General features: G+C 35.5%; 1 protein-coding gene across 3 annotated transcripts; it reads right to left on the reverse strand.

The window, feature by feature from the left end:
- Window positions 1–4346: 4346 nt before the first annotated feature.
- On the reverse strand, window positions 4347–46825 carry LOC110660402 (probable LRR receptor-like serine/threonine-protein kinase At5g63710). Of its 3 annotated transcripts, XM_021818715.2 has the most exons (11): window positions 46454–46824; window positions 44246–44416; window positions 42948–43080; window positions 42687–42758; window positions 34772–34915; window positions 24406–24471; window positions 8173–8243; window positions 7949–8086; window positions 5542–5883; window positions 4979–5373; window positions 4347–4857 (listed from the first exon to the last, which is right to left on the reverse strand). In XM_021818715.2, the coding sequence occupies exons 1-11, from the start codon at window positions 46476–46478 to the stop codon at window positions 4552–4554; spliced, it is 1863 nt and encodes a 620-aa protein (XP_021674407.2). In that variant the 5' UTR covers window positions 46479–46824; the 3' UTR covers window positions 4347–4551. The 3 variants fall into 3 exon arrangements, with proteins under 3 accessions (XP_021674407.2, XP_021674408.2, XP_021674410.2); XM_021818716.2 differs by lacking the exon at window positions 7949–8086 and having other exon boundaries at window positions 46454–46825; XM_021818718.2 differs by lacking the exon at window positions 34772–34915.
- Between the last annotated feature and the right edge of the window lie 25264 nt (window positions 46826–72089).

Consider the following 72089-nt stretch of genomic DNA (forward strand, 5'->3'; position numbering starts at 1 on the left):
TTCAAAGTGCTTAGTGGTTGACTAATGTAAGAATAAGATTAATTTAATTCAATTTTTAATTATTCAACATTATACCCCTTTTCTTTCACTATTTAAATTATGGACCACCATTTTAATTTTCATGGTATTTTCAAAGTTTAATATCATTTATTTTTAATGGACATTTGGGTCAAAAGACAAATCGGGATGTCAAATAACCACAAAGCCCCTATTCGGGTTGCATTCCCAATTTTTCAGTAATACCGAATTTTGTCGTTTTCTTAATTTCTCGTTTTTCTTTTTACTAATTAATTAATTTTTTTTGATATTTCTAATGACATTTATACTTCAATAAATCTTTAATTATGTCTCGAAACTAAATTCCAAGAGTTCCCTGCAGTCCTGGGGTCGGCTATTGCTTGTGCCATAACTTCCCTATGCGGTCACCCATCGCTGCAGTGCTGGCTCGTTTAACTTAATTTCATTTCATTGCTATTATTTTTTCTTTGTTTTTCTTGTATTTTCCTTTCTTGTATTTCATTATTTTATGTCTCTTCACTAACATTTAAATGTAGTTCTAGGCATCCTAGCTGTCCGGACAGACATTGTCACCGGAACAGTAGAACGCACTACCGAACATAGGAGTGTTACAATTCTTTCCCCTTAAAATAAATTTCGTTCTCGAAATTTTGCCCAATAACCGTTTTATAATATTTACACGTTTTTTTCCTCCTTTCTATATGATCGTATAATCTTCTTTCCTCTGAATTTGTGTAAGACTTTTAACAATCTAATATAACATTTACTTTGTTTATACAGCACTAATCTTTTCTTACTATCCGTTTTGTCTAATATTTCGATTCATGTTCCCTTCTCGAATGACCATTATGGTCATATTAGAATTACTTATCTAATCATGGATCCTTTGACCATTCTAGTCAACAATCTTACTCACATTCGTAACATTTCTTTATTATATCTGAACCAACTGTTCAAATTTTTACTTCCACAACTCTTTTTATCTATTAATATTCTATAACTTACTTCCTTTTGTACTAAACTATAACCTTTCGATATTCTAACTTTTGAGTTTTAAATCCCTAAGTAGGATTTTCAAACTCATTTCTAACAATAAAATTTTGTCCTAACATAACTATACTAATACAAATGGCGTTAGCAACTATTCTCATCTTGGTGCACTATCAATAGTACGTAGCTCTACACAGTAATCTCAAGTCAGTACTGTAATCTGCAGCTTACAGTATAAACATCAAGAACATTGCATAGTTACTACGATACATTCCAATAGATCAAATTTTCCTATATTTTATCCTTTTTGAATTTACTGATATTCGAATCTTATTCTGTTTACAATATCCATTAACAATTACTAATAGTAATATCTTTGCCCTCATCTAGAGCAATTCTATTATTGTAACTTACTTTTACGTCCTCTTGTCTTACATTAAGTAGGCTTGCCATTTAGTTTTATAATTTATGGTGTGTTAGAAAATACTTTTCACCGATAAACTCTTCCAAAACTAATTTCACTTATTATCACAATCCTTATCTTAAAGGACTAATCACTAATGAATCAAAATTTATTCCCCTGTAAAGGAATAACAACAGAATATATAGTTCTAACACTAACATACAACTAAGTAGTGCTGGGATCAAACAAAAATAATTAATTATTTCTTTTAAAAATTAAGAACTTACCAGCAGCTACATCCAAAGTTTCTGTTCTTTCCCCTTGGCGCATAGTGGACACTCTAACTGATGCGCTACTATGTTCGGGTTGATTCACTGTGTTATGGTTGTGAGGAGTACCAACTCTATTTCTATCTCGACCTTTACTGATTGTATGTGAACTTTGGAGAGTAGATCGAGGTGCTCTAGTACAATTTCTAACAAAGTGTCCAAGTTTTCCATAATTTTAGTAGGCTCCAGAGGCCTTACGACAAATACCCCCTGTAACTTGCCACAAACATGGCAGAAATGGGCAGAATAGGAACTTTTGGTTATTCAACGACTAGATCTTGTTGTTCTCTACCCTGATGATCCACCTCTATCATATCCCTCAGCTCTAGATTCCTCAAATTTTTTTTTCTCTTCCCCAAATTACTGTTCGAGCTCTGACCCATAGGTTTCTCCCTCATCTCTATTTCACACTGCCCTTGTGGGTGTTGGGTTTGTGCTTGAGCTTGAGCTGACATAGTATCAGCCATTTGTTGAAAGAAAGTGGCTATTTGCTGGGCCATTTGTGCAATAATTTATACCGGTAAAACTGGTACAGTCGGGCCTTCGACACTCTGAGGAGCTAGGGCCTCAACTTGTACTTCTGCCATCACAGACTGTTCTATTGTCTCATTCTTCTCTTCCATATCTTTTTACAGGATTTTCTATTCCTGTACAATCAACACAAGGAGATTCCTCTCCATTAGTTCATATTTATGATGTAAATGTACTATATGTATCAAACATTTGAGCAGTTGTAGTTACCGACAAAAAGATTTCAAATTCACAGTTTGAAATTTACTTTGAAACCATTGCTCTGATACCACAAAACATGTCACACCCTACTCCTCCGTAAGATGTAACATGATCCCGTAGTATACCTAATGAATTATCGTACTTCGCCTACCGATAACACATTAGATATACTACAAGGGATTTTAAAACAATTTTCATGAAATGTAAATCATCGCGTAAAATCTGATGTTATAAAAATTTTTAAAAATTTTGGCAAAGTGCCGGCTGTGTTTTGAGAAAATAGTTCTTCAAACCTGAAAAGGAAAACACTCCCAATGTGTTTTCTCAAATACAACTCTAATAACTTTATTTCATTTCACAATTCAAATTTCAATAATCAAATCAATTCATTTTTAAGCCAATCTCATCATAAAGAACATTTCATTAATTACAAAACTCAAAAATTAATATTACAAAACTATACAGGTAAATGAAATCTCAAATTTATATTACAATGATTTGCATTTAATTACATACCAAAATATTTTACAAGAGTTTTTATACAACTACTCAAATAATTTACATACATATTATTACATGCATACATCAAAACCTGTGTACATGGGCATACCTGGAGCTAATCTGAATGTCTCTTCAAAGAAGCTTACTCAGTTGCTCTATGCTCTTTTCACCTGCAACAGCATACTAAGCCATCGCTGAGTGGTGAACTCAGTGGCGCACAACTATAACTTAAAACATAGTTCAATATACCTTAGCAAAATTACAGCAAATAATTTAGAAATCAGGATACTCATCAAATTCTAAAAATTAAATTATTCATTACCAATAACATAAATCATTTGTATGAAATGACTTTGATCACAAAGTTTAATTTATCAAATCACAACTAAACATTTAAGATGATTCCAACAAAATCAATTATACATAAATCATAATTGAAACAATAATTCTTTATTATTTAAAAACCATTCTTTATCTCAAAAGTCATTATTTATCTCAAAAACCATTCTTTATCTCAAAAGCCATTCTTTATCTCACTAACTATGCAAAACTAATCCGAAAGAGCCATCTTCGGGGTGATTGTAACTCCCTATGGTCGGGGAGGTTGAATCGGATTCTAACTCCGTATGGTCAGGGAGGTCGAATCATCGTGCACAGTACACACCACAATAATAAATCTTCCGAAAGGGCCATAACATAAAAACTTATATCTAACCTCTAATAATAAGAGAATCTAAGCCTGTGCACATACCATGATAATCAAAACACAACTAACTCCATTGTCTTCTCAACAAATGAGAGAGACGGATAATAACCTAGTCAAGCATCTATAGTGAGATATAAAACAATATCACAATTCTTTTAGTGAGCATAAATCACAATACAATTCGATTCAAAGTCAATTTCAATATCCAATAATTTGTATACTCATCACAATTCAAATAATAAATTTACATTTTTCTATGCAAATTACCTATCACAATTCAAAACATTTCTTTAGCTCCCTCCATTAAATCCTTGGTCTCCTACTGCAGCATATAAAATCCTCTCACTGAGGTACAATAATTGAAGTTTAAGAGGTCCTAAATTCTAAGAATATATGTGTTTGTTAAGGTCTGAGATGAGTTTGAGGGTCATGACAACTGCAGTGACTGTTTTTGGTTTTTCATTTTTTTTTTATTTGCTTCTCAATTATCATTTGGAAAAGCTAAAAAATCCAGCTTCTTCCCAACCATAGCATGGGAGTAGCTTAAAAAAAATTAAAGAAAAAAAAATTAAAAAAAAAAAAACAAAAGCTGGTCCGACCCTGCAACGTCAAACTCGCTCTATGGATGCAAAAATAAAAATAAAATAAAATAATCTAAAATAAGGAATGATAACAAGCAATTCTCACCATTATCAAACCATACGGATTTTACAGGTAAACATCTAGCTCTGAGATACAGCATACCATGGTTTTCATTTCATGTAAAACAATCTATCTACATGATAGGTTGATCATGTTTGAATCAATAGCTTACAGTAATCCACTTAATAGGTTGATAATGCTCTCAAAATTGATTCCGTACCACAAAAGCTCTATCTAGCCTTGGACAACTGTATGGCTTCTTGATTAACAATTGAATCTTCAGCCCATGCATATCGGCGAGAAATGAGTGAGAATTCTTGATTCCTCGCTTGCTCCTCCCATTTTGTCCATCTCCCAGCCAGACCAACTCCTTGTAGCAGTTTAACCACTTCTGTCATTGTGGGACGGTCTTCAGGCAAGCTTTGGGTGCTCAACAATGCAACCTGAACAATTGTCTTAACTTCTTCACGGTCATAAGTCTTCAAGTTTCCATCTACAATGTCGTCAAATCTATCTTCTCTCAGTAACTTTTTGATCTGTGCACGTCATTTTGTGTCATTTACACAATATGTAAAAGTTACTTCCAAAAAAGAAGGGAAAAGATAAAGAACCATCTTCTTAGAATTAAAGTGTTTATAGTGAGCAGTAGATTCTTACGTGATCAATCAGAAGAACATCCTCTTCCTCTTCAAGCCGAGAAAGGTCTATTGCACGCTGACCAGTTACCAATTCAAGAAGCGTTATGCCATATCCAAACACATCTGTCTTTTCTGAAGACTTTCCAGTGGACAAATATTCGGGGGCAATGTGACCCATGGTACCACGTATCTGGGTCGTAACATGAGTGAATTTTGTATCAACCAGCTTTGCTAACCCAAAATCTCCAAGAACAGCTTCAAAATTGTCATCTAATAGGATGTTAGCAGCCTTTAAGTCACGATGTATAATCTTAGGATTACAATGCACATGTAGATACTCCAGTCCATGAGCTACACCAAAGGCCACTTGCTTCCTCGTTGGCCAGTCCAAACCCTTTTCTCCAGGTTTCAAATCTATAAAACAGGAAAATATTATTAGTGAGATATAAACATCTCTTGCAGTCTGGTATGGGCAATTGCTGGAAATAGAGGCAGAATTCAGAAGCACAATGTATTATATTATTAAAATATTATAGAAAACAGCAAAATGGAATAAAACATGGCGTGAATTCAACACAATACCTCTCAGGTGGTATGCGACACTCAGATTTTTCATAAATGGATAAACAAGGATTCTCTCAGAGGAGGTCATACAAAAACCAATCAGTCGTAGAAGATTCCTATGAACTGCAACACTAATAAGCTGAACTTCTCTTTGGAAAGCAGCTTCTCCTCCAGGGCTGTGATAATCTGAAAGGCGTTTTATAGCAACCTTTGTGTTGTCTGAAAGTACTCCTTTGTAAACTTTTCCAAAGCCTCCCTGTCCAATTATGTTGTGTTCGCTAAAATTGTCTGTTGCAATCTGGATCTCAGGCCATGAAAATCTTTTAAGCTGCCCAAAGGAAATTTTGCAATCATCTTCACCTGAAAGTGTATATATATATATAAGAAGGATGTTAGCTCACAAAAGCAGTTTATAAAAAAATGTAAATCAATCAGTCATGATAAGCCATCTATGCTCCTGCGCCTGAAATAAATACCACTAAAAACTGAAATTTATTTCATACTTTCAGTTAACACATATATGAGATGCTTTATCAAGACAACAAACACAGTTGTCAAATCAAGATTTGGATTGTGAATTACAATGTAAATTCTCTGAATTGAGAACTTAGAATCAAAAAATTGCAATAAAATCAGAAAATCAATAAAAAATGACAATATATTTTGAGAAGTTGAATATTTATAGCAAACTTTGAATAATCGCATAATCATGAAGGCTATGGTTTCAAAGCAAGTAATGCAGGCCATGGCCCAATATGAGCCGTACTATTATTATGTATATAAATAAAACAAAAATGGAAATTTAATTTGATAGCCAAAATATTTAAAATTCATGGAAAAACATATACAATATTCCTTTCTTTTCAAGCATGAACACCATATTTGTATGCACTATGTACTATTGAATATTCAAAATCACAAAGTTTCTAAACCCATGTAATCTCCAAAATACCAAGGAAACAAATAAACTTGTACTATACTATTCTTCAACATGAATTAGTATCAGGCTTCAGTAATCCGTGTTTTGTTTGGAGATGAAAAGAAGACTACATAAGGAAGAGAATGAAAGATGAAAGCAAAATCAAGCAAGGGCAGAGAATAAAATACAAAATGAACTAAGGATTGCGGAGGAAGAGAGAAGGAAAAAAATTAGAAAAAAAAAAAGAGAAATAATTGGGGACCAAGAAGAAGGAGATGGTTTAGAATAAAAATAATACCTGAAATATTAGCAAAACATGTTAAAAAAATAAGAATCATATACTAATCATTACCACAACAATTTTAAGCATTTACATATGCTAAATGGTTGCTAAGCAATAATGAAAGATTGAACCAACTATTTGTGAATGTGCTAACAATGATCTAAGTGGATGTGCTAACAATGATCAACGTGGAAAATTATACCTGATAATGATCAACAATGATAATTATACCTAACAATGATCAAAATTTATGACTACGATGGATTACTATTTTGGTTACAGAAGTATGACTATCGTGCATAGTTGCCAAAGGCGCACCTAAGGCGCAAGGTACATCAGGGTCAAAGGGGATCACCTCAAGCATCAAAAGGCAGGTGACCTCACCAAGGCATAGTGAGGCGCTTGGGTGAGGTCGGGGAACAAAAAGGCCAAAAAAAAAAGAAAAAAAAAAGTGAGAGAAGAAGAAGAAGAAGAAGAAGAAGCCTATCAATAAAAGACAACCAATGAAAAAAAAAGAAAGAAAGAAAGGAGAAGAAGAGGAAGAAGAGAAGACTTAAAGTAGATGTACCTAGTTGGCTTTGGCTGTGTTTGCTCTCACTAATAAAATACGGCAATGTTTGTGTATTGGCCGTGTATCACCAATGTGGCTAATGGATGGTGCTTATAACGAGTCAATGGTTAATGGGTTTAAATCTAATTTAGAGTTTTTTTTAGTGCTCTTTTGCCTTAGCATTTTTTTTTTTATTTTTTTTTAAATCCCATTTTAAATAAGTTAAAAATAAATGTAACATAGTTATCTTAATGAGTTTATAAAATTCAATTTAAATTATTTTAAGTTATGATTAATGAGGTATTATTAAATTAAATTTTTTAAATGCATTGCATTTTAAGACTTTCATTTTGAGACAACAAAATGAAAGTGAAGTGTGTATATATATATATATATATATATATATATATATATATAGTAGTGTTCTAACTATGACTATGAGTAGTTTATTTTTATTTTATTTGGATTGTAAACTTATTATTACTTGAATGCTAGTTATTATTATGTTTAACTTTATGTTATTTTAAGTTCTTTCATATATTTGACTTTTTTATTTTTTTTTTTTTCTAATTTTTGCACATCGCCACACTCAGGTCCTTAGTGGTTTGGTGTGCCTTGGGCCTTTAATAACTATGCTATCATGGATCCAAATATAGAAGGTAAGAAAAATTACTAGCAACATCCACAAAGACATCATTTTGTAGTCTGTGCAGTTGATGGTAACGGTATGCAATGCCAAGTAGCATAAGTATGAAAGCACCACAGCTTGCAGCAATTACAATCATCCTAAGTCTTGACTTGCTGGTAGAAACTGCAAAATATCAATAGTTTAGGCTCCATCTACGGTATTATGTCATGGAAATAGTATCCAACATAGGAAAATTTTATCAAATAAACCTGGAAAGGGAGAGCTTGAAACACAAGGTTGCTCTGGGCTAGAACCACAACTAAGACCTGTCATGGTGAAACTGAAAGAAAAAGAAAGGGAAAAAAATTATCATACAAACCAGCATCTTTTAGATATACGGTACTCATGCACTAGTTCCAACTTATCTAAGGTAAATATAATGTTAAAATAACCTATTTCATACACATAAATATAAGTATGTGTTTGTGTATAATTCAGACAATTTGCATCAAGCAATATACTCAACCCAAACAAACTAATGGAAATAGCTTCCTTTGCATGCTTTAAACATTTATTTTTCACACACTATACCTGATATTAGCCTATGTAGTGAGTCTAGCGAGTCATTATATGCATGATCCTCATGAACCCATTTAAAAGTTGTTTTTTGCATTTTGAGATACCTGAAATCTGCTACTGAAAAAGGACCCTGAAATCTGCTATTGAAAAAGGACTTTACAGATGCAAATTGGGCTGGATTTCTTGATGATAGGAGGTCAACATCATGTTATTGTTCCTTTGGTGGTAACCTAGTCACTTGGAGAAGCAAAAAACAAAACGTGACAGCTAGATCTAGTGCAGAATGTGAATACAGAGCCACAGCTCAAGGTGTTTGTGAATTGTTGTATTACGAAAATTGATGGAAGAAATGAAACTCTAAAAACAAATAGTTTATATTTGTTTCGTGATAACAAAGCTAGGAGAAATTTGTGGATAGATCATTGAGTGTCTCTCATGTGGCTTCAAAAGATCAATTGGCTAACGTGTTCACTATGGATTTAAGCAGCAAAATATTTCATACTCTAATTTACATGTGGGGCATGTGTAATATTCATGAACCAACTTCAGGAGGAATGTTGGAATCACGTTAATTAATGATAGTATTTTTTAAGAAGTTATTTTTTTAGGAGTCAATTAGGAATCAATTATATTTATTAGCTTCATATTTTAGAATTCTTCCTTATATATAAATTGTTATATGTATTCGATCAAATTCATTGAGTGAAATACATAAAATATTCTCCAAAAACATTGTTCAACAATTAGGAATCTCTAAAGCCTGCCAATTCCCCTGTCACTGCGATCATTGAGTCATGTAACTCTACTACATCTTGTCTATTCCTCTTCAAAATGGGTCATTGATTCTAATGCTACTAACCATATGGTAGGTAATTCTAGTCTTTGGTCTAAATTTCAATCTCATACACCATCATCTTATGTCACTTTAGCTGATGGGTCTATGTCTTATGTCATGGGTTATGAAATTGCAAATATAACACCATCAATTCGTGTCATCTATTTTGTGCTTACCAAAGTTCTCTTTCAATTTACTATCTATTAGTAAACTAACCTATGCCCTAAATTGCTGTGCCTCATTTTTTCCTGATCATTATTTATTATAGGATCTTACGATGAAACAGATTATTGATAGAGAACATGAGTCTGGAAGCCTCTATACCTAGACAAACAAGGGCTATGGTCTCTTGCTTGTTCCAGCAACTTAACTCCTAAAGTTCATTGTCAATTGAGACTTTCTTCATTATCTCTCTTGAACAAGTTATGCCCACAATTTTAGTCTTTGTCATTTTTAGATTGTGAGTCGTGTCAATTTTCCAAACATCATTGTTTACCTACTATTTCGAGTCAATAAACGGGCCTCATTCTTTTTGAGTTTGTTCATTATGATGTTTGGGGTCTATATCCTATAATTTCCAAATCTAGATTCAAGTATTTTATTACCTTTGTTGACAATGACTCTTGTGTTACTTGATTATTTTTAATGAAAAATCATTCAGAATTATTTTCTATATTGTGTGATTTAATGTTTCTGTAGAAAGATATGATTCTCCTTAATCTCAATTAATCTGTACATGGGTATATATATACAATTGATTCTATAATTATGTTCTACTAATTAGGAAGAAATCCTAAATAAGAAATCCTAAATAGGAATACAGAATATACAGAGAAATAATATAGTGATTGACTTTCCATAACACTCCCCCTCAAGTGGAGCATAGATGTTAATCATGCCCAACTTGTTACAAATGTAGTCAATCCTAGCTCCATTCAGAGCTTTTGTGAAAATATCTCCTAACTGCTCTCCAGTTTTGATGTGTCCTGTTAAGATAATCTGTTGTTGAATCTTTTCACAAACAAAAAAGTGACAATCAATTTCAATATGTTTGGTCCGCTCATGAAACACAGGATTAGATGTTATATTATTTCTCTGTATATTTTGTATTCTGTATTCCTATTTAGGAATTCTTATTTAGTATTTCTTCCTAATTAGTAGAACACAATTATAGGAATCAATTGTATATATATACCCATGTACAGATTAATTGATATTAAGGAGAATCATCTCTTTCTACATGGTATCAGAGCAGGTCATCTATCTAGAGTGACTATTTGTTCTCACCACCCAGCTCAGGAGAGACCTTGGCCGCCGACCGGCCTTTTCGACTCCGATCAACATCGCCAGCGTCGCCTCAATCCCCTTATTCCACCACTGTGTGATGTTGCCTGATCCAGTACACCATTAAAGGACTTCTGAGGTTTGGCTCTCAGATCCTATTTCGGTATTTGCTTGATTTGTGATTTTGGATTATTTTGTTACTGTAAGCACTTTGGATTATCGTTTCGGTTAGTTTTCTTTGTCTCAACAAATGGAAGACAATAAGAATGTTATTTCTGATGTGATTCCGGTGATGACTAAGATCACGGAACACAAACTTAATGGTTCGAATTACAGGTGGAGTAAGATCATAGGGTCTATTTGCGTAGCATTGATAAGGATGATCACCTTACTAAAGATCCACCTACTGGTGATACACAACAAACTTGGCTAAGGGAGGATGCTCGGTTGTTTTTGCAGCTTCGGAACTCGATTCACAGTGAGGTAATTAGTTTAATTAATCACTGTGAATTTGTTAAGGAATTGATGGATTACTTAGATTTTTTGTATTCTGGTAAAGGGAATATCTCCCGTATTTATGATGTTTGTAAGGCATTCTACCGTACTGAGAAAGAGAATAAGTCTCTCACGGCTTATTTTATGGATTTTAAACGGGTATATGAGGAACTTAATATATTGTTGCCTTTTAGTTCTGATGTGAAAGTTAAGCAGCCCAGCGAGCAATGCTGTTATGAGTTTTCTTGCGACCTTCCTTCGAGTATGAGACGCTAAATCACAGATTCTCTCGATTCGAGATTTCCTCTTTGCATGAAAGCGTTCACACGGGTCCTTCGCAGAGAGTACCCAATCGTCACACCGCAAGAGTGCTCTTATTAGCGTAATCCAAAAGGACAACAGCGTAATAGAAGAGGAAGTAGAGGAGGAATTACAGCAATGTAGTAATCGGCGTAATGGAGAGGCTAGTTCTAATCAGGACTCAAGAGGAGTCATTTATTATTATTGCCATGAGCCTGGCCATACAAAATATAATTGTCCGCAACTTCAGAGGAAAAATCAGCGATCACAAATGGCAAATATGGCAGTAGAGGATTCTACAGTATCTTCCTTTGAGAAAACTGTTTTGGTATCTGCAGAGGATTTTGCACAGTTTTCCCAGTATCAGGCATCTCTAAAGCCTACCAGTTCCCCTGTCACTGCGATCGCTGAGTCAGGTAAATCCACTACATGCCTTGTGTCTTCCTCATCCAAATGGGTTATTGATTCTGGTGCGACAGATCACATGACAGGTAATTCTAGTCTTCTATCTGCTTTTCAATCTAATCTCACTTCCTCTACTGTTACTTTAGCTGATGGTTCTACTTTTTGTGTCATGGGTTCTGGAACTGCGAATCCGACTTCGTCAATTTCTTTGTCATCTATTTTATGTCTACCAAATTTCTCTTTTAATCTACTTTCTGTTAGTAAACTTACTCGTACCTTAAATTGTTCCGTTTCCTTTTTTCCTGACCAGTGTTTATTTCAGGATCTTACGACGAAGCAGATTATTGGTAGAGGACGTGAGTCAGGTGGTCTCTACATTCTGGAAAATCATGTACCGCGGTCGCTTGTTTGCTCCAGTACCTTAACACCTCTTGAAGCTCATTGTAGATTGGTCCATCCTTCTTTGTCTACTATAAAGAAGTTGTGTCCTCAGTTTCAGTCTTTATCAGTACTAGAATGTGAGTCGTGTCAGTTTGCAAAACATCATCGTTTGCCTTCTGTGTCTAGAGTCAATAAACGGGCTTCATCCCCTTTTGAATTAGTTCATTCTGATGTTTGGGGTCCTTGTTCTGTTACTTCTAAAACTGGATTTCGTTATTTTGTTACTTTTGTTGATGATTACTCTCGTGTTACCTGGTTATATTTAATGAAGAATCGTTCTGAGTTGTTTTCTATCTTTTGTGCCTTTTGTAATGAAATCAAAACTCAATTTAATACTTCTGTGCGCATATTAAGAAGTGACAATGCCAAAGAATACTTTTCAGCACAATTTCAATCTTATATGACACAAAATGGCATTCTTCATCAGTCTTCCTGTGTAGATACCCCATCCCAAAATGGCGTGGCCGAAAGAAAAAATCGGCATCTTCTTGAGGTAACTCGTGCTCTTCTTTTTCAGATGAAAGTTCCTAAACACTTTTGGGCGGATGCAGTTTCTACGGCATGTTTTTTGATCAATCGTATGCCGTCTTCTGTCCTTAATGGGGGTATTTCTTATACTGCTTTGTTCCCTACAAAATCTTTGTTCCCTGTTGAACCTCGTATTTTTTGTTGTACCTGTTTTGTGCGTGATGTTCGTCCGCAGGTTACTAAATTGGATCCAAAGTCTCTCAAATGTGTCTTCCTTGGGTACTCCTGGATCCAAAAAGGGTACCGTTGTTTCTCTCATACTCTTAATCGTTATCTTGTTTGTGCAGATGTCACATTTTTTGAGTCCACTCCATTTTTTCCTCAATCATCTGTGTATGAGAGTCAGGGGGAGGAGGATGATCTCTTAATATATACTGTCCAACCAATGTCTAGTCCTCTCTCACAGCCTGTTTCTTCTATCTCTAGACCAACTCGACCTCCCGTTGTTCATGTTTATTACAGGAGATTGGAGATTCCTGACTCAAATCCTCCACCAGCTACTTCGTTGGGAGATCCCTCATCGATCATGATTGATCTAGACTTACCCATTGCTCTTCGTAAAGGTAAACGTTCATGTACTTACCCTATCTCTTCTTTTGTTTCTTATAATCAATTGTCTTCTTGTTCTCGGTGTTTTGTTACTTCTTTAGACTCTGTTCCTATTCCTATCGTTGGTGAGCCTTTGTCTCATCTGGTGGTGTCTTTGTATGAAAGAGGAAATGGAGGCTTTAGATGCTAATGGTACATGGGAACTGCCGTAAGAAAGCTATTGGTTGCAAATGGGTATATACTGATGAGGTAAATCCTAATGGTTGGCTAGGTTAAAAGCACGCCTTGTAGCAAAGGATATACTCGGACATATGGGGTTGATTACTCGATACATTTTCTTCGTAGCTAAACTTACTTCTATTCGCTTGTTTATCTCTTTAGCACTACATATGATTGGCCCTGCATCAATTGGATATCAAGAATGCTTTCCTTCATGGTGATCTTCGGAGGAGGTGTATATGGAGCAACCACAGGTTTGTTGCTCGGGAGTTGGGTAAGGTTTGTAGCCTTGAAGTCTCTTTATGGCTTGAAACAAAGTCCTAGGGCATGGTTTGGGAGATTCAGAATTTGGTATGCAAAAGAGTAAGTGTGATCACTCATTTTATATGCAAATTCTCTTAGTAGTCTATGTGGATGACATTGTCATCACTGGGAGTGACTCTGCAAGTATTTCATCTCTTAAAACCTTCCTCCAAACTCAGTTTCAGACCAAATACTTGGGATTGTTAAAGTATTTCTTGGGTATCGAAGTTATGAGAAGTAAGAAGGGTATTTTCTTATCTCAAAGAAAATATGTCCTCGATCTATTGACAGAGACAGGAAAATTAGGTGCTAAGCCTTGTAGCGCACCAATGACTCCAACTTTACAATTGTTAGCAGGGGATAGTGAGTTGTTTAAAGATCCAGAGAGATACAGGAGATTGGTAGGAAAATTGAACTACCTTATAGTCACTCGTCCTGACATTGCTTATGCCGTTAGTGTGGTAAGTCAATTTATGTCTTCCCCAACTGTTACTCATTGGGAAGTCTTGGAACAAATTTTGTGTTATCTGAAGGGCGCTCCAGGAAGAGGTTTGTATATGGTAATCATGGGCATTTGAATGTTGAATGTTTTTCAGATGCCGACTGGGCTGGATCTAAGGTTGACAGGAGGTCAACTACTGGATATTGTGTTTTTATTGGAGGAAATTTGGTGTCTTGGAGAAGCAAGAAGCAGAGTGTAGTTTCTCGATCTAGTGCTGAATCCGAATACCTCTCCATGGCACAATCAGTATGTGAGGTAATGTGGATACTTCAATTACTAGATGAGACAGGTTTTAAGACCCCCCTGCCTGCAAAATTATGGTGTGATAATCAAGCTGCTCTCCATATTGCTTCTAATCCGGTATTTCATGAGCGGACCAAACATATTGAGATTGATTGTCACTTTATTCGTGAAAAGATTCAACAACAGATCATCTCAACAAGATATATCAAAACTGGAGAGCAATTAGGAGATATTTTCACAAAAGCTCTGAATGGAGCTAGGATTGACTACATTTGTAACAAGTTAGGCATAATTAACATCTATGCTCCAACTTGAGGGGGAGTGTTATGGAAAGTCAATCATTATATTATTTCTCTGTATATTTTGTATTCTATATTCCTATTTAGGAATTCTTATTTAGGATTTCTTCCTAATTAGTAGAACACAATTATAGGAATCAATTGTATATATATACCTATGTACAGATTAATTGATATTAAGGAGAATCATCTCTTTCTACAAGAAGCAATATGGAGAGCAGCTTGATTATCACACCACAATTTCGCAGGCAGGGAGGTCTTAAAACCTGTCTCATCTAGTAATTGAAGTATCCACATTACCTCATATTCTGATTGTGCAATGGCTCTGTATTCGGATTCAGCACCAGATAGAGCAACTACACTCTGCTTCTTGCTTTTCCAAGACACCAAATTTTCTCCAACAAAAATGCAATATCCAATAGTTGACCTCCTGTCAACCTTAGATCCAGCCCAGTCGGCATCTGAAAAATATTCAACATTCAAATGCCCATTGTAGAAAGAGATGATTCTCATTGATTTCAATTAATCTGTACATGGGTATATATATACAATTGATTCCTATAATTGTGTTCTACTAATTAGTAAGAAATCCTAAATAAGAAATCCTAAATAGAAATACAGAATACAAAATATACAGAGAAATAATATAGTGATTGACTTTCCATAACACTCCCCCTCAAGTTGGAGCATAGATGTTAATCATGCCCAACTTGTTACAAATGTAGTCAATTCTAGCTCCATTCAGAGCTTTTGTGAAAATATCTCCTAACCGCTTCTCGCTTTGATGTGTCCTGTTGAGATGATCTGTTGAATCTTTTCATGAATAAAGTGACAATCAATCTCAATATGTTTGGAACTCTCATGAAACACCGGATAAGAACCAATATTAAGATCAGCTAGATTATCACACCACAATAACGCAGGCAGGGAGGTCTTAAAACCTGTCTCATCTAGTAATTGAAGAATCCACATTACCTCACATACCGATTGTGCCATGGCTCAGATTCGGATTCAGCACTAGATCGAGAAACTACACTCGCTTCTTGCTTCTCCAAGACACCAAATTTCCTCCAATAAAAACACAATATCCAAAGGTTGACCTCCTGTCAACCTTAGATCCAGAAAACATTCAACATTCAAATGCTCATGATTACCATATAGCAAACCTCTTCCTGGAGAGCCCTTCAGATAACACAAGATTTGTTCCAAGGCTTCCCAATGAGTAACAGTTGGAGAAGACATAAATTGACTTACCACACTAACGGCATAAGTAATGTCAGGACGAGTGACTATAAGGTAGTTCAATTTTCCTACCAATCTCCTGTATCTCTCTGGATCTTCAAACAACTCACTATCCCCTGCTAACAATTGTAAAGTTGGAGTCATTGGTGCGCTACAAGACTTAGCACCTAATTTTCCTGTCTCTGTCAATAGATCGAGGACATTTTCTTTGAGATAAGAAAATACCCTTCTTACTTCTCATAACTTCGATACCCAAGAAATACTTTAACAATCCCAAGTCTTTGGTCTGAAACTGAGTTTGGAGGAAGGTTTTAAGAGATGAAATACTTGCAGAGTCACTCCCAGTGATGATAATGTCATCCACATAGACTGCTAAGAGAATTAGACCAGCCTCAGATTGCCTATAAAATATTGAGTGATCACACTTACTCTTTTGCATACCAAATTCCTGTACTGCTTCACTGAATCTCCCAAACCATGCCCTAGGACTTTGTTTCAAGCCATAAAGAGACTTCCGAAGCCTACAAACTTTACCCAACTCCCCCTGAGCAACAAACCCAGGTGGTTGCTCCATATACACCTCCTCCTGAAGATCACCATGAAGGAAAGCATTCTTGATATCCAATTGATGCAGGGGCCAATCATATGTAGCTGCTAAAGAGATAAACAAGCGAATAGAAGTAAGTTTAGTTACAGAAGAAAATGTATCAGAGTAATCAACCCCATATGTCTGAGCATATCCTTTTGCTACAAGACGTGCTTTTAACCTAGCCACGCACTCCATCAGATTTACCTTTCATCAGATATACCCATTTGCAACCAATAGCTTTCTTACGGTGGGCAAAGGCAATAGTTCCCATGTACCATTAGCATCTAAAGCCTCCATTTCCTCTTTCATAGCATCACACTAGCCGTGATGAGACAAAGGCCTCATCAACAGATTAGGGATAGGAACAGAGTCTAAAGAAGTAACAAAATACCGAGAACAAGAAGACAATTGATTATAAGAAACAAAAGAAGAGATAGGGTAAGTACATGAACGCTACCTTTACGAAGAGCAATGGGTAAGTCTAGATCGTAATCATGATTAGTATGAGGCAGGATCTCCCAACGAAGTAGCCGGTGGAGGATCTCGAGTGAATCTCCAATCTCTGGAATAAACATGAACAACGGAGGTCGAGTGGGTATAGAGACGAGGAACAGCAGTGTGGGAGAGGACTAGACATTGGTTGGACAGTATATATTAAGAGATCATCCTCCTCCCCCTGACTCTCATACACAGATGATGGAGGAAAAAATGAAGTGGACTCAAAAAATGTGACATCTGCAGAAACAAGATAACGATTAAGAGTAGGAGAGAAACAACGGTACCCTTTTTGGAGTCGGAGTACCCAAGGAAGACACATTTGAGAGATTTTGGATCTAATTTAGTAACCTATGGACGAACATCACGCACAAAACAGGTACAACCAAAAATACGGGGTTCAATAGGGAACAAAGATTTTGTAGGAAACAAAGTAGTATAAGGAATATCCCCATTAAGGACAGAAGATGGCATACGATTGATAAAAACATGCCAGAGAAACCGTGATCCGCCCAAAAGTGTTTAGGTACTTTCATCTGAAAAAGAAGAGCACGAGTTACCTCAAGAAGATGACGATTTTTTCTTTCGGTCACGCCATTTTGGGATGGGGTATCCACACAGGAAGACTGATGAAGAATGTCATTTTGTGTCATATAAGGCTGAAATTGTGCTGAAAAGTATTCTTTGGCATTGTCACTTCTTAATATGCGCACAGAAATATTAAATTGAGTTTTGATCTCATTACAAAAAGCACAAAAGATAGAAAACAACTCAGAACGATTCTTCATTAAATAACACCAGGTAACACGAGAGTAATCATCAACAAAAGTAACAAAATAACGAAATCCAGTTTTAGATGTAACAGAACAAGGACCCCAAACATCAGAATGAACTAACTCAAAAGGAGATGAAGCCCGTTTATTGTCTCTAGACACAGAAGGCAAACGATGATGTTTTGCAAACTGACACGACTCACATTCTAGTACTGATAAAGACTGAAATTGAGGACACAGCTTCTTCATGGTAGACAAAGAAGGATGACCCAATCTACAATGAGCTTCAAGAGGTGTTAAGGTACTGGAGCAAACAAGCGACCGCAGTACATGATTTTCCAGAATGTAGAGACCACCTGACTCGCGTCCTCTACCAATAATCTGCTTCGTCGTAAGATCCTGAAACAAAAACTGGTCAGGAAAAAAGGAAACAGAACAATTTAAGGTACGAGTAAGTTTACTAACAGAAAGTAGATTAAAAGAGAATTTTGGTAGACACAAAACAGAAGACAAAGAAATTGACGAAGTCGGGTTCGCAGTTCCAGAACCCATGACATAAGAAGTAGAACCATCAGCTAAAATAACAGTAGAGGAAGTGAGATTAGACTGAAAAGCAAATAGAATATTAGAATTACCTGTCATGTGATCTGTCGCACCAGAATCAATAACCCATTTGGATGAAGAAGACACAAGGCATGTAGTGGATTTACCTGACTCAGCGATCGCAGTGACAGGGGAACTGGTAGGCTTTAGAGATGCCTGATACTGGAAAAATTGTGCAAATTCCTCTGCAGATACCAAAATAATTTTCTCAGAGGAAGATAATGTAGAATTCTCTGCTACCATATTTGCCATCTGTGATCGCTGATTTTTCTCTGAAGTTGCAGACAATTATATTTTGTATGGCCAGGCTCATGCAATAATAACAAATGACTCCTCTTGAGTCCTGATTAGAACTAGCCTCTCCATTACGCTGATTACTTTTGTTGCCTGTAATTCCTCCTCTACTTCCTCTTCTTTTACCCTGTTGTCCATTTGGATTACGGCTAATAAGAGCACTACTGGCAGGCTGTGAAGATTGAGTACTCTCTGTACGAAGGACCCGTGTGAACGTTTCATGCAAAGAGGAAATCTCAGAACTGGAGAGGATCTGAGATTTAGCAGTCTCATACTCTGAAGGAAGGCCTGCAAGAAAACTCATAACAGCCAGTTGCTCCCGTTGGGCCTGCTGAACTTTCACATCATGACTAAAAGGCAACAATACATTAAGTTCCTCATATACCCGTTTAAAATCCATAAAATAAGCCGTGAGAGACTTATCCTCTTTCTCAGCACGGTAGAATGCCTTATAAACATCATAAATACGGGAGATATTCCTTTACTGTAATACGTAAAATCTAAGTAATCCATCAATTCCTTAACAAATTCACAGTGATTAATTAAACTAATTACCTCACTATGAATCGAGTTCCGAAGCTGCAAAAACAACCGAGCATCCTCCCTTAGCCAAGTTTGTCGTGTATCATCAGTGGGTGGATCTTTAGTAACGTGATCATACTTATCAATGCTACGCAAATAGACCCTAACAGTCTTACTCCACTCCAGGTAATTCGAACTATTAAGTTTGTGTTCCGTGATCTTAGTCATCACCGGAATCACATCAAAAATAACATTCTTATTGTCTGCCATTTGTTGAGACAAAGAAAACTAACCGAAACGCTAATCCAAAGTGCTTATAGTAGCAAAATAACCCAAAATCACAAATCAAGCAAATACCAAAATAGGATCTGAGAGCCAAACCTCAGAAGTCCTTTAATGGTTATACTGAATTAGGCAACAGCACACAGTGGTGGAATGAGGGTGTTGAGACGACGCCGGCGATGTTGATCGGGGTTCAAACGGCCGGTCAGCGGCCAAGGTCTCTCCTGAGCTGGGTAGTGAGAACAATAGTCACCCTAGATTGATGACCTGCTCTGATACCATGTAGAAAGAGATGATTCTCATTGATTTCAATTAATCTGTACATTGGTATATATATACAATTGATTCCTATAATTGTGTTCTACTAATTAGGAAGAAATCCTAAATAAGAAATCCTAAATAGGAATACAGAATACAGAATATACAGAGAAATAATATAGTGATTGACTTTCCATAACAGTTTCAATAGTATTTTGCGAAGTGATAATGCCAAAGAATACTTTTTTGGCAACTTTCAAACTTATATGTCACAAAATGGTGTTGTTTACCAATCATCTTATGCTGATACTCTATCCCAAAATGGGGTTGCCATAAGGAAAAATAGGCATCTTCTTGAGATAGTTAGAGCACTTCTATTCCAAATGAAACTATCTAAATGTTTTTGGGTTGATGCAATTTCTACAGCCTGTTTTTTAATTAATCGCATGCCTTTGCCTTTGTTTATTCTTGATGGTGATATTCATTATACTAATTTTTTCCAACTAAATCATTATTCTTATTGAACCATTGTATTTGATAGTACTTATTTTGTGCAAGATGTTCGTCCACAAGTGACTAAGTTGATCTTAAGTCCCTTAAGTTGTGCTTTCCTTGGGCATTCTTGTCTTCAAAAAGGATACAATGTTTCTCTCCTACTCTAAATCACTACATTGTGTCTTCAGATGCTACTTTTTTTTAGTCTGCTCCATTCTTTCCTCCCTCATTTATTTATGAGAGTCCGGAGGAGGAAGATGTTCTCTTATTTTACACTATTAAACAAGTGTCTAGTCCACAGATTCCTCCTACTTCATCAATAACTGTTCAACCTCCTATTGTACATGTTTATTTTGGAAGAATAGAGATTCGTGACTCAGGCCCCCACCAGCTTCTTCATCGGAATATCCAAGTCACCACTACTGATTCTGCTTCAAACTTAGATCTTCCCATTGCTTTTCAAAAGCAAACGTAAGTGCACTTACCCTATCTCATCCTTTGTGGTTTATGACCATTTGTCTTCCTCTTCTCATTGTTTTATTACTTCTCTTGAGTTTGTTTTCTACACCTAAAGCTATTGTGGAAGCCTTGTCTCATCCTAGTTGGTATGCTGCAATGAACGAGGAAATTGTGCCTTTAGATACTAATGGGACTTGGGAATTGGTGCACCTACACACAGACAAGAAATCTATTGATTTTAAATGGGTATTTGCAATGAAAGTAAATCCAAATAGTTTTGTAGCTCAACTAAAGGCTCGTCTTGTTACAAAAGACTATGCTTAGACTTATGGTATTGACTACTCTAACACCTCCTCCCCTGTGCACAAACTTGCATTAGTAAGCCTATTGATTTCTTTGGCAGCATCACATGGCTGGCCTTTAAACCAGCTAGACATTAAGAATGTTTTTCTTGATTGGGATCGATAGGAAGAAGTTTAAATGGAGCAACCAAAAAGTTTTGTTGCTCAAGGGGAGTTGGGTAAAGTTAGCAAACATTGAAAATCTTTGTATGGCTTGATGTTGAAGCAGAGTCCTCAAGCCTAGTTTAGGAGGTTCAATGAAGTGATTTAGGAATTCGGCATGAAAAAGAGTGTGTGATAATTTCAATGTTGTAAAAGTCAACAAAAGGCGCCGGGCCAGGCACAGGGCAAGGCGAGGCTGCTGTGACTCGCCTGGCAGAGGCAAGGTTGCTACGAAGTGGCAACTGCCCCAGAGCTGAAAGGCGATGAGGACATGAGGCACTGCCTCATAAAAGTAAAAACAACTTTGATTTTTTTTTTAAAAATTTTTTCTTAACAATAAAAAAATAAAAGAAACCCTAAAAGTATCTAGTCTTACCCACCAACAGAGATTGCAAAGAGAATAGAGCAGAGTGACGACCAACCAGGCATGTCTTCCACTCTTCCTTTCCCTCTCTCTCTCTCTTTCTCTCTCATCTTCACATTCTTTCCCCTAACTCTCCTTTGTTATTCTTTTACTCTCTTCTCCTCTCACTCTCATGCTATCTTGGGCAAGCTAAAACCTGCGATCCTTTTTCTTTCATTTTAATTTTTTTCTTCTTAACCTGCGATCCTTTTCTTTCATTTTAATTTTTTTCTTCTTTGTCTGCTCATCCTTCTCTTTCTCTGTTCACGCTTGGCTGAAACAGCAATCCATTTTTTTTTTTTTTTTTTTTTTCTTCTTTTGTCTGCTGCTCCTTTTACTCTGTTCACGCTTGGTTGCTTGGTTTCATGCTGCTCTACCTACCAGTCTAGCACTTTATTTCTTTTTTTTAACATACATGTGTAACATACATGAAACAACTTGAGGGGGAGTGCTGGAATCCTTTAATTAGTGCATTAGCTGTAAATTAGAATGTGTTAAAATCCCTTAATTAGTGCATTAACTGTAAATTATAATGTAAATTAGTGATATTAAGGATATTTGTATTTATTAGCTTTTATCTTCTTTCCTATTAAGGCTATAGCCTTTGTGTATAAATTTGAATCATTTTAACACTGTGAAATACATCAAGAAATTCTTCTCAATTCTCTCTAATCTCAACAAAGTCATATCAACTTTTTACAGATTAAACAAACAGAGCCTAATTGCCCCAAGTAAATGCTAATGTTTGGACTTCTATGATTACTTCATCTACGACGCAAAAGTTTGATTTTGAATTACATTTAATAAAATATTCTATTTTAAGAGCTGTTTAGATGAAAATTCTTTATTACTTGATTGACTTGAAATTTGGCATTCATGATCTACATGACTAGAATAGTAAACCTAATGTCCAATATGCAAAAATATGAATCATAGAAAAAATTAAGGAACCATGTAAAATACTATTAACTTATGGATGTGTAAGTTGATCCTAACTATATTTATATATATTTATTCATGAATAAAAACATCTGAAAGGAATTATTCAGCAAATGGAAGATTGTTGTTGCCCCACTATTGAGTAGGAAAACTATAAAGCATAACCAATAAAATTAGCATGACAATTTCTAAAGTACTGTTACCACAATATACATTTAAATAAAAATAAATGAAAGGAACCTAAAAAGAAAATATAAGAAAAGAGAGAGATAAGAGAGAAATTGTTATTCCTGGAATTTGAGCCCAACACTGTGATGCCCAAAAATGAAAACAAGGAAACCTGTGCTTCCCATTTAGCTGTATCCCTCCCTTGTGCAAAGAAAATATGGAAAGCTATCTATAGATGTTTTCTAAAGTTAAGCAGTTAGCTAGAAAACGTGAAAATTCATTCCAATTCTGCACTTGCAAATTATTGCAACTGAACAACAATTTCCATTTTCCACTTTTCTTGCAATCATTTTTTCTGGAAGACAGGTCTAATTTTCCATAACCAAACAAGCCCCGAGGAATTTCACTAAACTTCAAATGTGATTATCATACTAGCTTTTCATTACTCTCTCGTCTTTTCCCACTTTTACTTTCTCCTTTTGTTACTTTTTTTTCCCTGCCCAGGCTGGGAAAGGAGGAGTTGAGGGGGGCAGGGTTACAACCTGCTAACTTGAAAGCATTTTACATTAAAGCTTGGTAAGCATTGAACCTAAGACAACTAAATTCAACCTAGCTGTCACCACTTGGAATATGCCCAGAGGTTAACCATTTGTCATGACTGAAGACCTTTAAGATTCACTAGCAGCAAAAGAGTTCTTACAACCGTTCAGCTAGTCAAAGAACAAGACAATTTCTACACAAGAAACATCAATGGCAGGTCAACATCTACTTACGTCACATTCTTACAATGATTTCAGCACGATTAGCAGGGATAAAGAGGCATGAAACAATAAATTACCCACAAAACCTGATCATTTACAATGCTAGTTCAAAAAATTAAAAATTAAAAATAAAAAATCTTCATATGCATGGATGATCAAACAACAGTGCATTCTCATTCTTCCATTAGAAAATATTATCAGCGTAAAACAATGTTTCCTTTTTGTGTAGATCAACTAAAACTTAATGTATCAAGTAAGGAAGCCAATCATAGAACTCATCAGTTGCCACAAGCTAGTTTTTATTTAACAAGTATTTCTTCTTTATTTCCTCTACTTTGTAATTCTAGGAAGTAGGAAGATAATCTAGGTCTTGTTACCTTGCACAGAGTGAAAACAAAAGCAGGAAGGAGGAGATATTTCCCTATACATACAAGATGCAGCCAGACCCTTTGTACAAGTTATCTGAGGATTAATAAAATATTCTGTATGAGAATTCTCTTTAAATTGCAGAATGCCAATGCTTTCTCCGTTCTAGTAGAAGCAGCCCTAGTTTTAAATTATATGATTATTAGAAATTTGTTCAATGTTTGGCAATTTAAGTAGGTATATTGATAATACCAAAAATATCAATCAAGGAATTGAAGTAAAAAAGAAGACTCTAGCTGGTGTTAAAAGAAAAGTAGAAATGAAGAAATCTTATGAAATTGAAAAAGATAAATAGAAGTGAAAATTACTTGAACTCTGGAACTGAAAAGAATTGAAGTGGTACTCGTCCAATCAAGTCATTAGCTGAAAGATCCCTGCCAAATAAAGAGATGCAGAGGTAATAGAAACAGTCAACTAGCGCACAAGCTCAAAGGTGGAACAAGAAATGGAAATTAAGAAATACATATACAAAAATTAGAAAATTGAAGCCAGGGCTCCTTAAAAGTTGAGTCAATCCTATATTAGTTTTAATTGAACAAGAGCTGATCCAGATAGTAGTATGCAGTTGATGTCATGATCCATTCTTAAAAGTTGAACCAATCCTATAACAGTTAACTGAACCAGTACTATTTCAGATAGAAGGTTTGCACTTGATGTCATACTCAACTTAACTCAGCCTTTATCCCAAAAATAATTTGGAGTCGGCTATATGAATTCTCTTTCTCCACTCTAAACAATTTTAGGTTAAATCCTCGAAAATGTGTAATGCTTCTAAGTCATGTTGTACTAGTCTCTTCCAAGTCAGTTTAGGTCCACCCCTTTTTTTCTTTCTATCCTCTAACATAATGTGCTCTACTTGTCTATTTTATTCCCCTGATTAACTGTCTAATGGAAACTCTAGAAACAGAGTTTGAGCCTCTCAGAATAAAGAAATAAAGGAACTGAGAAAAGAGAAATTGAAGGAAGAGCCAAAAAAGAGAAGAAGAAGATAAGAATAGAAAAAGAAAATGGAAAAAACAAGTCTGAAATTGTCATTGAAATTGGAATGAGGTCCCTGTCAGGTATTCCTTTTTATACAAGTATATACTCTAGTAATTGCTTCTAACATCGAAACTACTCATGGAATCGTCTGTAACCAACTAGCTACTTCTCTTTCGCTCCAAAACTAACAACTCTTGAGCCCTGCTCATCCATTTTTCTACATGCTACATGTCTTTTCAGTCAACACCCAGCTCAATCAACAACTTAGCTTATCATCTCACTGATGTAGAACAGCCAAGAACAAAGGTTTGAAAGCTTGCAGAAACTAAAGAAATTTGGATTGATTTTGGGCTCTGATACTAAAATTGATGTAGAATAAATAAAGAACAAAGAACAGATCAAGGACCAATACCTGGAAAAGAAAACTAATTCTCAATAATTCAATTTAATCTCAATACTAATCATAGTCTAAAATGGAGCTTACAACCAGTGTTATTAAGGCGAAAAGCGACACTAAGGCGATAGGCAATCCTATGGCCTTAGGCGAGAGGCTTTTTGAAGTAAGGCGCTATAACCTAAATTGCCTAAATTATATATATATATATATATATATATATATATATATATATACACATACTTTTAATATAAAAATTCATAACTTTTAACAAGTTTAAGAAGTAAAAAAGCATATTAAAAAGCATATCACACCTCCAATTAATAGAACATTAACTATTTAAAAATAAGTAACCATTTGCAGATACATAACACACCTCAATCTAACATATTACAATAACCATTTAATAAAAAAACTTATCACAATTGACAATTACTCATGCTCCAAGTCTCCAATTAATAGGACCTAATTTCAAAATTAAATAATCATTTGCAAATACACACCTCAATCTAACATATCACAATACTCATTTAATAAAAAGCATATCAAAATTGACAATATCCATCTAAAAATACATATCACAATGCCCATATAATAAAAAATTAAACAATAAATTAAAATAGAAAAAAAAAAGTGGCTGCTAGGTAATTAAAAATGGCATGACTGTGAGAGAAGAAAGCATAGAAGAAGAGAGGAGGAGGAGAGAAGAGAAAAAAAAAAAAGTTAAAAGGAAAAAAGAACACAGGAAAATAAGTGTTGCAGTTGGATTAAAAATGGCGTGAGTATGAGAGAAGAGAGCATAGAAGAAGAGAGAAGGAGGAGAGGAGAAAAAAAAAAAGTAAAAAGGGAGAAAGAACGCAGGAAAATAAGTATTGCAATTGGATTAAAAATGGCGTGAGTATGAGAGAAGAAAGCATAGAAGAAAAGAGCAGGAGAGAAGAGAAGAAAAAAAAAGTAAAAAGGGAGAAATAACGCAAGAAAATAAGTGCTGCAGATTGATTAAAAACGGCGTGACTGTGAGAGAAGAAAGAATAGAAGAAGAGAAAAGGAGTAGAGGAGAAAAAAAAAGTTAAAAAGAAAAGAAGAAAAACATGGGTGTTGCCAAAGACTTGAGAGAAGGGAAGAATTGAAGAAGAGAGGAGAGGAGAGAGAGGAAGGAAGAAGCAGTGGAGAGGAAGAGAGGAAGGATGAGAGAGAGAGACAGACCTTACTCCTTGGGTTGTTCTTCTTTCCCTTTTTCAAGCAGCCGTAGAGTCATGGGTTGAAATTAGAGTCTCCTCTTTAGGGGTTTTAACTCTTGCAGTTTAAAGAATGAATAAAATAAAATAAAATAAAAAAAGCATTATGTGATAGAGGCGTCGCCTCCCTCGCCTCACGCCCTGCGCCTCTCTCTCCCATGCGGTCGCCTCATGCAACCCAGGCCATGCGGAGCCTGGCGAGGAGCTAGAGGGTCGCCTCGCCTCGCCTGGCGCCTCAGAGCGCCTTTAATAACACTGCTTACAACCCTATTCAAATTAGGAATAGATATCCTAATTCAACTCTAATTAGGAATACTAAATAAGATAAATTAAAAAATAATAAACCTATTTATAATAAATTCCTAAACAATAAAACCTCTTCAAAATTTCTTAATTCTATAATAATTAAAATTCCTAAATAAAATAAACTTCCTATTCTGCATTACTCACTCTACCTGATACAGTTGAGAAGGGCCCAAGACCTTTCAAGGGTTATTCTATAAGAATTGAAGGACAAGGCAAAGGAAGAGGAATCTTGCTTGAGGCTGTGTGATTGGAATTAACTGCTGTAGAGAATAAAAGGGAAAAGGACATGTGGCCAAGTTGGATATAACCATGGTTTTGAAAACAGGATCAGACCAGCTGATCTAATAGGTTTCACAAACCCTGGGTTTGCATAAACCCACTTTGAACTGGACTGAACCAGCCAATAACCAGTGAACCCAGTCAGGTTTAAACAGGTTGGTCGGGTTATTGATCAAATCAATTGGTTTGATTTCTTATTAAAAAAAAAAAGAAAAGAAAAGGCGTACAGGACATGGGACTCGATCCCTGGATACAAGCTTGACAATTGAAAGCCTTTACCAATTCAACTACACACTCTTTATCGCTTTACTTTCCCTAATTTATATATATAGTATTAAATATTAATAGAAATTTAACAATTCAATAGAAATTTAACAATTATTACCTTAATACAATTACAAAAAATTAAGGTTTTTTTTTTTCTAACTTCCTTTTTAAATAATTAATGGTTAAATTATATTATTAGTAACATCATTATTTTTTATGTTAATTATTCTTTTTTATTCTTCTATAATATATTAACATATTAACATTAATTTTTATTGATATAGATCAATTTAACAATATATAAATTTTATTCCAAACATCTTTATTGTCAAATATCATCATTTAAAATTTCAATTAAAAATTTTATATTATTTTTAAATAACTATTTACATATTAAAATTTAAGTAAATTTATTTTAATTATTATTTATAAAACATATACTCAACTCAACTAAGCCTTTATCCCAAAAATTTGGGATCGGCTATATAGATTCTCTTTCTCCATTCTAAACGATTTTGGGTTAAATCATCGGAAATATGTAATACTTTTAGGCCATGTTGTACTACTCTCCTCCAGGTCAGTTTAGGTCTACTCCTTCTTTTCTTTCTATCATCTAACCTAATGTACTCTACTTGTCTAAGTAGAGCCTCCGTATGTCTACACTTCACATGACCAAGCCACCTCAATCTTCCTTCTCTCAACTTATCTTCTATTGGCACTACTCCTACCTTTTCCCTAATACTCTCGTTACAGACTTTATCTAGTCTAGTATGGCCACTCATCTACCTTAACATTCTCATCTCCGCAAATCTTATCTTAGACATATACGACTCCTTCAGTGCCCAACACTCACTACCATATAACATGGCCGGCCGTATGGCTGTACGGTAAAATTTTCCTTTCAACTAATTGGGAATGTTGCGATCACATAAAACTCTCGTGGCACGTCTCCACTTCAACCATCCGGCTTTAATCCTATGACTAACATCCTCTTCACATCCCACATCTACTTGAAGGACTGAGCCGAGATATTTAAAGTGATTATTTTGGGACAGTGTCACTCCATCCAAACTAACTCCTTCCCTATCACCAGTTCGGCCTTCACTGAACTTGCAATGCATGTATTCTGTTTTCGTTCTACTTAACTTAAAACCCTTTGACTCTAGATTACTTCTCTAAAACTTTAGCTTTCTATTGACTCCTTATAGCGTCTCATCTATCAGAACTCTATCATCCGCAAACATCATGCACCAAGGGATACTCTCTTGTATATGTTTCGTCAATTCATCTAAAACTAATATAAAACATATCAAACTACTAATTATAACTACATTATTTTATTATTTTTTTAATAAAATTATTAATTAAAACTTTGGTTATAACAGAAGAATCAACTCTAGAATTTAAGGAGGTGGGAAAAGAAGGAATGGGCATCTTTTGGTTTCCTAAATTTGTCAGGATAAAATTGTTTTCTCCACACAGGATATCTATCCTAGGGCTGGTTCCAGTCATTTATCGTTTTCTTCTTTCCTATTGTCTTTAAGAATTTCCATAGAAGCCGGATTGTTTTATTGATTGCAATCCTTGTTCTATAAAAAGTTTGCTGAATTAATACAATAAATTCCAGTTTCTTATTTTCTTATTTTGTTTATGTTTACTCCTTTCTCTATAAATTGGTTTGACCTGCCGAATCCATATGACCAAAATAAGAATGGAGGAAAGAGTGGATCAGGTAGAGAAGAGTAATACTAATTTGGAAGAAGCCATAACCGCTACTAAATGAGCCAAGACAATATGCGATTGGACCAAGAGCAGAGGTTGAGTAGATTGGAAAATATTACAGCAGCATTGTCGGAAGGAAAAATCACTAACGAAATAGGGGAAACATAAGCCCAATCTCCCCAACCTACTATTTCAGGAGATAGTAGGCTGGTCGTCTGGCCGTACACTAAAATTTTACTTTCAACTTATTAGGAATCTTGCGATCACATAAAACTCCAGTCGCACGTATCCACTTCAACCGTCCAGCTTTAATCCTATGACTAACATCCTCCTCACATCCCCCATCTACTTGAAGGATTCAACCGAAATATTTAAAGTGATTACTTTGGGGCAATACTACTCCATCCAAACTAACTCCTTCCCTATAACCAGTTCAGTCTTCACTGAACTTGCAATGCATGTATTCTGTCTTCATTCTACTTAACTTAAAACTCTTTGACTCTAGAGTACTTCTCCAAAGCTCTAACTTTCTATTGAATCCTTCTCGCATCTCATCTATCAGAGCTATATCATCCGCAAACATCATATACTAAGGGATACTCTCTTGTATATGTTTCGTCAATTCATCTAGAACTAATATAATGTAACACCCCCATGTTCGGTAGTATGTTCTACTGTTCCAGTGACCAGTGTTGTCCGGACAGCTAGGATGCCTAGAACTACACTTCGATATGAGTGAAGAGACATAAAATAATGAAATACAAGAAAAGAAAATACAAGAAAAATAAAGGAAAAATAATAGCAAAGAAATGTAACCAAGTTAAGCGAACCGAGAACCCTAGCGATGGGAGACCGCACCGGGAAGTCACGGCGTGGACCGTTGACTAGCCCTGGACCGCGGGGAACCCTAGAAAATATTTTTAGGACTTAAATAGACACTTATTGAAGCATAAATGCCATTAGAAATATCAAAGAAAAATTAATTAATTAGAACAAAGAAAAGTGAGAAATCGAAAAACGGACAAAACCCAGTGTTACCGAAAAATTAGGAATGCAACCCGAACAGGGGCATTGTGGTCATTTGACACCCCGAGTTGTCTTTTGACATAAATTTCCATTAAAAATACATGATATTACACTTGGAAAATGTCATGAAAAATTAAATTAGTGGTACCTAATGTAAATAGCAAAAATGGGAAGCTTAATGTGGGAAAATGAAATCTTGGATTAAACTAATAATTTATTTTGACATAGTGCTCCACTAATTCATCAAAGTGTACCACTACCACTTCATTTGGACAACAGATTATCTTCTTCCTCACTTCTCCAAGAACCAGCCAAATTGCTCCCAAGAAGATCCACCATTGACGTCCACTTGAAAGCTTCATGCAAGCTTAATTTAAGCTTCCTTCATTGCACCTTCCTTCATTAAAGTTAATCCTCACACCATGGGCAGTAGATAGGCAGCAAGAAGACCAAGTTTTGGAGAGGTTTTAAAGAATTTCCAAAGTGGTAAGCTTGTATTTTTGGGTTATTGCTTCATTAAAGTTTGTAAGGATGTTATGGGTGTTTGATTTATAGAGAAATTTTTGAGATTTGATGTTGAATGGGAATGTCTATTTTTGGCAGCCATGGAAACACCTTGAAGATAGTTTATTTTTGCTTGTAAATGGTGGATGAAAGCATTGATTAAATGTTTACGTGTGTAGGAAATCATTTGGGTGATGTATACTTAGTATATGTGAATGTGTATTGAAATTTGAATGCTTGGAAACTATGGGAATGTAATGCATGAAATGGCAGCCTGGTTTTGTGAATCATAAGGATGTTATTTCATGTTTGGATTATGGAATATTAATGTTGAATTGTGTTGGTTGTTATGGCAGTTTGGGTATGTGTGTGATGGTGTGAAGTTGGACATGTAAAAGTGTTATGGTTAGGTGATTGAATTGTTGTAAATGAGTTTGATAAATTTTTCACTTTATGGTGTATGTTGAATGTAATTGTAAGCTGCCAAAATGACCTATGATATGTTGTGAACTATGTTTAGGCTATGGTACAAACCAGAATTGGCTTGAATGTTGAGTTTGGTAAGTGTTAAAAGTGATCTTTGATGTGTATAAAGGAAATGCAATAAGACAGTTTGAGTTTTAGGCCTAGAACTTTAAGTGTGTGGCTCCAATTGGTATGAGACCAATTGGAGGTGAAACTAGGCACGAAATATGCCAACTTTCATGAAGAAAGCTTGCCAAAATTCTGCTTGCAAGGTAGCTTGAAAAATGACCAAATCCGGATTAAGTGCAATAAAGGCCTGAAATTTTACCAATTGAGCAGCAGTTAGTGTTTAGGCCATAACTTACTCAAAACAGGTCCAATTGACCTGAAATTTTGACCATGAATAGTTAAGACATATATCTACAAGTCTTATGAAGACACCAAAGCCTAGAAATAAACATAAGCAAGTCAAACAGCTTGCACAAGTTCGGGTCCAAAAACTGGCCGAACCAAAATTGACCTAAAATGACCTAAAGTGACCAATTTTGATGCAATTTGACCAGCAATAGTAAAATGACCATAACTTGGTCTACATAACTCAGAATGACCTGAAATTTTGCCCCGCGTGCAATAAGACATAGATCTACAAGTTTGTAGTTTTGACCGAAACCCAAAAACCGAGAGAACTAGGTCGTCCGGCTAGGTCAAACTAGTATCACGGAATCCAGCAAATTGCAAGAAAATGCAAGATACATGGAAATGAATTTGGTAACATGTACCAACCCTAAAAGACTATTGAATGTGACATATTAGTAACATTAAAACCGAATTTACCTAGAACGCATCGAGGATCGACATATTAGGTTGACTAAGGAAATAATAGAATTTGATAAATTAATTATTGAACCTTATTCTTAGAGACAGTTTAAATGAGTACTGAAACATTTCAAATTGTGTTTCTCAGTTAGCAAAGACTCAGGGAAGAGGAAGGAAACACTGAGTCAGAGCCAAGAGACAGTTATCAGAGGTTTGTGCACAACTAGTTTTTAACTAATTTTGTTTGAATATTTCATATGATTAAATGACATATTTTTCTTATGTATTATGTTTAACAAGCATTGGATTTAATTCAATGATTATTGAAAATTGTTATAGTATGTATGAATTTAGCTTTGTGAAATGGTATTTCCACAAGTATTAAGCATTGTTATGGATTGAATAAATTATGTTTTAGAAAATTGTGATAGAACATGTTTTGAATTGTGATGGTAATTTTCATGGAAAATGCAAATTTATGATTTGAATTGTGATGAGCATAAAAATTATTGGATATTGGAATTGAATTTGAATCGAATTATATTGTGATTTATGCTCACTAAAAGGATTGTGATATTGTTTTATATCTCACTATAGATTCTTGACTAGGTTATTACCCGTCTCTCTCATTTGTTGAGAAGACAATGGAGTTATTTGTGTTTTGATTACCATGGTACGTGCACAGGCTTAGATTTTCCTCTGATTTGAGGTTAAATCTAAGTTTTTTTTATCGTTATGGCCCTTGCGGAAGATTCATTATTGTGATGGTACTGTGCACGATGATTCGACCTCCCCGACCATAGAGAGTTAGAATCTGATTCGACCTCCCCGACCATAGGGAGTTAGAATCACATTGAATATGGCCATTTCGGGTTAGTCTTGCATAGTTAGTGAGATAAAAAATGATTTTTGAGATACAGAATGGTTTTTGAGATATATAATGGCTTTTGAATGGTAAAGAATTGTGATTTCAATTATGATTTATGTATAATTAATTTTGTTGGAATTATCTAAATGGTTAGTTATGATTTGATAAATTGAATTTCATGATCGAAATCATTTTATACAAATGATTCACATTATTGGCAATGAATATTTTGAGTTTTAGAATTTGATGAGTATTCAGATTTCCAAATTATTTACTGTAAATTTTGTCAATGTATATTGTACTGTGTTTTAAATTATAGTTGTGCACCACTGAGTTCACCACTCAGCTATAGCTTTGTATGCTGTCGCAGGTAAAAAGAGCATAGAGCAGTGAGTAAGTTTCTTTGAAGACACATTCAAATCAGCTCCAGGTATATCATAGGTATACCCATGTACATAGGTTTTGATGTATGCATGTAATAATATGTATGTAAATTATTTGAGCAGTTGTATAAAAACTCTTGTAAAATATTTTGGTATGTAATTAAATGTAAATTATTGTAAATGTAAATTTGATATTTCATTTACTTGAATAGTTTTGTAATATAAATTTTGAGTCTTATAATCAATGAAATATTTCTTCATGATGAGATTAGTTTGAAAATGAATTGATTGTTTATTGAGAATTGAATTGTGAATTGAAATAAAGTTTATTGGAGTTGTATTTGAGAAAACATATTGGAAGCATTTTCTTTTGCAGGATTGAAGAACTGTTTTCTCAAAATACAGCCGGCACTTTGCCAAAATTTTGAAAAAAAAATTTTATAACACCAGATTTTAATCTATGACTTAAATTTCCCGAAAATTGTTTTAGAGTCCCTTGTAGTATATTTAATGGATTATCGGTAGGAGAAGTACGGTAATTCATTAGGTATACTACGGGATCATGTTACATCTTATAGAGGAGTAGGGTGTGACAAAAAAGGTAAGGACTCACAGCTAAACCTTAGTGCAATCCAACTGAGATAGGAAAATCTCTTGTGTCCCCTCCCGCTGTGCACACAATAGTAGTTGCTCTTTCATACATATATTTCAACACTTGTATGTACCTAATAGATATCATCTTTTGTTCCAACACTCTCCATAAGACATCTCTTGGAACACTATCATACGCCTTATCCAAATCGATAAAAACCATATGTAGATCTTTATTCAAATCTCTATATTTATCCATCAAGCTTCTAATGAGAAAGATCGCTTCCATAGTTGAGCGACCGCACATGAAGCCAAATTGATTGGGAGAGATAGAAGTGTCATGACGTAGTCGATGTTCCACAACTCTCTCCCACAATTTCACAATTTTATAGTATGGCTCATAAGTTTAATTCCCCTAAAATTTGATAATTATATGCAATCCTAATTGTATAGTAATTGTATAACATATTTTTAGGGATTTGATTTGTATTCCTAAATAGATTAGGAATCTCTTGTATATGAGTGCATTGATCAAAGACTTTCATGAATAAAAAAAATATAGAATTTCTCCTATTCTTAACAACTCCTAACACCAAATCTCATACATGAACATTGTGGGATCCACAGGAACAGTCCGATCCAAAAGCCACATCAAACCTCAAAATATAGAATTCCTTGGAAGAAACAATAACAAAATTCACCAAAATGATTGAGAATCAGAAAACAAAAAGAAGTTAGGGTCTAAATAACTTTTATAGTAAATATGATTATGTTCGTTTATGCACATGAAAACAATAACCAAGACTGTTCCTGTATTATAAAATGAAGACTTACAAATGCTTTAAGTTGGACAGCTGGCCCCAAGTAACAGGTATAGAACCATTGAATTTATTATTTGCAAGATTCAGATTTTCTAGGTGTACCATATTGCTGAGATAATCAGGTAGTGGACCCGACAGATTATTGCTCTGTAGTTCCCTGAATGGAGTAGAATTATTCTTTTTAAAATATGATTACAGTTTAGCACTATGCATTCCTCAAAAAAAATAAGGAGACAAAAAGTATCAATAGCATAAACAATCTTCAAAGATGAGACGTTAAATAGAAAAATATATATATAATATGGCATGGATAAAATTTCATAAAGAAATAAAAATGAATTTCATAAAGAAATAAAAATGACAAAGTAAGAAGGACAAGAACATGAATGTTCATCCCTATTTGCCATCACCTTTTATTTTCCCCAAAAAAATAACAGCATTTCTATCCCTAGATATTTTTTGTGCAAAATGCATCATCTGTTATGACAATGACATGTTTACAAGATGGACAAAGGTGCTCAACTTGAAGTCAATAGAAGATATCACAAGAAGTCTTTTTGGCACTTAAAAATTACTGACTTTCAGTGTCCCTGTAAGACTCAATCCTACCCGACACATATTTAGCCATAAAATCCAAAAAATTTTGCAAGCTCCAAACCATTAATTAAATTCTTATAATGATTGTTTCCACTTCTCTTTCATTTTTCCTTTGTCCCATCCTTGAAAAATACAGTTTTGCGTCACTAAAAGGCATATTGTTACGTAGAGAAGGACAAAATATAGAAATAAGGAAAGGAATATGTAATTGGGCTAGTAGAGCAGATTAGAATTGTGGAGAGAAAGTTTGTTCGGTCCATTGTTTAGAGGGAAACTATGAGTGGTAACAGCTATTAGTTGTTAAGAGCAGTTATTAGGGAATTGGAGGGGAATCTGTTATAAAAGGGAGTTGAAATACTTGTATTAGGCATTCAAAATTCTAATCAATAAAATTCTCAATCTTCTCTCTAAAATTCTCTTCTCTCTCTCTCTCTCTCTCTCTCTCTCTCTCTCTCTCTCTTCTATTCTATTATTTCTTCTATTTTCTTCTCTGGAATATCTATTGTTAGGGCTACTACCTAACATTGGTATCAGAGCTTTGCATCCAAGAAATCAGTGCGTAATTTTTCCTTAGGGGTTGCACCATGATGTTGCGATAGGCCCAGAGATGGTGTGGATTGCAGAATTGGAGGAACAAATGAAGAATTTGTAGGAAGCAACTCAGAGGAATGCCAAGGAATTGAATGATTTCAAGAAAAGGATGAAGGAGGAATTAAACAAGACTTCTTTAATAAATAATGCCATTTTGGAGGACTTGCGACAAATGATGATCACTCATGTGGTGGAAAGGAATAAGCGGAGCAGCAGTTCAAATGAGGGGAGAAGATCGGAAACCCTGATGTTAGGGTTTTTTGGGGAAAAGGGAAAGAAATCATCAATTCTGATTTCAATGGAGTGACAGGTAAGAATTCCTTACCAATTCCAAAGAAAACTTTGAATCTTCAGGGAAGTCCTGATTCTGTCATGGAATCAAGTGTTCAAAGCATTACACTTGGAGTGTTTAGCCTGGCCCATGAAGCATTTAATACTGATTCTTGGATTAAGGATGAAGATGAATAAAATTTGAAGAGAAAATTTCAGGATCTCTTAAGCATTTCAATAGTCAATCAGATGGTAATAATGATCAAAATCCTATCCTCAACCTGAATTCTTCCATAAGAAATGGGTGCCTTGAAGAGGAATCATTTGGGATTCAAGATGACATGGGTATCAATAGTGCTTTTAAGAATATTGAAGAGTTAAAAGGTATGCTTCTTGGCCCTAGAATTGTCAAAATTTTTGGAAACAAAAAGGTTGTTCCTCTTGCTGAGAATGTTTTGATTAAAGAAGAAGACACGGAAGTTTATGAAGAAGAGAAGTTTTGGAATCTTAGTGGTAGTATATTTGAGTTGAGATCATGTAATCATATGATACTCAAGAAGAATGAGTTTGAGATCTGGAGAAGACAGAGGAATAAAATAAATTCCTTGTCGAGGGATGATTGCAATGGAAATTTGTGCAGCAAAACTGCAAAAGTGTTATTGTAGAAAGATATGATTCTCCTTAATTTCAATTAATCTGTATATGGGTATATATATACAATTGATTCCTATAATTGTGTTCTACTAATTAGGAACAAATCCTAAATAAGAAATCCTAAATAGGAATATAGAATACAGAATATACAGAGAAATAATATAGTGATTGACTTTCCATAACACTCCCCCTCAAGTTGGAGCATAGATGTTAATCATGCCCAACTTGTTACAAATATAGTCAATCCTAGCTCCATTCAGAGCTTTTGTGAAAATATCTCCTAACTGCTCTCCAGTTTTGATTTCTCTTGTTGAGATGATCTGTTGTTGAATTTTTTCACGAAAAAAGTGACAATCAATCTCAATATGTTTGGTCCGCTCATGAAACACTGGATTAGAAGCAATATGGAGAGCAGCTTGATTATCACACCACAATTTCACAGGCAGGGAGGTCTTAAAACCTGTCTCATCTAGTAATTGAAGTATCTACACTACCTCACATATTGATTGTGCCATGGCTCTGTATTCGGATTCAGCACTAGATCGAGAAACTACACTCTGCTTCTTGCTTCTCCAAGCCACCAAATTTCTTTCAACAAAAACGCAATATCCAATAGTTGACCTCCTATCAACCTTAGATCCAGCCCAGTCGGCATCTGAAAAATATTCAACATTCAAATGCTCATGATTACCATATAACAAACCTCTTCCTGGAGCGCCCTTCAGATAACACAAGATTTGTCCCAAGGCTTCCCAATGAGTAACAGTTGGGGAAGACATAAACTGACTTACCACACTAACGGCATAAGCAATGTCAGGATGAGTGATTGTAAGGTAGTTTAATTTTCCTACCAATCTCTTGTATCTCGCTGGATCCTCAAACAACTCACTATCCTCTGCTAACAGTTGTAAATTTAGAGTCATTAGTGCACTACAAGGCTTAGCACCTAATTTTCCTGTCTCTGTCAATAAATCGAGGACATTTTCTTTGAGACAAGAAAATACCCTTCTTACTTCTCATAACTTCAATACCCAAGAAATACTTTAACAATCCCAAGTCTTTGGTCTGAAACTGGGTTTGGAGGAAGGTTTTAAAAGATGAAATACCTGCAGAATCACTCCCAGCGATGACAATGTCATCCACATAGACTACCAGGAGAATTAGACCAGACTCAGATTGCCTATAAAATACTGAGTGATTACACTTACTCTTTTGCATACCAAATTCCTGTACTGCTTCACTGAATCTCCCAAACCAGGCCCTAGGACTTTGTTTCAAGCCTTAAAGAGACTTCCGAAACCTACTGAGTGATCACACTTACTCTTTTACATACCAAATTCCTGTACCGCTTCACTGAATCTCCCAAACCAGGCCCGAGGACTTTGTTTCAAGCCGTAAAAAGACTTCCGAAGCCTATAAACTTTACCGAACTCCCCCTGAGCAACAAACCCAGGTGGTTGCTCCATATACACCTTCTCCTGAAGATCACCATGAAGGAAAGCATTCTTGATATCCAATTGGTGCAGGGGCCAATCATATGTAGCTGCTAAAGAGATAAAAAAGCGAACAGAAGTAAGTTTAGCTACAGAAGAAAAAGTGTCAGAGTAATCAACCCCATATGTCTGAGCATACCCTTTTGCTGCAAGGCGTGCTTTTAACCTAGCAATGGGTAAGTCTATATCAGAATTATGATCAGTATGAGGTACATGATCTCCCAACGAAGTAGCTAGTGGAGGATCTGAGTCAGGAATCTCCAATCTCCTGGAATAAACATGAACAACTGGAGGTCGAGTAGGTCTAGAGACAGAAGGAACAGGCTGTGGGAGAGGACTAGACATTGGTTGGACAGTATATATTAAGAGATCATCCTCCTCCCCCTAACTCTCATACACAGATGATTGAGGAAAAAATGGAGTGGACTCAAAAAATGTGACATCTGCAGAAACAAGATAACGATTAATAGTAGGAGAGAAACAGCGGTACCCTTTTTGCAGCAGGGAGTACCCAAGGAAGACACATTTGAGAGACTTTGAATCTAATTTAGTAACTTGTGGACGAACATCACGCACAAAACATGAATAACTAAAAATACGGGGTTCAACAGGAAACAAAGATTTTATAGGAAACAAAGCAGTATAAGGAATATTCCCATTAAGGACAGAAGACGGCATACGATTGATCAAAAAACATGCCGTAGAAACTGCATCCGCCCAAAAGTGTTTAGGAACTGTCATCTGAAAAAGAAGAGCACGAGTTATCTCAAGAATATGCCGATTTTTTCTTTCGGCCACGTCATTTTGGGATGGGATATCCACACAGGAAGACTGATGAAAAATATCATTTTGTGTCATATAAGACTGAAATTGTGCTGAAAAGTATTCTTTGGCATTGTCACTTCTTAATATACACACAGAAATATTAAATTGAGTTTTGATTTCATTATAAAAGACACAAAAGATAGAAAATAACTCATAACGATTCTTTATTAAATATAATCAGGTAACACGAGAGTAATCATCAACAAAAGTAACAAAATAACAAAATCCAGTTTTAGAAGTAATAGAACAAGGACCCCAAACATCAGAATGAACTAACTCAAAAGGGGATGAAGCCCGTTTATTGACTTAGACATAGAAGGCAAACGATGATTTTTTGCAAACTGACACGACTCACATTCTAATACTGATAAAGACTAAAACTGAGGACACAGCTTCTTAATGGTAGACAAAGAAGGATGGACCAATCTACAATGAGCTTCAAGAGGTGTTAAGATACTGGAGCAAACAAGCGATCGCGGTATATGATTTTTCAGAATGTAGAGACTACCTGACTCACTTCCTCTACCAATAATCTGCTTCGTCGTAAGATCCTAAAACAAACACTGGTCAGAAAAAAAAGAAACAGAACAATTTAAGGTACAAGTAAGTTTACTAACAGAAAGTAGATTAAAAGAGAATTTTGGTAGACACAAAACAGATGACAAAGAAATTGACGAAGTCAGATTCGCAGTACCAGAACCCATGACACAAGAAGTAGAACCATCAGCTAAAGTAACCGTAGAGGAAGTGAGATTAGACTGAAAAGCAGATAGAAGACTAGAATTACTTGTCATGTGATCTGTCGCACCAGAATTAATAACCCATTTGGATGAGGAACACACAAGGCATGTAGTGGATTTACCTGACTCAGCGATCGCAGTGACAGGAGAACTGGTAGGCTTTAGAGATGCCCGACATCGGGAAAATCATGCAAAATCCTCTGCAGATACCAAAATAGTTTTCTCAGAGGAAGATACTGTAAAATCCTCTACTGCCATATTTGCCATCTGTGATCGCTGATTTTTCTTCTGAAGTTGCGGACAATTATATTTTGTATGGCCAGGCTCATGGCAATAATAACAAATGACTCCTCTTGAGTCCTGATTAGAACTAACCTTTTCATTACGCTGATGACTTCTGTTGCCTGTAATTCCTCCTCTACTTCCTCTTCTATTACCCTGTTGTCCATTTGGATTATAGCTAATAAGAGCACTACAGGCAAGTTGTGAAGATTGGGTACTCTCTGTACGAAGAACCCGTGTGAACGTCTCATACAAAGAGAAAATCTCAGAACTGGAGAGAATCTGATATTTAGCAGTCTCATACTCTGAAGGAAGGCCTGCAAGAAAACTCATAACAGCCAGTTGTTCCCGTTGGGCCTACTGAACTTTCATATCAAGATTAAAAGGCAACAATACATTAAGTTCCTCATATACCTGTTTAAAATCCATAAAATAAGCTGTGAGAGACTTATCCTCTTTCTCAGCACGGTAGAATGCCTTACAAACATCATAAATACGGGAGATATTCCCTTTACCAGAATACAGAAAATCTAAGTAATCCATCAATTCCTTAACAAATTCATAGTGATTAATTAAACTAATTACCTCACTGTAAATCGAGTTCCGAAGCTACAAAAATAATCGAGCATCCTCCCTTAGCCAAGTTTGTCGTGTATCATCCGTAGGTGGATCTTTAGTAAGGTAATCATCCTTATCAATGCTACGCAAATAGACCCTAACAATCTTACTCCACTCCAGGTAATTCGAACCATTAAATTTGTGTTTTGTGATCTTAGTCATCACCGGAATCACATCAGAAATAACATTCTTATTGTCTGTCATTTGTTAAGACAAAGAAAACTAACCGAAACGCTAATCCAAAGTGCTTACAGCAGCAAAATAACTCAAAATCACAAATCAAGTAAATACCAAAATAGGATCTGAGAGCCAAACCTCAGAAGTCCTTTAATGGTGTACTGGATCAGGCAACAGCACACAGTGGGGGAGTTAAGGCGACGCCGGTGATGTTGATCGGAGTCGAAACGGCCAGTCGGCGACCAAGGTCTCTCCTGAGCTGGGTAGTGAGAACAAATAATCACCCTAAATAAATGACCTGCTCTGATACCATGTATAAAGAGATGATTCTCCTTAATTTCAATTAATCTGTACATGGGTATATATATACAATTGATTCCTATAATTGTGTTCTACTAATTAGAAAGAAATCCTAAATAAGAAATCCTAAATAGGAATATAGAATACAGAATATATAGAGAAATAATATAGTGATTGACTTTCCATAACAGTTATGAAAATTGATAAAAAGAATTCTGCAGAGAGCATTTTTCCTTTTGCTGAAAATGTTAAGGAAAAGTATGAGATGGCCTCCATTTATGGCTAGACATCAAGTGATATGGTGATCTTAAAGGAACAAAAATTGGAAATTTGGAGAAAAGAAAGAAAGAAAGTTAGCTCTTTGTCAATTAAGAATTCATAACTTCGTGTTTCTTTTCTCAAATGGAAGGTTAGACCTAATCTTTTCTCACAACCTATGATTTCATTCATTGGCAACCAAGGGCAGTTGACATCTGCTACAATTCTCCAATCTAATCATATTAGAAGATGAAAAGGAAAAAAAACGGAAGGAAGGAAGGAAGGAAGAAAGAAAGAAAGAAATTATGGTTCAAAGTGTCAGCTAAGGATGCTACTTGGGAAGATACCACATTTATCCACACTTAATTTCCTGACTTCCAACATTTTTGGGGTCAAGAATGCTCTAATGGAGAGGGTATTGTTACACAGAGAAGAAGAAAATATAGAAATAAGGAAAGGAATATGTAATTGGGCTAGTAGAGCATATTAGAATTGTGGAAGGAAAGTTTTTTAGGTCTATTGAGTAGTTATTAATTGTTTTGGAAGGAAACTATGAGTAGTGACAGTTGTTAGTTATTTAGAGCAGCTATTAGCGAATTGGAGGGGAATCAGTTATAAAAGGGAGTTGAAATACCTATATTAGGCATTCTGAATTCTTATCAATAATATTCTCTATCTTCTCTCTAAAATTCTCTCTCTCTCTCTTATTCTATTATTTCTTCTATTTTCCTCTCTGGAATATCTATTGTTAGGGCTACAATCTAACATATCTATGTAGAAAGAAAAATGGCCAAAGTCCAGCTGAAGTCGTGTGCAGGTGCGTAACTTAATATTTGTTACTTTTTCACTACATTTTAAAAATTAATGTGATTATTCCTATATCACGTACTATTTTCTTGCTCTTCAAGTATTTTTCAATCCACCGCTTTCACTGAAATTATCAAATTCTATCTTGTTATAATTTTTTTAGTACAAACTCAAACCAAAAGAAGCTCCGTTTGAGACTGACGCTTCTAGCTTAACTTTGCTGAAAGCATTTTCCTGATTTATTTGTTTCTATAATATTGTTCATTAAGCACACAATTCAATTTCACCCATCAAGAATGCCAACTTAGGAACTTACAAGCTAACCAAGAACTTCAGTTTGGTAATTGCAGGTGAAAGAGTTCCTGAAAATCCATTTGATGCCAAGCTCCTACAAATTAGTACATTCACAAAGTAAATACATTTACTGTTAATCAACTTAGCTTCAAATAAAAATCTATAAATGCATTGTACTGTTAATCAACTTAGCTTCAAGTAAAAATCTAGTACAAAAATAATCAAAACATTCATTTCAATCCCTTAAAAATAACAGAAGCATCATCCAAATGAATGCACTTACAGGGATGTGACACTTCCATTTCTGCAAGTGATATGAGACCAACTAAAGCAAGGGCTCACCAAATAATAATTCCAATCTTTTATTCGGCCACTGGAGTCATTGAGTGCTTTTAGAAGCTCAACCAAAGCTTCACCTATGCAGTAGTAAGAGTTGAAACTTGGCATTAACATATGATGCAAGCTGGCTAGTAGCAGCCATCAATAGTCTAGACAATGCCTTTTTTAAAAATGAAAATAAGGGGAAATTTGCCATATGATAGATATGTACAAGTAAAATGTAACGAAGGATCAAAGACGATGTGAAAGGAGTAGGCATCCTTGGGCCCACATATCATGGTTGTTCTGAAAACCAATTACCCCATAGCTTTAGAGTCATTTTTATATGAGCCTGAACTAGACTGAGTTTGGTAAATGATTTTGCGCCCAACTTAGGCTTAGGCAAGCTCAATGCAAATAAATTCAACCTGTTTACACACACACACACACAGAGCTTTGCTGCCCTTCAATATAAAAATCCTTCCAACAAGACCCTCTCTTTTGAATTAAAATTTATTACCTTTTTCATTATGAACTACTTAACAATATACCACTCAATAGTGAAATAAGAAGTGTGGAACAAAAAAAAAGAAACATTCATGTTGTCATTGAATCTTTCACAAAGTTCAACTAAAGAAAAGAATCTTTCACAAACGCCAAATGTGATTTAATAAAAAAAAAAAAAGGTTCTTTTGACAAGTACCTATTATTAGAAAGTGCAAAAAAAAAAAAAAAATCAATGAACTCAAGTTTCCTTAGAATAGTAGACCATATATTATTAGAAATTCACAATTCATATTTTTTATTTTAACTACCATTAACTTAATATGTATTATTAAAACAGGTGATTGTTTACTTTATCATTTCAATGAATTTCAGCAAGCCTATATTAATTTAAATACTTAAGTTTTCAAAAAACAAATAGTTTTCCATCTACTTTTATTAAAATTAAATAATAGCATATTAATCAAATAGACAAAAAGAAGTATTATAGAAATAAAAAATCATTGGTAACCACAAAGCACATGTAAATTTGCTAATTCTTTGACCAAAAAAAAAATGCTAATTCTGAAGTAAGCACCATTGACATTGAGGCCCTAGAATCATTGAAAATTATCATTCACTATAATGAAAAATGTCTCAATAATTATGCAAGAAAAATTTGAAAATGTAGAACCATTCAAATCATACCGATGGCAAAATAAGATCATCTACATGACAAAAATTTTCGCTAATAAAAGCAATAGCTAGATTAAACCAAACCTTCAAGGTCAGGCCCATTGGAGGGATAACCAATGCTTAGAAAACTAAGGAGTACAAGACAGTATGCCACTAGCTTTAGAGGTTGCCAAATTGAAAAGGCTCCGATCATATAACTCTTTTTTGTCTCGAAGAGACGTTCACCCGCAAACCTCTTGCCACCATTTTGACATTCTAAGAACAAAGAAAAGGATGTTTATACCAAGGTGTAAAAAAGATTAAAATTAAGCTATTTTCTCCCGAAAATGTACATAATTTTAAAATTAAATGGGCAGACAAAACTATGACCGACACTTGTATTATGATGGAAACAGCATACAGCATATAGGCATCACTAAAAGACTTATATCATAATGTTATATCGAAAATTAAAAGCCAAAAAGCTAATGCTTTTGAATTAGGAATATAAAGAACAATTAAACTAAAGAGACACACGTCATGGTAATAAATCAAACACGTCATATGCCCCTCTGGAGCAAGGCAAAAAGAAGATATTGATGGGAAGCTTTATTTTGAGGGGAAAAAAAGGCGGGGGGAGGGGGGGGTGTGTTGTTTGGTTTTTTTTTTTTTGGGGGTGGGTGTGGCCGCCTTCTTAATATCAATACACTGCACCAAACAGCAAAATATTTCCCTCTACATATTGCTTCCACCAAGGAGGCTTCATCTCCAACATGCCATTGTCATCTCAAATTTAGGCATGAAAAGATAAGAGAACAATTGATTAATGGCAAATTTACAAACTCAACTATGTGTATTTTGTGATCTATGATGCTGGCATTGGGAAAAATAATCTTCATGTGATTTCAATCCCACCATAAGGAAGACCATGAAATCAGTGATGCTATAGGAAAGTGACATGACTTCAAGCGTTCCTTCCAGCCAAACTGATGTGACCTCTCACTCCAATGCAGTTGTTACAAATCTCTACTTGTACAAAAGAGCATTTTCCTATCAAATAATCATAAAACCCTCTGGACCTATAAGTACAAGCATTCAGCATTCTTACAGCTCATAGAGCAGGGTCAAAGGATAGAAGAATTATTAGTGTTGCTGGAATACCCATCTGCTTAGGCACAAAAAAAAAAGCCCTTTCTCCTAAAAGCTCAATGCCAAAGAGATTGCTTATTATTGATTACCAGTTACCAAAATGCCAAAGAGATTATTAATTAATCATGCTAACGACTTTTGTCATGGTTTATTAAACTGCAAATTAATCTTCTTACATGTAAATGCACAATGTTCTAATCAATTTACTTAGCAGACAAGAACAACCTTTTTTCACAAGTTTTGGAACTACAAAGTACTACTTCTTTATCACAAAATATTATATTGAAACTTGCATTTTAGTTCGAACATAGGGTAATTTGCACCCTTCTAATTTAATTATGCAATTGCCTAAGAAACATGAAAAAGGAAAAGGTAAAATGTCCCTACCAAATTCAGTATGATAGACAGTGAGGACCACAGTGACCTTTTAACATCAGTCACCCATGCCCCCTTATAAAATCTGCTAGGTTGGTAATGGAACAAATGGGAAAATGACAAAAAATTTGAAGCAATAAAATAATATTAAAGTTTACAATGAAGAAACAAGGTAAGATTTTCCTTTTTGCGTCCACAAACAAAAACATATATTTCCTTCTGTCCCATTGGGCTATGGTAGAACTACAAGGCTTTTATTTTATTTTATTTTATTTTCATTCTTCAGAGAAGATTGAGCCTCACCTATAATAATCTTCATATGTAGCAATTAAGCCAACTCCAATTGCTAACTTAATTTGCCTGTTTAATAAATTAAGATAAGGGATTTTTCTTTTCTTTCTTTATTTTCTATTCTGTTGCCGTATTGAATTGCTCAATGGGACAGCCACTATTTATATTTACATAACTAAATAGTTTGATTTGTTTCTTTTTGTACATGTGATTAGCGACAAACCAGATAGTACGACCAAACTGCTCATCACTTTGAAAGAGAGTTTCCCAATTTCATGTTCCATACTCCCATCAATTCAACTAGGTTGCAACGACAAAGTCGCTAACACACAGAGACACATATATACATACCCAAAATAGGAGAGAAACAATAACATGGAGTAGCTTGCTCACTTAGTAAGCTTTTTATTTGCAACAGTAAAACGGGAGCAAAATCAATACCCATCAGAAAGTAGGAGCCTAAATAGCATATGCAAGTTCAAGAAGATGAAAGTATACCTGCTTCAGTTTTAGCCATGGCCATTGCAAATGTAACCCACCACGAATCAGAAAGGAGAAGAAGAAGAGGAAGTTGAATATTGTGATAATAAGAATGCGAAATAGATCGTGCATTAGTGCAAGGGACCCACAAAGCATTTGAGAAGAGAAGGAAAAGGAAAAGGCAAAGAAAAAAGAAAAAAGAAAAAAGAAATTCTGGGAAGGCCAATAGGGGAGAATATGAGAGCGCTACGTGCGAGTGTTATTGGTGGGATAAGAATGAGAATCCCACTAATTAATGGGTCTTATCTTTCTCCTTTTTTGGGTTTTCATTAAAATTAATCTTCATTCTTTATCAAAAGAGCCACTGATAGATGCCTCCATTGTCATGGCATGGAATAGAAGTGAAGCTGCCTCAGGGATTCATAGTCACTATAGTGGCAGAGCGAAGCCCAAGTCGCTGACACCTTATGTTGGCTGTGTTGGCAATGCCACAGACAAGTGGGGGCACGCCACTGTGCACCTCAACCAAGCCTTTTTTCACTCTTCCTGCCAGTTGTTTGGTAGACAGGAATTTTCACGCCAGTAACTTTTACGGTAAATTCAAGTAACCGTTTCCACGAAAATAATAATAATAATAATAATCTCTTCTTGAAATCAGATGTAAAACCAGCTTTTTATTTATTTATTTTTTTAGAATGAGGCAACTAGTCAAATTAAGACAATAAAATGGTGAGCTTTTAAATTAAATATTTTTAAATTATTTTCAAAATAAATTTATTTATTTCATATTACTATTTTAATAAAAAAAAATTTCTCGTTTCTCTTTTTCATTATTATTAAAATTATACAAGAAAAAAAATTAATAATTCGCAATCCAATTTTTAAAATAAAATTTAAAAATTTAAATTTTTATTGAGTTTATAACTATATTTAATTGTTTTAATTTTGTTAATTATATACAACTTTTACAATTTATCTAATTCCGACCAAATTTTTTAAGGAATTCACTAAAACTCTAAATTGCTAGCACAATCTATATGTTATTTTAAAACAAAATTCATGTCGGCATTTAATATGATACCATAAAAGAGTAGTTAATTATTTTATATTACAAATATTAATTAATATTTAAAAATAAATATTTCATTACATTCTCTAACACTATTAAAATCTAAATGTACTATAAAGATACGATTAATGAAATGTTAGTGAATTAATTCAGTTTAGAAATTAAAATTACTAGTAAATTTAAAACTTTTATCTGTTATTTATAATAGTAGGGAATAGACTCTAAAGTGTAATGCTACGTAACAATATGATTAAAATTACCTCCTCAATGGCCATATGATATTATTAATAATTATAGTGCTAATTATACCAGAGGAAATATGAGAGAACATAAAATATAATTTAAAACCATTCTTAATAGACCATAACAATCATAAATATAATATAAATCATAAATATAAGATTCAACTATCACCCTAACAATAGATATTGAATAAATAAATTATCAAGGATTAGGTAAGTGTATTTGATGCAAAGTATAATTGAGTCATGATAATAATCGAAAGAGACCATTTAATTCAATAAATTGATTTCTCCCTCTTGACTCTTCTTAATTCACGCACAAAACTTTAGTGTTGCTAAACTTTCTTGAGATGATGCTAATATCTCTAACTTTATAAAAAAAAAATGTGTGTGCAGCCTTATGGGTAAAGAGAAGACCAGCTCATATATATATATATATATATATATATATATATATATATATATATATCACATCATGGTCTACAATAATGTCTTGAAATAATTTTTCTTGTTATCATTCACTCAAAATATTACGTGCACAGTCATGAGAAACAGAAAATATTTTAATGTATGTCAAAAACACATCAATGAGCACATAGTGTCAAAGCCAATACATTATACATTAATACAACTAAGACCCATTATAAGAAAATATTCTTTAAATGTCTTAGAGTAATAACCACCATTTTCTAACGTCGGAATTTCTATCGTAAATGAAATATTCTAGCAAATTCAAAGGTTCCACAGATAAGGGAATGGGGGTTGAAGTGTATGTGTATATGTTTATATATGTGTGTTTGAGATGTTTGAAATGCATTTAAAAATAAAAATGTTTTAAAAGTTTTATTTTGTAAAAGTTTTTATAAGTGTGTGTTTTAGCAGAAAGAACTTCGACAATCGAAGGATAGACTTTCAGCAGCTGAAGTCCCCTTTCCTGGTCAAATATCCCTCTTGGACAGAATAGACTTCAGCAACCAAAAATCTCTCGACCTTAAGGGGTCCAAAAACACTTGGGTTTTCTCTTCTTCTCTCTGTCTCAACTGCTAAAGCATATAAGGAGTTCTTTGAAGAGATTTTCTTAGGTTTTTCAAAATCTGGAGGTCGATTCTTCCACTTAAAAATTTGGGAGAGTAGATTCAAGTTTTGGGCCTTCGATTCTCTCACATCCAAGCTCTAAGAAAAGAGATAGTTGTAACACCCTCCCTGTAGCAACTCCGTACATTCTACTGTTCCGGTGACCAGTGTCGGTCCGGACAGCTAGAACATCCGGAAAAATATTTAAACTTAAGTAAGGAACCATAATTAACTCAAATATTAATAAGAAAAATTTAGAAAAAATTTTAGAAATAAAATACAACCAAGTTAAATGAGCCGGTGCCCTAGCGATGGGTAACTTAGTGAGAAGTTGCGGTTCTCGCAACTAGGAGCCCTAGACACAGGGGAAAAATTATAAAATAATTTTTGGGACTCCAGAGAAGGGTTATTGAGGTTCTTATGGCATTAGAATGCCAAGAAAATACTTAGAAAAATTTTTCAATCTGTACAGACAATTTTGGCCCGTTAAGCCAAACGGAGGGCATTTTGGTCATTTCGCCTTCAGAGGTGATTTTTGGCCGACTTGTCCAGTTAAGTAAATAATTATTATGACATAAAATGTGAGTAAATATTATTAAAAATTGAATTGAAAATGAGTAGAAAAGAAAAGAAAAAAAATGAATTAAATGGGAATTTATGACATCACATGATGTCATTAGTGTGCCTTCACCCACTCAAGTATTGACACATGGCATAAACTAACTTAAAAGAGGTCAAATAGGCTGGAAAATGGAGAAAATCAGACTTCTCTTTCTTTTTTTCTTCCTCTTGCCGTGAACCATTTCACCATAACCACCATTAACAAACTTCTAAACCTCCATTTCCCTAGCTTTCTTCCACTAAAAACCCTAATTACCAACACAAAAATCCATTCTATCATCTTGGTGATTCTTGTGGGAGCAAAAAGAAAAGGAAACCAAGACTTTGAGCAAGTGGGAAATTCACTCCCTAAGAGGTTAGTGACCTAAACCTTGAATTTCACTTTAATTTCATATTTAAGAACTATAAATATGTGTAAATGACAAAGAAATTTGATGAAACACCATTGGTATGTTAACCCTAAATTTTGGCAGCCATGGCTAGGGTAATATGGTAATGATTTTTGGGGAGTTAACATGCTAGTATGGCTGCCCTTAATGTGTATCTTATAAGTGAATTGATAAATGCAATGATAATGCATGGTTTTGAAATGTTGAGTTAGGGTTTGGGTTGAAGAATGAGACTTTGATCTTGTGATGATGGGAGTAGGTTTTAATGGTCAATTAGTGACCATTTGGTTTGGTTTGAATAAAAAATGAAGTGAATTGGGTTGTGGGATTTGAGGTTGGAGTGGCTGCCTTATGTGACCTGCAGGTTTGGATGTGAGTCTAGCCTGTTTGGACTGCCATAACTTAAATTGTAGAGGTTCAATTGGTGTTTGCCCAATTGGACATGAAACTAGACACAAAATGGCACAACTTTGGTGAAGAAACCATGCCCATAAAACCAAACCAAGTAGACCAAAAACTTACTCAAATCCGGGTGACCTGCAGGCTATTTTTGCAGAATGACCAAATGAACAGTGTGATTGTTCATTTGGCCATAACTCAATTTAGAAAGGTCCAATTGACCTGAAATTTTTCCAGTAATAAGCTGAGATGTAGACCAACAACTTTTATGAAGAAACCTACCCCAAATTATGACCAGAACCTATCCAACAATTGAGTTGCAATTGTTGGCGAGTGACCGGTGCATGCTTGCGGTGTGGATCTACAGAACACCAGATCAAGAATTGTCCGAAGTGGACTACTACTGTTGCTCCAACACAAACTGACAGACCTGCTCCTGCACTACAAAGGGGTAGGAAACCTAGTAAACCTGAGGTAGCTTGTCCATCACTGAGGCCTGCATCCGAGTCAACTGAGAGGCCAGACACTAGAATACCAGCCAGGGCTTATGCCATCAGAGATCAAGAGGAGCAAGATGCCCCGGATGTCATCAGGGGTACGTTTTCCCTCTACAACACTTCTGTACATGCATTGGTGGATTCAGGATCCACTCATTCCTACATTTGCATCAAACTACCCATAGAGAGAGGAGTTCCAGTAGAGGAGAGTGATCAAAACATTCTGGTCACAAATCCACTAGGCCATAGTGTGATAGTGAATAAGGTGTATAAAGGTTGCCCGTTGAGGATTCAGGGGTATGAATTCTCGGCAGATCTAATTGAATTGTCCTTCCATGAGTTTGACGTGATTTTGGGAATGGACTGGTTGTCACGTCATCAGGCAATAGTTGATTGTAAATTAAATAGAATTTTTCTGAAAACTTCTGAGGGTAATGAGATCACTGTTGTGGGTGAAAGGATGATTTCTGTCAATGTTATCTCATTACTGATTGCAAGAAGAATGATGAGAAAAGGCTGTGAAGCTTACCTAGCACACGTGGTTGATACTAGGCAAGCTAAGCCAAACCTGAATGATATACCCACAGTAAGAGACTTCCCAGATGTATTTCCCGAAGAGTTGCCTGCTTTACCACTAGAAAGGGAAGTCGAGTTTGCTATTGAGGTAATGCCAGGTACAACACCCATTTCCATTGCTCCTTATAGGATGGCACCCACTGAATTGAGGGAGTTGAAAACTCAGTTGCAAGAGTTGCTTGATAAGGGGTTCATACGCCCCAGTGTGTCACCATGGGGAGCTCCGGTGCTGTTTGTGAAGTAAAAGGATGGAACTTTGAGATTGTGTATTGATTACCGGCAGTTGAATAAAGTAACTGTGAAGAATAAATATCCATTGCCCAGAATTGACGATCTGTTTAATCAGTTGAAGGGAACCGGTGTATTTTTAAAAATTGACCTCAGATCAAGATATCATCAGTTGAGGGTAAAGGATGCAGATGTGTCAAAAACTGCATTCAGAACCCGGTATGGGCACTATGAATTTCTAGTGATGCCGTTTGGGTTAACAAATGCACCAGCAGCATTTATGGACCTTATGAACCGTATCTTTCATCCATACTTAGATCGGTTTGTAGTGGTATTTATTGATGATATTCTGGTGTATTCCAAGACCAAGGAAGAACATGATGAACATTTGAGGATTGTTCTGCAAACCCTGCGAGAAAAGAAGCTGTATGCTAAGTTGTCCAAGTGTGACTTCTGGATGAGTGAAATCTCTTTCCTTGGACACATAGTATCAGCAGAGGGGATTAGAGTGGATCCCAAAAAGATAGAAGCAGTGATGGAATGGAAGCCTCCCAGAAATACAACTGAGGTCAGAAGTTTCTTGGGGCTAGCTGGGTATTACAGAAGATTTGTGAAGGGATTTTCCTTAATAGCTGCTCCAATGACCAAGTTGTTACACAAGAATGTCAGATTTAACTGGAATGACAAATGTCAGGCTAGTTTTGAGAGGTTAAAGGCTATGTTGACAGAGGCACCAGTGTTAACACAGCCAGTGTCGGGAAAGGACTTTGTGGTCTACAGTGATGCCTCACATAATGGGCTAGGGTGTGTATTGATGCAAGAGGGGAAAGTGGTCGCCTATGCTTCCAGGCAGTTAAGGCCACATGAACAGAACTACCCTACTCATGACCTGGAGTTAGCAGCGATTATCTTCGCACTGAAGATATGGAGGCATTATTTATATGGTGAAAAATGCTACATCTATACAGACCACAAGAGTCTAAAATATTTGCCAACCCAGAAGGAGCTCAATCTTAGACAGAGGCGATGGATTGAGTTCCTAAAGGACTATGATTGTGTGATAGATTATCATCCTGGGAAGGCAAATGTAGTTGCTGATGCTTTGAGCAGGAAGTCCATCACAGCTTTAAGATCACTCAATGCCTGTCTGTCCTTAGCTCAAGATGGAGCTATTTTGGCTGAGTTGCAAGTGAGGCCAACCCTACTACAGCAAATACAAGATGGGCAGAAGGCAGATGAAAAACTAATGGCAATTATGGCTAAAATTCCTGAGGGGAAGGAAACTGAATATGAGGTGAAAGCAGATGGGTGTCTATACTACAGAGGAAGAGTGTGTGTACCAGATGATGGGGAACTGAAGACTAGTATTCTGAAAGAAGCACACACGAGTGTTTATGCTATGCACCCGGGGAGCACAAAAATGCATAATGATTTGAAGCCTCATTATTGGTGGCCTGGTATGAAGAGGGATATAGCTGACTATGTGACTAAATGCTTGACATGTCAGCAAGTTAAGGCAGAACATCAAGTTCCATCGGGTTTGTTACAGCCTATAAACATACCTGAATGGAAATGGGACCGGGTCACTATGGATTTTGTTAGTGGTCTACCTCTCACCCAAAGGAAGCATGATGCAGTGTGGGTGATAGTGGACAGATTGACGAAGTCAGCACATTTTCTGCCAGTTAGGACTGACTACTCAATGGAGAAGCTAGTAGAATTGTATATCAGTGAGATAGTTAGGCTGCATGGAATCCCACTTTCCATCATATCTAACCGAGACCCAAGGTTTACATCGAGATTTTGGAAAAAGTTGCAAGAAGCCTTGGGCACACAACTCTGCTTTAGCACGGCTTTCCATCCTCAGACAGATGGGCAATCAAAAAGAGTAATCCAGGTAAACAACTGAAACCAATTGAACTAATGCAAATATTGAACTGAAATGATAACAATAACATGAAATATATGTCAGATCCTGGAGTATATGCTAAGGAGTTGTGTCATTGAGTTTGAGGGGAGTTGGGATAGATATCTCCCACTGGCAGAATTCGCACACAACAATAGCTACCAAGCTAGCATTCAAATGGCTCCGTATGAAGCACTGTATGGGAGGAAATGTATGTAACACCCCCGTTGCATAGCCTAGTATATTTCACTGTTTCGGTGACCAGTGTTGGTCCGGACAATTAATGGGACTAGGGCCACACTTAAGACAATTTGAGAAGCCATAAACACAAATAATTAGTAATGTTTAATTAGTTAACTATAAATAAGAAAAATAGAACATAAGAAGAGAGAGTCACAGCGATGAGTGACCTCCTCGGGAACGACTGCGAAGTCATTTTAAACTCAAATTTCGAACCGTAAAAAGTGACGCTGCGGTCCTTAGGACCCTTATAAACACAGTGGAAAAGAGAAAATCACGAAAAAGAACTGTTAAGTCAGTCAAATAATTAGGTCAGGGAGCCGAAAGAAATATTTGTAAATATGAATTTTCTGCTTTATGCCTTGTTAATGAAGTTTTAAAAATTTTGTGATGACCAAATTTGATTAAATTGTGGAAATTGCCTTGAAGTGATATGAATTGGGTTGATTTGAGTTTTATTGGAGATTGGGAGTTGTGAAATATTTTGGAAGTGCTTTTTACAGGTCTTTAAAGAACTGGTTTCTCAAAATACAAAGGGAACTCTGTCAAAATTTTTATAAAATTTGCAGCAAAATTTAAATGGACAAAAATTTTTACTAGTCCTTAAGCTTTGAATAAATGGTTTTTAATTCTCACTAAAATGCTCACCACTTCCAAAATGTAAGAAAATTGTTTTAAAATCCCTTGTAGGGTACTTAATGAGTTATCGGTAGGTGAAGTTTGGTAGTTCATTAAGTATTCTACGGGATCATGTTATGCCTTACGAAGGGGTAAGGTGTGATATGTTTTAGTGGTATCAGAGCATGGTTTTGCAATAAATTTTGACTATGTATGTGATGAAGGAACGGAAGCGTGAAAAACACAAGTTTATACCATTGAATTCAAAAATTTTCACCTAAGGTCACATGCATCATGCAAGATTTATTTTTATCTATTTAATTTCAATGATAAACAACATATTAAAACTCTTTTAATATGTTTTTGGATATGTATTTTCCATTTAAGATTTTAAAATTAATCAGATTAATTTTAGAACCCTAGATTAAATCAAGAACGATTACACTAACCTCTTGATGCACTGCAGCGTGTCTGCGCCTTTGAGATTCGTCTTCAGGACACCAGATGTTGTCCCTCTAGCTTGTCCACACCAAGAACACCTATGGCAGCCCTTGAACAGCTTCTAAAGCCTTTTCTATTAATTAGAAATTCAAGTTCTGCCTTTTAAGAGATTAGAGATGTAAACAGAATACTAGAAACAATTTCTAGTGTTCTTAATTCAAGAGATTGATGGCTAATCTCTTTGAATTGATGAGAGATAAAGAAGAATAGAGGGAGGGCTGCAAAATGGCGTGACCAAGGAGTGTGGCTGCTGGTTGTATTTTATTTTCTCATAACAATACTTAAATAGCTAGGTTAACACATTAAACCCTTGCCACATGTCACCCTTTGATTAGCTCTAGGTTTAAGTGACCCAATCACATTGTGCCAAGTGTCAAACCTATATGTAATCTTGATTTTAATCATCTTACATGATTAAAAACATTTGGCAAGCTTATGTGTTATGCCATGTGTCACCATCTCATGGTGCCACGTGTCACACTGCAAAATGACCAAAATGCCCCTGTGTCTTAATTTTGAGTTCTCAACCCAAAATAATTATTTTTTTCTTCTAATTAATTTATATCAAATATAAATTAATTAATTAATCTCTATTAATTAATTTCTCATTAATTAAATTCATATTTAAACACTTTAAATATAAATTTAACTTATATTATACATCCAATAATCTAGATTTGGTTTCAAGTCATGCTAGGGACTTTGCAAACTAATTGCAAACCAAACCTATTTAATTAATCAATTAAACTCTTTAATTAATTAATTAAATCATATTTAATTAGGTGATAACTTGTGTATGTGTGTGACTTACTAGGCTCATCACTAATTGGCAATGAGACATGATATCAACTCTTAATATCATCAGAACTCTTTCTTACCATAAATGATTTCTCTAAATCATTTTATGAACCTCATAGACCATGATTAATACCTAGCATAGCATGCCATGGCCACCCAATTAGTAATAAGGTTTACCTTAAATGAACCTATAATCATATGTTACCATTCACTAGAATCTCTCTGTTACAAAATCCCAACTCAAGCTGGAGTCATGGTTTATGTCAAACTCTATTTGCTATGAATATTATGTTCTCTTTTAATTCCAGTTCTTGATTAAAAAGATTTTCTCATCAGAAACTCTTAGAAAATCTTTTCTGAATAAATCTATCTGTCCTGGCCAGGAACTTGAAACATCAAGAAAAATTAAATGAACATAGGATTTTATCTCTATTTACTTAGAGGAACATATTCCATCTTGATCAACACCTACCTCCATATATAACTAGTAGGAGCCAACACATGCCCATATACCCATACACAAGTATGAAAGCAGTATCAAACTCAAACTACCTATATACAAGATAATTGTGCTATCTCAGGTCTAAAGATTATATGCACTGATATGATTTATGACAAAACATTGACAAGAGTAAACTCCATATGCTTGTCATAAGTGTCACTGGTTCGGCCTACTTATCATTTATAAGTGCATATCATGTTTGTTATATGGCATGAGACTCACCATTCCATCTTATTTATATCTCATATAAATAACTTGGGAACAAACATGAATACAATCTTTTTGGATAAGTCATGTCCTTATTATGATGTATCCTCGATTGTGAACCTATTTATGATACTTCGTGCTAGAAATATTGTCACTCATATTCTTAACAACTTAAGAATAATATTTCTAACAAAATATCAATGGACCTTTTCTATTACACATAAATATATTATGTAAACGAAAAAGTGGAAATGCCTTTTATTAATAAAAATATGTACAAGATACATACTAAATGATATGCTCTAGGGAATACTACTAACATGTGAATATTTCTTTGATAAGTACAACTGCTCAAGTGTCTTTAATTGATACATATGACATATTTACATCATGAATATGCACTAATGGAGGCCAACCTCCTTGTGTTTGATCTCAGGAAGTAGAAAATTGTGAAAAACGGAATGGAAGGAGGAGATCATTCCGAAGAACAATCTGTTGAGGCTGAGGTTCAAGGGGAAGCCCCAGCACTCCAGAATGTGAGTGGGTCAGCCACTCCAGCTCCTGCTCCAGCACCGCAGTTTCCTGCTCAATTTGTACAGCAGATGGCTGCCTTCTTTCAGCAAATGGCGGGTAATGTGTCACCCCAAGCTCAGATGCTAATACCTGTAGCCCAACCACAGCCCTCAGCTCGGCAGTATGAAAAATTGATGAAATTTGGGGCCACTGAGTTTAAAGGCACTGTGGATCCACCGAGGCGTAATGCTGGTTGGAAAGAATGGAACGAGTTTTCAGGAAGCTACAGTGTACAGAGGAATTGAAGTTTGAGTATTCTGTTTCCTTGTTGTAAGGGGATGCGTTTGAATGGTGGAAGACCATCCCCCACAGCCTGGTTGAGCCACCTGTGCTGACATGGACAGACTTTTTGAGGGAGTTCCGATAGAAATGGGTTCCCGATGCATATGTGGATATGAAGTTACAAGAATTTTTGAGTTTGAAACAAGGGAACCGAACTGTAGCAGAATATGAGAGAGATTTTCTGAGGCTAAGCCACTATGCTGGAAGCTTAGTCTCCACCCCCAGAGACAGATGCAAAAGGTTTGAGTTTGGGCTAAAGCAGAGTCTGAGAATGCAAGTTGTGGGTTTCAGACATCAGAATTTTGCTGAATTGATCTCACAAGCCTTGGAATTAGAAAGGATAGAATCCGAAGGGGCAGTGAAGAAGGGTTCACAAGAGAAAGAGAAACCTGAAAAGACTACTGAACAAGCATCTGGAAGTGGTTCTGGGAAGAGGAAACAGTTTGGGAGATCTAGCTTCCGTAGAGGCAGAGGCAGATTTTCTGGCCAAAGACCACCCCAGTCTGGTCAGCAGACCCAGTAGGCACCCCGAGGAGCTCTATCGGTCCGGCAGTGTTAAACGTGTGGTAGAACTCATGGTGCGGTTTGTTTCAAGGCTACTGGTGCATGCTTTAATTGTGGAGGAAGCGGACATTTCGCTAAGGATTGCACTAGTCCGCGCCGGTCTGGATCTTTTGCCACACCTGAAGAATCAACTCAAATCTCTGCACCCAGAGGGTCACAGTCAGCTGCTAGAGGTAGAGGTAGAGGTAGGGGTCCTAGTAACACCCCTGGAAGTCAGAGCACTGTTAACCAGCCAGTACCTAGTGGCGCACCAGTCAGAGTGTATACTATGCGTCAGAGGGAAGAGGCTGAAACATCAGATGTTGTAGCTGGTATTTTCTCCATCCTTGACCAAGATGTGTATGTGTTATTTGATCCTGGCTCCACACATTCGTATGTTAGTGCTAGTGTGATGTGTCCTACTGCTATTCAGTGTATACCAATGGACTATGATGTGCTAGTAACTAGTCCATTAGGCCAGGAGGTCCGAGTAAATAGGCTATATAGAGATTGTCCTTTGGTGATCCAAGGACACACTTTTCTGTCTGATTTAATTGAAATGCCCTTCAGAGATTATGACATTATCTTGGGCATGAATTGGTTAGCCAGGCATCACGCTATGATTGGATCAGATCAAGATACCACTTTTGGTCTCCCTCAGTATGGTGATGTAGTAATACATGGGGAGAGGCAGTTATTGCCTTTAAACATCATTTCAGCTGCACTGGCCAGAAAAATGATTAGAAAAGGGTGTGAGGCGTACTTGGCACATGTGATAGACACACAAGTGGGGAGTCCAACATTGGAGGACATTCCTACTGTATGTGACTTTCCGGATGTATTTCCTGAAGAATTACCAGGATTACCTCCATAAAGAGAAGTGCAGTTTGAAATTGATGTTATGCCTGGTGTGGACCCAATCTCCATAACACCATACAGAATGGCACCTGCAGAATTGAAAGAGTTGAAAGTGCAGTTGCAAGAACTGCTTGACAAGGGCTTTATCCGCCCTAGTGTGTCACCTTGGGGAGCGCCAGTATTGTTTGTAAAGAAGAAAGATGGCACTCTTCGTTTGTGTATTGATTATCGGCAGTTGAATAAGGTGACAATAAAGAATAGATATCCATTGCCCCGTATTGATGACTTGTTTGATCAGTTGAGGGGTGCAGCTGTGTTCTCCAAAATTGACCTGAGATCAGGTTATTATCAGCTGAAAGTACAAGAGCAGAGTATTTCTAAAACTGCCTTCAGAACCCGCTATGGCCATTATGAGTTTTTGGTTATGCCATTCGGGTTAACTAATGCTCCTTTGCTTTATGGATCTGATGAACACTATCTTCAGACCATACCTCGACCAGTTTGTTGTGGTATTCATAGATGATATATTGGTCTATTCGAGGGATGCAGAAGAGCATGATAGACATCTACGGATTGTACTGCAGACTTTGAGAGAGAAACAACTATATGCCAAATTGTCGAAGTGTGAATTTTGGTTGAAGGAAATATCTTTCTTGGGGCATGTAGTATCAGAAGAGGGCATTAAGGTAGATCCAAGTAAGATTGAAGTCGCCCCTTAATTGGAGGCCACCCAGAAATGTCACAGAAATTCGTAGTTTTCTGGGTTTAACTGGATACTACCGTAGATTTGTGAAGGGATTCTCCATGTTGGCATCTCCATTGACCAAGCTGCTTAGAAAAGATGTAAAATTCCAGTTGACGGATAAATGCCAACAGAGTTTTGATGAATTGAAAAGATGTTTGACAGAGGCTCCAGTCCTGACTTTACCCACACTGGGTAAAGAATATACAGTTTACAGCGATGCTTCTCACAACAGGTTAGGTTGTGTGTTGATGCAAGATCGAAATGTCATTGCCTATGCATCACGCCAGCTAAAATAGCATGAGAGGAATTATCCGACACATGATTTGGAGCTTGCAGCCATTGTGTTTACTCTTAAGATCTGGAGACATTATTTGTATGGGGAGAAATGTTACATCTACACAGATCATAAGAGTTTGAAGTATTTGGGCACCCAGAAAGAGTTGAATTTGAGACAGAGGAGATGGTTAGAGTTGATAAAAGACTATGATTGTCTGATAGACTATCAGCCAGGGAAAGCTAATGTTGTGGCTGACGCCCTAAGTCGCAAGACTATGGCAAGTCTACCAGTTACTCCTTTGTCTTTGATACATGAGTTGAGATCATTACATGCCAGTTTAGAGATTAATGATGATGGGTAGGCAGCAGTTGCATGGCATGTACAGCCAGTGTTGATTGATCAGATCAGAATGGCTGCTCAGAATGATGAAAAGTATCAGAAGTTGTTGGAAGAAGTTTGGCAGGGCAAGAAACTAGAGTTCTCAATCAGAGATGATGGTTTACTGCTACACCAGGGTAGAATATGTGTTCCTAATGACGTTGTTTTGAGGCAGATCATTTTGAAGGAAGCACATGAGTCTCCTTTTGCTATGCACCCTGGTGGTACAAAAATGTATAGAGGGCTAAAGGAGCATTACTGGTGGATGGGTTTAAAAAGAGATGTGACATAATTTGTATCCAAATGCCTAACTTGTCAGCAAGTAAAGGCAGAGCATCAAGTGCCAACTGGGTTATTACATCCACTGTCAGTGCCAGAATGGAAATGGGAAAGAATAACAATGGATTTTGTGATGGGACTTCCGAGAACACAGAAGAGTCATGATGCAGTATGGGTCATTGTCGACAGACTAACTAAGTCTGCTCATTTTCTGCCAGTTCGAATGGACTACAGTTTAGACAGATTGGCTAGGTTGTACATTGATGAGATTGTGAGACTTCATGGAGTGCCAGTATCCATTGTATCAGACAGAGATCCTAGGTTCACTTCTAGATTCTAGGGTAGTCTTCAGAGAGCCCTAGGAACTAGATTGAACTTTAGTACTGCATTCCACCCACAGACAGATGGCCAGTTTGAGAGGGTAATTCAGATCTTGGAGGACATGCTACGGGCTTGTGTGATTGAGTTTGAGGGTAGTTGGGATACACACTTGCCTTTGATTGAGTTTGCTTACAACAACAGCTACCAATCAAGCATTGGGATGCCTCCATATGAAGCTTTGTATGGCAGGAAATGTAGAAACCTGTTGTATTGGGATGACGTGGGTGAAAGAAAAATGATTGGACCTGAAATAGTTTAACAGACTAAAGAGAAAATCAGGGTGATCAGAGGTCGACTTAAAGCTGCATCAGACCGTCAGAAGTCATATATTGATTTGAAAAGAAGGGATATTGAGTATGCAGTGGGTGAGAAAGTTTTCCTCAAGGTTTCTCCTTGGAAGAGGATTATGAGATTCGGCAGAAAGGGGAAACTAAGTCCTCGTTTTATCGGGCCATATGAGGTTCTGGAAAGAGTGGGTCCTTTGGCATATCGGTTGGCACTACCTCCAGAGTTGGAGAAGATACATAATGTCTTCCATGTGTCTATGTTGAGGAGGTACCGATCAGACCCATCTCATATACTACCAGTAGAAGAAATAGAAGTGAATCCAGACCTCACATATGAAGAAGAACCCATAAAGATTCTTGCTTATGAGGTGAAACAGCTATGGAGTAAGCAGATAGCGTTGGTAAAAGTGCTGTGGAACCATCATTCGGGCCAAGAAGCTACTTAGGAACGAGAGGAGGACATGAGGAGACAACACCCACAGCTGTTCAGAGATTGATACCAAGTAAAAATTTCGAGACGAAATTTATTTAAGGGGGAGGAGAATTGTAACACCCCCATTGCATAGCCTGGTATATTTCACTGTTCCGGTGACCGGTGTCGGTCCGGACAATTAATGGGACTAGGGCCACACTTAAGATAATTTGAGAAGCCATAAACACAAATAATTAGTAATGTTTAATTAGTTAACTATAAATAAGAAAAACAGAACATAAGAAGTTAAACGAGCCGAGAGTCACAGCGATGAGTGACCTCCTCGGGAACGACTGCAAAGTCATTTTAAACTCAAATTTCGAACCGTAAAAAGTGACGCTGCGGTCCTTAGGACCCTTATAAACACAGTGGAAAAGAGAAAATCACGAAAAAGAATTGTTAAGTCAGTCAAATAATTAGGTCAGGGAGCCAGAAGAAATATTGGATTATTTGCAAATCGTGATGAACAGGCGAGGGGCGATTTGGTCAATTGACCCCGAGAGCTGACTCCTGACCTAACTGTCCAATAAAATCGGAGAAAAAAAAATTTCAGAATCGAGAATTAAATTAAAGAACTAATAGAAAAAAATAAATAGAAAAAAAAAGAAAAAGATGGAAAAGTCAAAGTTGTTGACATCATGAATGATGTCATAAACAAATTAATTAAGTGAATTATTAAATTGGAATTTTTGGTCTTCTAAAAGGGATAAAGATGAAAGAAAATAAAGAAAAAAAAAATCCTTTCATCTTCTTCTCTCTTTGCCGCCCCATTTCTCCCTCTCATCTCCATGAAAGCTTCTTCCATTTAAGCTTACTTTTAAGCTTGAATTTCTTCACCCAATCCACATAACTCCCCTAAAAACTTCATTAGACCTTGCAATCTCAACCTAGGAACAAGAAAGAAAGAGGAAAGAAAGAGAACAATTGAAGGCTTGGCATTTAAAATTAGGTTAGTATGCTAAACTCTTTATTTACCCATTCAAATGCATATGTGATGGTTGAAAGTGAGCTTAGAACTTGATTTAAATGAAACAAACATGGGAGAAGGACTAAACTGAAATTTTGACCTAGTTGAAGGGAGTATGAATTGCATGAATTAAATGAGATAGAATGTAACACCCCTCACCCGACTACAGTGTAGCCGAGCAAAGTGTGCTACATTCGGTGCCGGAGCACCCTATCTTATCTTACTTTATTCCTTTCATATTTTGATCTCGATATATTTTAATATTAATAAATTTTTCGACGGAGAAACCAAATGAGTTTCCCTATTTTATTACCAGTTGACGTATTTTACTATTTACCTGTTTGAAAGTTTCAATAATATTTTACAAATAAAATCTCATCAATTATTTTCATAACCATCTCATAATTCACATCTCATTCATATATCTCAATTTCATATTCATTTCCATGCATTATCTATATATTTCAAATCTGTCTTCGAATCCATACAATCTCATTCATGCTCAAATCACATAAGTAAAATTTTCAAATTTCTTTAATTTACATAATTTCATAATTTACATGATATATAAATTAATTATATATGAAAAAGCTAATTTATTAAATTACATTACATTTCTATTAATTACCTGCTCATAATCTATATTATAATACAATATCTAGCATTTTATACTAAATACAAAATATGATCTATATGGGCCCTATCTACATGCATTGCTGAGGAGGTGACAACCTTGAATACTCCAGCCACTTCTGCAGATCTGGACTCCAAAAATTTTAGTCAAAGTACCTGTGCGAGGAAACAAATCCATCGCGCTAAGCATTGCTGCTTAGTGGTGCAATAATAGAACAAGAAAATAAAATATACAAATAAAGAAAGAACGAAGCATAATTTGAATATTTAAGAATCAATTTAATTTAATACAATGTGTCTAATATTAATTATCTTTTATTCTCATTTGTTTCGCTTTGAAAGCGTTTAATTCCGAAATTCACAGGGATAATGTACAACATACAGAATTAATAAAAATACTCAGTTTATATTTATATGGCAATAGAAGGTACATTTAAAATATTTAGTTAAGTTATACCTATTTTTGCAACTCTTTTATCATTTTACTTAATAATTTTTATGTGGTTTGGATCATTTCATAATTGTAAATAATTCTTTTGAAGTCTTATTAACTCATTTATTTGATTTCTAATATTTTTAATTACTAATAGTCTTAATTTATTTTAATAAATTACACTGCCCAAGTAACCTACGACAGGCTGACTAAACTGGATAACGGGTCGTTGGCTCTGGACACCGCGGTGCCTCGGGCCGTCATACCATGGGACACAGAACGTCAACCACGTATGCAGTCAGTATGGCTAAAAAGCCATAATATCACATAATCGGGCATAAAAGCCATGAATACGGGCATAAGAGCCATGAATACGGGCATAGAGCTATGAATATAGGCATAAAGCCTTTTGCAGTACTGCTAAAACAATACCCGATTGGCATGCCAAACTATCCAATCTGACACACATGTCTAGGAAATACAAGGGCACATAATATCATTAAACATTAATATATTGTGTTTTATGACTTCATTATTTCATAATAAATTTCAATTATAATTCATACATTCATTTGATCATTTATATGATCACAATTCACATCAATTATCCTTTTATACCATTGTACTCAAAACATTTTTCTTTTCTCATTTATACATTCAAGAATCTACTCATGTAATTACAATTTTTATATTTCAAGTTGAGTTATTAATATGTTATGAATTCCATTTGTGATGGGCATATAAGCCCTAACTAATTATTCACATCAATTTGGTGACTTATTTTTCATGTTTCAAGTAATCCATAAATATTTCATGGATTTCAAATTTATGGCCTTAATTTCTTTTTAACAATTTTGACTAGGATGCATAGTCCACATTTGTCATACAATTCTAAGCATTTAAGCTTAGAATTGGTTCTAGGTCTTCATCTTAATTTACTAATCATTTTGATTACTATTCACCTTACTAGTCAGCCCAAAATGTTGACCTTTTTATACTTAATGGATATATTAATTCTAATTACACCAAGATCCCACATTTTTAGTTTTACATTTGCTAGTATTAATTGCCAATTGCAATTTAAAGTCCCCTAGATGCATTTCTAATTTCAAATTTTGAATTTTCAAGTTTTGGTGTCACTATTCACCTTATTGGTCAACAAAAATGTTGAATTTTGGATAGAAAATAGGTACATTGGTTTTAACACACCAAACATACCACATTTTGTATTTAAAACTTGTTGGAAGTGATCACCATTACCATTTCTAAGCTTAACACTAAGTGGCAGAATTTTCAGTTTTTGTACCATAAGTTTACTATTCTATTAGGGACTATTACAGTGGAAATTTGAGGAAATGGTAAACATGAAAGTTGTTCCTTATTTTGTCTAGTTGAATTTCCTTTTTTGAATCACTCCATTTGGAGTTTTGTAGCTCCATATATGGTCCAAAAACCACAGCTGGCCGGATTTCAATTCTGCAGAATTTACCAAATCTACAGTACCATGAACAGTGACTGTGACTGCCATTTTGATTAAGTTATGGTCATAATTTGGGGTAGGTTTCTTCATGAAAGTTGTTTGTCTATGTCTTAACTTATTGCTGTAAAATTTTAAGGTCAATTGCCCATATCTACAGTGAGTTATGGCCAAATGAACAGTTACTGTTCATTTGGTCATTTCTGCAGGTGCTGTTGCAGGGTATCCGGATTGGGGCCAACTTTTGGTCCACTTGCTTTGGTCTTTTGGGCATGGTTTCTTCAGTAAAATTGTGCCATTATAAGTCTAATTTCATGTCCAATTGGCCAAACACAAATTGGACCTACACAGCCAAAGTTATGGCTATCTAAATGGGCTGGAATCACAGCCTCATTGCTGCTGTCTCTAGGCAGCCTTCCCATTTCAATTTGCCATACATTAGCTCACTTCAAATTATGATTAACTTGCCTCAAATGGTCACTAATTGACCATTAGAATGTCCATTAATCATTTCATAAGCCAAGTCCAATTTTTCACTCCCAAAACCCTAATTTTCCCTTTCAATTCACCCATACACCTAGTTAAGCACTTTCATTCATTCTATATATGTATATACACCTTAAACATAATCTCTAATTCATTTTAAGTCCATTAAAACCATCAAAAACACTCCATCATTGTTCCTTCCTTAGGGCTGCCGAAATTCATGGTGGACATACACATATATTTGGTTCATTTAATTCACAAATTCTTACTCAATTCAAGTCACTAACATGGAAATAAAGAGCTTAAGGTGTATAAGTGCACTAACCTCTTGTAGGGCAGAATTTTCCAAGCTCAAACTTCACTTTCCTTCCTTTTCTAGGCTGCCAAACACTTCCCCAAGAGGTATGGACAAGTTTTAATGAAAGGTGTCTAGGGTTTTATAGTGGAAATTCATGGGAAAATGAAAGTGATGCAAGAAATTTTTATGGAGGGCTATGGAATAGAGGTCACGTTTTGAGGAAGAAGAAGAAGAAGATGACCATAATTTTTGGTCCATTTTGTATCTTTTAAATGTTTTAAGAATGCTTGTTAACTTGTGATTGGTTGGGAGTAAGATAATGACATCATGTGATGTCATTATCCCTAATTTTCTTTATTTTTCTTTTCTTTTCTTTTCTACTAACTTTAAATTAATTTTTCATCAACCTTAATTCATATTTTATGTCATAATAATTATTTACTCAACTGGACAAGTCGGCCAAAAATCGTCTCTGAAGGCGAAATGACCAAAATACCCTCCGTTTGGCTTAACGGGTCAAAATTGTCTGTACCGATTGAAAAATTTTTCTAAATATTTTCTTGGCATTCTAATGCCATAGGAACCTCAATGACCCTTCTTTGGAGTCCCAAAAATTATTTTATGAATTTTTCCCTGGGTCTAGGGCTCCTCGTTGCGAGAACCGCAACTTCCCTCTGGTTACCCATCGCTTGGGCACCGGCTCGTTTAACTTGGTTGTATTTTATTTCTAAAATTTTTCCTAAATTTTTCTTATTAATATTTGAGTTAATTATAGTTCCTAACTTTAGTTTAAATATTTTTTCGGATATTCTAGCTGTCCGGACCGACACTGATCACCGGAACAGTAGAATGTACGGAGTTGCTACAGTGAGGGTGTTACATAGAATGAGTTTAAAAGTCTTAATTAGTTGATTGATTATAGTTTAAAGTTTTGAATTTAGTTAATTGCACAATTTAAGTGAATTAAGGTTTGGAGGCTAGGGTTTATGAACCAAAATTTGGAGAAATGCATAAATGGCATGTTTGACCTATTGTGAAAGGAAATAATGGTCAATTATGACCAAATAAGTTGTGTGAGAATTGTTGGAATGAAAACCAAATTCGTAGGTCCAATGGTCATGCTGCTGGCAGCATGACCAAACCCACTTTGAAGGACCAAAACTCAAAGTTTACAAGTCCAATTGATATGCCACAAATTGGGGATGAAAATAGACATAAAAGAGCACAATTTTCATTAAGGAACCATGCCCAAAAACTGACCAAAACTGGGTGAAACGTGTCACACCCTACCCCTCTGTACGGCATAACATGATCCCGTAGTATACCTAATGAATTACCAACTCCATCTACTGATAACCCATTAAATACACTACAAGGGATTTTAAAAACTTTTCTTACTTCTTTTGCAGTGGTGAGCACTATTTACAGGTGTTAAAGACTTTGGTGAACAGAATTAAAATAACTAACTCATTTGGTTTATTTGGAATTTCTGTAAAAATTTTGGCAGAGTGCCATCTGTATTTTGGATAAAACAGTTCTTCAGAAAAACCTGTAAAAAAAAAAGCACTTCAATAATTTTCCAAATCTCAACTCCACATTTTTCTCAACACAATATATTTCTCAACACAACAATTTATCAACTCAATTTCATAGAAATTTTTCAAAGTCTGAGATAAGGAAATATAATACAGCTTTTACAAGTCAAAACATAATTATTTTACAACTTCAAGGTACAATTTGAATTTACAAGCTCAAAACCAAAAATAATATGTACATACTCATACATTACAATGCAAAATATTGGTATACTCATTATAAAAATCTCTCATTGGAGGTATTAGCTCTCTACTAAAGCTATCACGAGACAATGTCTCAGTGGTGCACAACATTAACCAAATACAATTTAAATCACAATTCATAAGTCATGTAAATAGTGGATACTTAAAATCATAGTTAAATTCAAGACAATAAATGTCAACAAGAATTTAAACTCCATTTGTCAATATCACAATAATTTTCCATAAGTCAGATCATGTTTGAATTCAAAAGACAGTATATGTCAATGAGAGTTTAAATCAATTTCACAATCTCACAATACATAATAATGCAATTTAGTCGAATAATTTAAGAATACAGTGTTGCCAATTCATTCACAACTTAAGCCATGACACAAATTTCCGATCAATGCCGTGTTGTACACCACGACAAAGCAATCACAACCTCACTAATCGAAATCAATGAGGAAGGGAGCTAGCTATATAATGAGTACTCATCCGATCACCTCAACTGGTAAACCAGAGGAAAAAATAAACGATCACGACTCCATAAATGGAGAAGGAAATAAACGATCACAACCCCATAATTGGAGAAGGAATGATACGATACTGTCATGCTAAGTGTGAACACAAAATCAATTCCAAACATTTTATTCAAATGATTCGTGAGAATCCAATAAATTTCCCAAGTCATAATTTCATTCACAAAATGGCAACACAATTCATAATTAACTTCGATTCTCACAAATCACACTAAACTAATTTTCCCACAATTTCAAACCATTTACAATGCTTTTAAGCAATAAGTATCCATCAATATCATTCAAACAATTTCTCACAGTTTCAAATCATTTACAATGCTTTTCAAGCAATAAATACCCATTCAAAGACATTTCCACAATTTAAAACAATAATGTACAAATAGTCAATATTTATTTCAATTGAAAAATTCAAAAGAAATATTACAAACACAATTTAAAACAATAATATACAAATAGTCATAATTCATTTCAATTGAAAATTTCAAAAGAAATAGCCGTTGTGCACAAACCTCGATGACTGACTCAGTGTTTCCTTCTCTTTTCCTGAGTCTTTAGTAACTGAGAAACACAATTTGAAGTGTTTCAGTACTAAATTAAATTGTCTCTAACGATAATGTTTGGTAAATAATGCACTGAACTCAATTTTTCACTTATTCACCTAATATACCGACCCTCGTTGCGTTTTAGGTAAATTAGGTTTTAGTGTCGTCAATATGTCACATTTGATAGGGTTTTAGGTTTGGTACGTTTTACCAAAGTCATTTCCTTGTTTAGTGCATTTTAATGCAAATTGCTGGATTCCGGGATACTGGTTTGACCTAGCCGGACGGTCTAGTTCCCTCGGTTTTCGGGCTTTGGTCAAAACTACAAACTTGTAGATCTAGATCTTATTGCACGCGGTGCAAAATTTCAGGTCAATCCGAGTTAAGTAGACCAAGTTATGGTCATTATACTATTGCTGGTCAAATGGCATCAATTAGGTCATTTTTTTGGTCAATTTGGTCAACTTTGGTTCGGCCAGTTTTTGGACCCGAACTTGTGCAAGCTTTTTGACTTGCTTCTGGTCATTTCTGGGTTCTGGTGTCTTCATAAGACTTGTAGGTATGGGTCTTAACTATTCATGGTTAAAATTTCAGGTCAATTGGACCTGTTTTGAGTGAGTTATGGCCTAAATACTCACTGCTGCCCAAATGGTCAGTTTTTAGGTCTCAAGTGTACCTAATCCGAATTGGTCATTTTTTTACATCACCTTGCAAGCAGAATTTTGGTATGGTTTCTCAATGAAAGTTGGCACATTTTGTGCCTAGTTTCACCTCAAATTGGTCTCATACCAATTGAGGTTACACATTTCAGGTTATGGGCTAAAATGTACACTGCCCTCAATATGCATTTCACACCCCACTTCAAACACACATATACCTTGCAATTTGGTTCACTTCCCTACCAATCTGTTTTGGTACATTACCAAAAGCATTATCTACTTTACATTAACATTATTTTGGGCAGATTACCATTACCCTCAACACACCAAATATCATTCACAATTACAATTTCTAATTACCATTACAAATACACCTAACCATTACAAATTTTACATACACTTTACAATATCAATTTACATACATCTCATCAACCTTCTAGGTCAATATTCTGCCCACACTTCCTTCAATATATACCATTACTCAAGTGTCCCCAAGCTGCATAAACCATTCTTCAACATTAAAGTGCCATCCAATTTACCAATTCCCCTCCAAGTGCATAAATCACCATATAAACATGAAATAATTCACTAGGTTACTAATTCATCATGATCAACACCATTTCTCATCAATTATATGCACAAATATCTCATCAAAAACGTGACTCATGGCTGTCCAAAATGAAAACAACAATAACCCTTCAAACTCAAAATTTTCCTTCACAAAACCAACACCCATAACATGCACACAAAACTTAACAAAGCTATCTTCAAAATTATGAACTTACCTTATGCTTGGAGTTTGTTAAACCTTGCTTAAACTTCTCAAATTTAGTATCAAACTCTTCCTTGTGATGAGTAGACAAAGTTTCATGAAGGAACCTAAGAGATTGGAGTTGAAAATGGAGAGTTAAGAGAGCTTGCATGAAAAATGGCCATGGTTTTTCCTCTCACCTTCATTCACGGCAATGTTGAGATCACTTTGAGGAAGATGAAGTTCAGCTGATTTAGTGGAGTTACAGCTGCCCTATTATATGTTTATTTTATGCATTAGTGGTCCACTCACAATTTTAATCATATTTTAAGCTAAACTTTCATTTAATCCCACATTAAACCCTTGATTTTAGCTATTTACTTTAGGTACCACCAAATTAATTTTTCATTTTATTTTCTAAGTGTAATATTATTTATTTTTAATGGACATTTAGGTCAAAAGACACTTCGGGACGTCAAATGACCATAATGTGGCATTCCCGATTTTTCGGTAACACCGAGTTTTGTCCGTTTTTCGATTTCTCACTTTTCTTTGTACTAATTATTTAATTTTTCTTTGATCTTTCTAATGATATTTACTCTTTAATAAGGTTCTATTTATGTCCTAAAAATGTTTTCCAGGGTTCCAATGGTCCACGCCGTGACTTCTCACCCATCGTTAGGTTTCGTTTAACTTGATCACATTTCTTTGCTATCATTTTTCCTTTGTTTTTCTTGTACTTTCTTTTCTTGTATTTCATTATTTTATGTCTCCTCACTCATATCAAGGTGTGGTTCTAGGCATCCTAGCTGTCCGGACAACACTGGTCACTGGAGCAGTAGAACGCACTACCGAACTTAGGGGTGTTACAAAACAATCGACCAAAGTGAAATGAGAGTAGGCTGCCACTGCACCAAACTGACCAAATGAATAGTAACTATTCATTTGGTCATAACTCGAGTTAGACAGGTCAAATTGACCTGAAATTTGGCCAGGGGTTAGAGAAGATACAGATCTAAAACTTTCATGAAGAACATCACCCCAAATTATGCCATTAACCCATTCAAATTATTGAGCAAAGTTAAGTTACCAAACCTGCAACTCTGCAGATTTTCATTTGAGCAGTAATGTTTGGATGGCTATAACTCTCTCTAGGAAACTCAGATTTAGGCGATTCTTGAACCGATGGAAACCTAAGACATATTAGAACATTTAATATAGAGAAAGTTAGACCAAATTATGAACTTAACTTGATCAAATTACTGACCAAAGTTGGATCAAAATCACGTAACCCAAGATACCCGGTATGAGCGATTGCGTGAGCAAGAAACTTATTTTGGCCATAACTTGAGCTACAAAACTCTGATTGAGGTTATCAAAAAATGAGAATACACTTAAGACAATAAGGAACATTTTCTATGAAGGAAGTTTTATCAAATTCCAACAGTAAATCGACCAATGGAACAGTGCAACTTCGGAGCACCAAAACCGAAAATTGGCAATTTTGCCAAAATGACCTACGCTTTAAAAAAATGACCAAAACCAACAAGTTTGGTGACCAAAATGTGGTATGTGGGTGAAGTTGGAGTTCCCATACCTATTAATCCTTAAAAAGTCAACAATTTGACTTGAATAGTATAGTGAATAGTAACCTGAAATACAAAAACTTTGAGAACATCAAATTTAATGCAATAGAGCTAGTTAAAGTGAAGTTAAATTTATTTTTGGACTTATGTTAAGTTATGGTACTGAAACACTATTAAATTGTGTGTTTCAGCTGAAAAAGACTTGGAAGCTCGGAGAGACTGAGTCAAGGCCTAGAGGCGACTCCAGTCAGGTTTGTGCACAATAAATTTATGTAATTATTTTCCAATTGAAAATTTGAGTTGCTATACTTTATGAAATCGCTGTATTATTTATGAATTGTGTTGCCACTTTGTGAATACAAAAATGACTTTGAAAATTGTTTGGGATCTCTCATAAATTATTGAAAATAATTGTTTTAAATTGATTTTAGATTCACACTTAGCATGACTGTACCACATTTCCTCCTCCATTTATGGGGTTGAGATCGTTTATTTTCCTCCCTCTCTGGCTTGCCAGTTGAGGTTGTAGATCGGATGAGTACTCATTAGCTAGCTAGCCACCT

The sequence above is a fragment of the Hevea brasiliensis genome, chromosome 7, assembly GCF_030052815.1.
Source record: "Hevea brasiliensis isolate MT/VB/25A 57/8 chromosome 7, ASM3005281v1, whole genome shotgun sequence".
NCBI classification, from domain to species: domain Eukaryota; kingdom Viridiplantae; phylum Streptophyta; class Magnoliopsida; order Malpighiales; family Euphorbiaceae; genus Hevea; species Hevea brasiliensis.

What these genes read in the sequence shown, in the direction of transcription:
- LOC110660402 (XM_021818715.2), bottom strand. Translation starts at nt 46,478, where the DNA reads ATGGCCATGGCTAAAACTGAAGCAG. An exon ending in CATGGCTAAAACTGAAGCAG is followed by an intron (nt 44,417 to 46,453) that starts GTATACTTTCAT and finishes CTTTGTTCTTAG; the next exon opens with AATGTCAAAATGGTGGCAAG. An exon ending in CTGTCCAACTTAAAGCATTT is followed by an intron (nt 24,472 to 34,771) that starts GTAAGTCTTCAT and finishes TTTATTTGGCAG; the next exon opens with GGATCTTTCAGCTAATGACT.